Source organism: Mustela lutreola, chromosome 7 (assembly GCF_030435805.1).
Source record: "Mustela lutreola isolate mMusLut2 chromosome 7, mMusLut2.pri, whole genome shotgun sequence".
Taxonomy (NCBI): domain Eukaryota; kingdom Metazoa; phylum Chordata; class Mammalia; order Carnivora; family Mustelidae; genus Mustela; species Mustela lutreola.
The window spans coordinates 57,888,385-57,960,473 of record NC_081296.1 but is presented as its reverse complement, the minus strand read 5'-3'; the positions used below and the strand labels follow the sequence as shown (position 1 = coordinate 57,960,473).

General features: G+C 37.1%; 4 protein-coding genes and 1 pseudogene across 4 annotated transcripts; 2 read left to right on the top strand and 3 right to left on the bottom strand.

The window, feature by feature from the left end:
- Positions 1 to 10,462: 10,462 nt before the first annotated feature.
- On the top strand, positions 10,463 to 11,416 carry LOC131837120 (olfactory receptor 11G2-like). Its single transcript, XM_059183379.1, has one exon. It carries the CDS (start codon positions 10,463 to 10,465, stop codon positions 11,414 to 11,416), a length of 954 nt encoding a protein of 317 aa, XP_059039362.1.
- A 21,807-nt stretch (positions 11,417 to 33,223) lies between these two features.
- LOC131836044 (olfactory receptor 11H6-like) lies at positions 33,224 to 34,192 on the top strand. The gene has a single exon (XM_059181058.1). It carries the CDS (start codon positions 33,224 to 33,226, stop codon positions 34,190 to 34,192), a length of 969 nt encoding a protein of 322 aa, XP_059037041.1.
- Positions 34,193 to 36,483: 2,291 nt separating this feature from the next.
- Positions 36,484 to 36,616, bottom strand: LOC131837342 (U4 spliceosomal RNA; annotated as a pseudogene).
- Positions 36,617 to 43,544: 6,928 nt separating this feature from the next.
- On the bottom strand, positions 43,545 to 44,513 carry LOC131837119 (olfactory receptor 11G2-like). The gene has a single exon (XM_059183377.1). It carries the CDS (start codon positions 44,511 to 44,513, stop codon positions 43,545 to 43,547), a length of 969 nt encoding a protein of 322 aa, XP_059039360.1.
- Positions 44,514 to 55,627: 11,114 nt separating this feature from the next.
- LOC131836047 (olfactory receptor 11G2-like) lies at positions 55,628 to 56,566 on the bottom strand. Its single transcript, XM_059181063.1, has one exon. It carries the CDS (start codon positions 56,564 to 56,566, stop codon positions 55,628 to 55,630), a length of 939 nt encoding a protein of 312 aa, XP_059037046.1.
- Positions 56,567 to 72,089: the final 15,523 nt, after the last annotated feature.

Genomic DNA, 72,089 nt, shown 5'->3' with positions numbered 1-72,089 from the left:
GCAATTGTGTTGCTGCTTTCCTGGACAGCTGGCCAGCAGGAAAGGCAAAGCAAGACCTTTTCCCAGAAGAACAATGTGGATCTGCGCTCTGGGAATCCCTAAAATTTGGCATTTTGAAATTCAGTTGCACGCCTGAAATAAAATTGCTCAGACACAGGCAGGGTGAAGACAGGGCTCTGACAGAAACTGGGGAAACAAGAGGAGTGATTGGCTGCTCTTCTGTGAAAGCTCACTGAAGAATGAGGGCACGAACTTTTCAGCTCCCAGGCCAGGAAGCAGAGATTTATCCCACCCATCAGCGCCAAAAACCTTCAGGGAGCAAAACAGTGCCACCTAGTGGATACAGGAGACGCTTACACCAAACCCTGACCCCTTGCATCCTGGGGACACATTTCCACCAGGGCCAGCTAGAGAATCAGCACAACATGCCCCTCCCCCAGAAGACCAGCACAAAAAACTCACTCATACCAAGTTTATTGATCCTAGAGGGCTGCAAAGTTTCAGCTCTAGTGGAAAATAGTATCTAGCCTCCTTTGTACTTTTATTTGTATTATTATTTTTTCAATTCCTTTTATTTTTTATTATTTTTATAATTTACATATTTTTTACTTTATTTTCAATTTACTTCATTTTATTTTTTTATTTTTGGATCTAGGGTTTTTTTTTTAAGATTTTATTCATTCATTTGAGAGAGAACACAAGCAGTGGAGCTGCAAAGGGAGAAAGAGAAGGTGGCTCCTCACTGAGTAGGGAGCCCTATGCAGGGTTCTGACCCCAAGACAGTGGGATCACAACCTGAGTTGAAAGCAGACGTTTAACCAACTGAGCCATCCAGGCACCTGAATTTAGACTCTTAAAAAACAGACCAAAAACACACTCAGGATCCAGTTGTTTTTGCTTGTTTTGTTTTTTCCTTTGTTTTTGTTGTTTTGGACTTTTTTATCTTTCTTCTTTTATTTTCTGGACAAAATGATGAAGTAGAGAAATTCACCCCAAAAGAAAGAACAGGAAATAGAACTCATAGCCAGGCACTTAACCAATACAAGCATAAGTAAGATGTCTGAACTAGAATTTAAAACATTTATAAGAATAACATTTTGAGAAACTGACAAACTGTTTTCCTCATTGGCTTACAACAAAGCACATTTTCATCTTCTTATTATTATCTGCATATCTTCATTGGAAAACTGTATACTTATTTCACCCATCCCCCTACTAAAACCCTCTGTTTGTTTCCCAGAGTCCATAATCTCTCGTGGTTTGTCTTCCACCTCGATTTCTCCCCTTTTATTTTTCCCTTCTCCTAATGTCCTCCATGCTATTCCTTTGTTCCACAAATAAGTGAAACCATATGATAATTGACTTTCTCTATTTGATTTATTTCACTTAGCATAATCTCTTCCAATCCTGTCTATGTTGATGCAAAAGTTGGGTATTTATCCCTTCTGATAGCTGAGTAATACTCCATTGTATATATGAACCACATCTTCTTTATCCATTCATTGATTGAAGGGCATCTTGGCTCTTTCCACAGTTTGGTGACTGTGGCCATTGCCGCAATGAACATTGGGGTATACATGGCCCTTCTTTACACTACATCTGTATCTTTGGGGTAAATACCCAGTAAATGCAATTGCAGGGTCATAAGGTAGCTCTATTTTTAATTTTCTGAGGAACCTCCACACTGTTTTCCAAAGTGGCTACACCAATTTGCATTCCCACCAACAGTGTAAGAGGTTCGCCTTTCCCACAACTTCTCCAACATCAGTCGTTTCTTGCCTTGTTCATTTTTGCCATTCTAACTGGTATAAAGTGGTATCTCAATGTGGTTTTGATTTGATTTTCCCTAATGATGATGAAGACTTTTTCATGTGTCCATTAGCCATTTGTATGTCTTCTTTGGAGAAGTGTCTGGTCATGTTTTTGCCCATTTTTTGACTTTGTTTAAAAAACCTTGAGTATAGTTTTAACGATGTAAACTTAAAATTAAACCTATCAAAATATATACTTTACTAAGAGTTTTTTATTACTTAAAAAATAAGCATCTTAATGTAATATTAATGTTTGGATGATCCCATTGAACTGGGTGGTATAAGTTTGGAGTTTAACGTGTATTTTTAAAGAACAGTAAAAGTTTGGGGGCATTTTTTTTTTTTTACTCAGACGTTTTTCATGTGTGCTGCTATGAAATTTTTTTTTTTTTGCTATGAAATTTTTGTGGTGAAATAAAAAGATTTCAACCCCCCGCAAAAGAAAACTCTATACTTCAATTTTTTAACAACTTTTAAATTGAGCCTCTTATTGTTGATTTATAAAAGTTTTTTGAATGTTCTGAATATAAGTCTCTTATTAGATATATGATTTGCAAATATCTTGCCCTTATGGATTGTATTTTCACTTTCTTGATGGTACCCTTTGAAACATAAAAAATTTCCATTTTGAGTAAGTATTTTCTATCTTGTCTCTTATGCTTTTGGTATTATAAGAAAACATTATATAACCAAATAATGCCTAGAGAGATATATATACATTTATGAATTTTTCTGAGTTTTATAGTACTAATATTGCTTTCAGGTACAATCCATTTTGAGTTAATTTTTTTATAATGTGAGATTGTGTATATGAACTTCATTCCTTTCCATGTAAATATCCAGTGGTCACAGCACAATTTACTGAAAATAACTGAAATATTATATCATTAAATACTAGATTACTAGTTTCCTAGAATTACTAGATTACTAGATTATTAAGGATTACTGGAATCCCACTAGAATAGACAAGTTAGTAAGCATTGTGTTGAAGCCACAAAATAAGATCACAGTAGTCCCAAACTACCATTTTTGACGATCTGTTTTCCAGAACCATTCTGTATCAGTCGACAGATATAAAGTATTGTAATATAGTGAACTTAATGTAAAAAAAGAGATCACTAAAGTAATAAACAATGTCAAACCAAAACAAAAAGGAAAAAAAGCTCAAAATCGAATAACCCAGATACCACCGTTAGTTCTGGGACAACGAAGGGGGAAAGTTGGAATTATTAAAAACCTAAAAGCTTAGAGATCAGGCCCTATGAAGCTGAAAATCAGATTCTCAGGGAAGGACACCAGCAATCTGATGCTGTGCTGATGTCACTAAGGGAGAGCATTGATGCTATTTATGCCAGTATGTTAGAAAAACATCAGTTTTACTAATATGGTGGAACTCCACATCCACGTAGTGTTTTCTCCCACCCTCTGTAGTTTCTAGTAAACTATCCACTTCTTGTTTGTCCAATCCAATTAGTATGATGTCATTGATATAGTGGGCTAGTGTGATGTTCTGCAGAATGTCTACCACTCAAGGTCTTACTGGATTATCACAGCAGGTGGTTGGATTAACATAGACTTGTTGCCTATTCCAAGTGAGTGGGAATTATTTCTGATTCTTTTTTTCTGATAACATGGGAAAGAGCACAACTGCCAATCAATGAGTACTTGTTTATTGATACAATCAATGTACTTAGACTATGTTAAACTGCTCTTGAAAAATACATCTGGCAGGGTGCCTGGGTGGCTCAGTTGTTAAGTGTCTGATTTCAGCTCAGGTCATGATCCCAGGGTCATGGGATGGAGCCCCTCACTGGGTCCTTGCTCAACAGGAAGCTGGCTTCTCCCCCCACACACCCGCTTCTGTTCCTTCTCTCGCTGTGTCTCTCTCTCTCTGTCAAATAAATAAATAAAATCTTTAAAAAAAAAATACATCTTGCACAGAAAATGAATTTAGAATTGGTCCTGAACATGGCCTCTGAAGCAGCCTGTGATATGGCACCAGTTCTGCCCAGCCAGTTTGAGAGCAATTCTGTCTGCTCATAGAACTGGCAAGAGACATGCCCATCAGTATTGCCAGAGACCTGCTGGTTTATCTCAGTAAAACTGCAGAGGTTGAATTAGCCTAGTGATTTGGCTATAGCCCCTCTCAGCCATGGTCTGAGGTTAATTCTGTTTACCTAGGTACACATCCACAGCCTTGGCAGGGCCCCTAATAGGGACCCTGTGAGAGCAACCCTGTTCCTACATCTGGTAAGAGGCATGTCATCTGCAGACCCCACTACAGACTCTAAAGCAGACACTTGTCTCAGCACTAGTCCTTTAGACCATGGTTCTGCCTCCATCAGAAAGGATGAATACCCAACTTTTGTAGCAACATGGACAGGACTGGAAGAGATTATGCTGAGTGAAATAAGTCAAGCAGAGACAGTCAATTATCATATGGTTTCACCTATTTGTGGGGCATAACAAATAGCATGGAGGACAAGGAGAGATGGAGAAGAGAAGGGAATTGAGAGAAATTGGAAGGGGAGGTGAACCATGAGAGACTATGGACTCTGAAAAACAATCTGAGAGTTTTGAAGGGGTGGGGGGTAGGAGGTTGGGGGAACCAGGTGGGGGGTATTAGAGAGGGCACGGATTGCATGGGGCACTGGGTGTGGTGCAAAAACAATGAATACTGTTAAGCTGAAAAAAATAATTAAAAATAAAAGACCATGGTTCTAAATTTCCCCCATCCAAGGATCAGCGAGGACCCACACCAACTGCCCAAAACCCTGCAAAGAGTCCTGACATCAGACTTCACTACAGACCCAGCAGCAGCGACATGATCCAGCTCAAATCTACAACTACAATCCTATAAAACTGTAGAACTGCAGAACTAGTAAATTAATTCATTAGAGTTGCAAAATACGAAATCAGTATACAAAAAAACAGTTGTGTTTCTATACACTAACAATAAAATGTCCAGAAAAGAAATTAAGCAATTAACAATCCCACTTACAAAGCATCAAAAAAAATAAAATACATAGGAACAAATTTTACCATAAGATAAAAGATCTCTACACTGAGAACTTTGAGACACTAATGAGATAAACTGAAAAGGGCACAATAAAATGTAAAGATATCCCACATTCATGAACTATAAGAATTATTGTTAATATGTTCCCATATTAATCAAAACAATCTAGCTCCATGCAATCCCTATCAAAATTCCAATAACACTTTACACATAAATAGAAAAAAATAATCCTAAAATTTATATGGACCCACAAAAGACTCCAAATAACCAAAACAATCTTGAGAATGAAAAATAAAACTAGAAATGTCACAAATTCTGATTCCAAATTATATTACAAAATTATAGGAGACAAAACAGTATGGTACTGACATAAAAACAGACACACAGACCACTGGAATAGAATATAGAGCCCAGAAATAAAACCATACAGATACAATCAACTAAGAATACATAATGGGGAAAAGATAGTCTCTTCAATAAATAGTGTTAGGAAAACTAGATATTCACATGCAAAAGACTGAATGGATCCTTCTCCTACACCATACCCAAAAATCAGGTTGAAATAGATGACTGACTTAGACATAAGACTGAAACCATAATACCCACAGAAGATAACATGGGGAATCCTTAGTCTAGCAAAGATTTTTTGGGTTTGGGTTTAATGCAAAAAGCAGAGACAACTAAAGCAAAAATTAAGTGAACCTGTTTCGAACTAAAATTAACAAGTGAACCTCTATCAAACTAAACGCTTTTGTACAGGGGTGCCTGGGTGGCTCAGTCATGAGCATCTGCCTTCGGCTCAGGTCATGATTCCAGAGTCCCAGGATTGAGTCCTACATCGGGCTTCCTGCTCTGCCAGCCTGTTTCTCCCTCTTCCTCTGCTTGCTGCTCCCTGTGCTGTGCTCTTTATCTCTCTAAAAAATAAATCAGATCTTTTAAAAACATAAATAAAATAAAAGCTTTTGTACGGCAAAGAAACAATTAACAAGATAAAAGACAATCTACAGAATGGGAGAAAATATTTACAAACTGTATCTGGTAAGGGGTTAATATCCAAAATATATGAGGAACTCATACAACTAAAGCAAAGTATATGTATAAATTTTAAAATGCACTAAGGATTTTTGGGGGGCGCCTCAGTGGTTCAGTGGGTTAAAGCCTCTGCCTTTGGCTCAGGTCATGATCCCAGGTCCTGGGATGGAGCCCTGCCTCTGGCTCTCTGCTCAACAGGAAGCCTGCTTCCCTCTCTCTCTCTGCCTACTTGTGATCTCTGTCTGTCAAATAAATAAATAAAATCTTTAAAAATAAAATAAAATAAACAAAATGCACTAAGGATTTTTATAGATTTATTTCTAAAAGAGATAATGCAAATAACCAACAGGTACATAAAAAGGTACTCAACATCATTAATAAGCAAAATGCAAATCAAAACCACAAAGGATACTTTGTACCCATGAGAATGGCTAGCATCAAGGGACAAGAGCTAACAAGTGTTGGTGTGAATGTAAAAGAAAAGGGAGTCCTGGTTCATTGTTGGTGACAATGCAAACTAAAACAGCGACTATAAAAAAACAGTATGAAGAGCCCTCAAAAATAAAAAATAGAGGGACGCCTGGCTGGCTCAGTTGGTTGGACGACTGCCTTCGGCTCAGGTCATGATCCTGGAGTCCCGGGATCGAGTCCCGCATGGGGCTCCCAGCTCCATGGGGAGTCTGCTTCTCTCTCTGACCTTCTCCTCATTCATGCTCTCTCTCACTGTCTCTCTCTCAAGTAAATAAATAAAATCTTTAAAAAATAAATAAATAATAAATAATAGAACTATCATGCAATCTAGCAATTTTGCTTCTGGGTATAAACCTGAAGGAAACAAAATCACTGTGTTGAGATACCTGCACTCCCATGTTTAATGCAGCATTACTTACTATAGCTAAGATATGGAAACAACCTAAATGTCCATCTACAGATGAATGGATAAAGAAGATGTGGTCATATATACAATAGAATACTATTCAACTATCAGAAAGAACAAAATCCTGCCATTGGTGACAACACAGGTGGACCTCAAGAGTGTTAAGCTAAGTGAAGTAAGTCAAACAAGGCAAATACTGTATCACTTTTATGTAGAATCTCAAAAATCTGAACTCATAGAAACAAAACAGATTTGTGGTTGCCAGGGGCTGTGAGGTAGGGGAAATGGGAAGATACTTGTCTAAAAATACAAATTTCCTGTTATAAGATGAAAACATTTTGGGGATCTAATGTACACCATGGTAATTACTGTCAACAACACTGTACTACAAAATTAAAGTTGCTAAGAGTAGATCTGCAATATTTTCATCACAAGAGATAAAGAATAATTATATGAGGTGAGGCAGTTGTTAGCTAATGTTATGGTGGTAATCACTTCACAGTATGTAAGTATATCAAATTAGTACATAGCACACTTTAAACTTACATATTGTTGCTATATATGTCAATTATAGCTCAATAAATATGGGGGGGAATGTTTAAGGAGAAAAGACTACAAAGAAGTACAGATGCTACACAAAGAAGAAATGGGGATAGCAGGACACCAGAAAGAGGCAGATTCTCCCTAGTAAACACTACTCCAGCACACCAGCCACCTTACTCTTCTTCTGATATACCACTGCACATATTCCTAGCATTAGCTGTTCCTTCTGCCTGAAATCTCTTTTGGTATCCTCTCGGTTTGTTCTGTCACTTTTCCAAGCAACGGCTCAAATGTTGATATCTCTGTTGGGCTTTCCTTAAAACTCTCTTTAAAATTATATTCCTGCTCCATTTCTGATCCATTCAATTCACACACATCTCAAATGAAAAAAAAAATTATAGTGCACTTGTTGATTTGATCTTCTGTGGTTTCCGTATCCCACTGAATTGTTCTAGGTAAACAAGAACTTGTTCTATTTTGTTTGCCTGGATATGTTCCCAGTGCCTGGTAAGCACTTGATAAATATTTGTTAAATAACTCCATACCAGTCTTAGCACTTAAAATGTCATTTTTCTAATAGGTATGATAAAATTGTGACTGAAATGTCTCTAAAAAACAAATTTAAGAATATTGATGGGGAAAGAATTTTCTCTTTCTTCAAAATAGAAACAGGGAATCCAATGGTTTGTCTTCATATTGTATCTATTACAACAAGCTCTATTACTATTTAATTATTCCCCAGGAACCTTTTGTGCCTGGTGAGAAAAAGTTTAAGAGAAGGTAGAAACATACTTCTGCAATGTACTAATCCTCAGGGAACAGTACGGCTTGGAATTTCATTGTGAATAAATAAAATTCAAAACAACCTCATCTATTGAACAAATACTTTAAAAATGTCATGGGAGAGGGTTACAAATCTCAAAAGACTATGAAGCAAAGAGATAAATACAGATAATACCTTCACCTAGGCTTAATCTTAACCATAAATATGAGTTTTGCTGCTAGGGGAAAAAATATTTTAAAATTCACTCTGTATAATTTATGGCAGGTTACAAACTGGATTCTCCAATTCTTCAGAAGCCTCTCACATGTTTTACACTCTGTGGGGTAATATTTTATTCGCCCTCTCTGACCTTTCTTCTTGACACATATCCAAGGAGCATGTTAAAACTTTGCATGCCCTATTACAAATGCTGATTTTCAGCATAAATGGATTTACTGGCAAGTGCTTTCTTCTTGCTCTGAAAATGTAAATATCTGATTACAATAAAATTCATACAGAAAAGTTTGAAAATATTAATTTTTCTCTTCTTTCCCCATGTCTGGGGAAATACATTTATCTAGCTTCCTATCCCTTTAAAATATAAATATTATTTACAAAAGAGGCCTGGGGATTTTGTGTAAAAATGTGTAACTAATAAATTACTAGAGGTGGATGAATGATGAATTTTGTTGCTTGTTTAACAAAGAAAATGTAACAAATCTCTGATTCCACTGATATCTCTCTCTAATGCATATATTGCTCTCAGTTTTAGTAATTTAATATGCCTTGGTGTATGTGAAATGATTTCTTTTAATGACAAAACCATTCAGCATCTGTGTGCTGTTTCTTGCATTTGTAGGATTTGCTTTGGATTATGACTTAGTACAATTAGTATTCCTGAGAAATACTGTAATAGGAGACACAAACAGGGTGAGTATTGATACTGATTTCATATACCACTGTTAGTGCCCCATTGTCAGTCAAAATATTAATTAAAATGGCTTAGAGTAGGATACCAATGTCAGGACACAGTCCAGAATAAAAAGAACAAAAATAAATGAGTTTTAAAAATTCAATCAAATGCGTTATGAACCACTTATATGTCTGATAGGTCTTAACCACTAAGACCTATCAGACATATAAGTGAGCATTTTCTTAAAGAAAAAATAATGCAGCAGAATAATTTGTGGGCATCCTATAGATTATTTTAGAAACTTAATACTATCAATTGCTTCTTACATTAATATTAATATTTTCCCTCTTTGATTCTGTATATTTTTGTCCTCATTATACACATTTAAGTACAATTTGAATGTAGTTAACTTAAAGGCACTCTGTTTTTTCACTTCTAGTGAACGGCCAAGACTCAGTACCTCCATACCTTGCTGTCTCTATTTAATATCACATTTAATTCTTTCTCAGATACTATATAACAACCTCAGCTGGGAAAATCATATAATTATTAAGGATATAAAATCCTAAATAATCTTTTTTTAAAATATATTATCATACAATAACAACAGATCAAGGGAGAATCTTTCTCTTCCAGGACAAGAAAAAAAAAAAAAAAAAACTCCTGTATTTGGAGAAATTCCAGTACATGCATTCCACTGCCACCTGATATGATATGATTGCTATGGAAAATAAGTAGACTGAACTGTTAAGTTGCATGCAGACTTGATATAGTCTATGTAGTGTCATGAGCAAATGAGTATACATAAACATCAGTCCTTCCACCTTAGATGCCAAATGTGATAGCCAAAAGTAGGTTTCTAAGGAAAGAAGACATATAGAAGTTAAGCTGTTATTCAATAACAACAAACTACGGGTAATTTTAGGTGCCAAAATGTAAGGTTCTTCCTCATCTGTGGAGCTAAATCCAATAGGCTGGTGGAGAGGAAAACGTTTTTTACATAGCTAACATGTCTGGTCATATAATGGACTATCTAACGAACCAGAGAGCTGTTTCAGTCATCACTTTATAATATCATAAACAAGAACAAAAATAAATAGTCCCTGTGCCCTTTCATTATATCTCAGTGAGACAGAACTTTCTGAAATGCCTTAATATAAATAGTACTTCACTTGATATTCTTATCAATATTACTAATTATGACAAATTAATTTTACATTATACTTCAAAAGGAAATCTCAATTTAGCACTCCTAATATGTAATCCAGGATCCTAACCTAGCTTAATGATTGATCCATACCATGTTTTTATTTATATTATTATTTACATCTTACCAAAATGAAATCATACTCTTGGGAAACAGGTTATGATGATCACAGCTTTGTTGCTTTAATAGAAACCTCAGTTTGTTACTTTATCAAAAAAAAGAATTTGGTGTTTTCAAGAACCAGCGTACCCCATTAAGGTGCAATAACCAAGTCAATCCCCCATGTCTTACAGACCAATGAATGTGTCCAGCACAGAAACCACCAACTCTGTCAGCCACTTCATCTTCATGGGCTTTCCTTCAAGCCCAGAAATGCAGCTCCTCTACTTTGCACTCTTCTCAGTAGTCTACACCCTGACTCTGATGGGGAATGCAGCCATTGTCTGTGCTGTGCGGTGGGACCGGCGTCTTCATACCCCCATGTACATCTTCTTGGGGAATTTCTCTCTCCTGGAAATATGTTATGTCACCACGACTGTCCCTAATATGTTGGCCAATTTCCTGTCCACAAGCAAGTCTATCTCCTTTGTGAGCTGTTTCACACAGTTCTACTTCTTCTTCTCATTTGGGTGTGATGAGGGCTTCTTCCTTTGCATCATGGCCTTTGACAGGTACCTTGCCATCTGCTGTCCTCTATATTACCCACGCATCATGACTAAACAGCTGTATACTGGCCTTGTCATCTTTGGATGGTCATGTGGGTTCATCCTCTTCCTAACCCCAGTTGTTCTCATTTCACAGTTGCCTTACTGTGGCCCAAATACCATCAACCATTTTGTGTGTGATCCTGTCCCATTGATGTTGCTGTCCTGTTCTGAAGACACTACCACCCAGTTCATTTACTCTACTTTCAATGCTGTTTTCATGATTGGCACCTTTCTCTTTATTCTTTGCTCCTATGCTCTAGTGATTGTGGCTGTGCTACGAATGCCCTCAGCAGCAAGCAAACATAAGGCTTTCTCTACATGTGCCTCTCATCTGGCAGTTGTCACCCTGTTTTATGGCTCCATCATGGTGATGTATGTTAGTCCTGGATCAGGACACCCAGTGCAAGTGCAGAAAATTATAACCTTATTTTATTCTGTGATAACACCCTTCTGTAATCCTCTAATATATAGCCTCAGGAACAAGGAAATGAAGACTGCCCTAAGGAAAGTCTTTGGGATAGAAATACCTGTCCATAAAATATAAATCAGAAGTCAGAGTGAATCAAGTTCCACCACAACCTATCTTAACAAAATGTAAGCAAGATACTTTTCTAGAGAATTCAATAATTTTGGTTAGAGAACTGTTACAATAAAGCCCACCACCATCTTAAATATCCATAACTACATGATGGGACTAGTTTTATTTAATAAATAAGACTTTCTTAGTCTCTTCAATAGTTGCTTTTGGGAAAGTTGGATAGCCACATGCAGAAGAATGAAACCAGACCACTTTCTTACACCTTACACAAAAATAAACTCAAAATGGAAGAAGGACCTAAATGTGAGACAGGAATCTATTCAAACCCTAGAGGAGAACACACCCAGTAACCTCTTTGACTTTGGTCACAGCAACTTCTTGTTAGACACATCTCCAAAGTCAAGGGAAAGAGAAGCAAAAATGAATTTTTGGGACTTCGTCATGATAAAACCTTATGTACAGCAAAGGAAATAATCAACAAAACTAAAAGTCAACCTATGAAATGGGAGAAGATATTCACAAATGACATATCAGATAAAGGGCTGGAATCCAAGATCTGTAAAGAACTTCTCAAACTCAACACCCAAAACCAAATAACCCAGCCAAGAAATGGGCAGAAGACATGAACAGACAATTTCTCCAAAGACGACATTCAAATGGCCAACAGACAAATGAAAAAAATAAAATGCTCCACATCACTTGTCATCAGGGAAATCCAACTCAAAAACACAATGAGATACCACCTCACACCAGTCAGAATGGCTAAACTTAACAACTAAGGAAACAACAGATGTTGGTGAGGTTGCAGAGAAAGAGGAACCTTACTACACTGCTGTGGGAATGCAAAGTGGTACAGCCTCTCTGGAAAATAGTATGAGAGTACTCCAAAAAGAGGGCATTTGCGATGAGCACTGAGTGTTGTATGTAAGTAATGTCATTGAATTCTGATTCAGAAACCAATATTGCATATATGTTAACTAACAAAATTTAAATTAAAAAAGAACAAAAAATAAAAGTAAAAACAGTCTAATTGACACTAGATTTGCAGCAAAGGGAGTTAAATCCTAACTAATGTTTGGCCCTTTATATTTACCATCTATCTTAATCCTATTAGAGATAAACAATAGTCACAAAATTCCTAATTCTTTTTTTTTTTAATTTTTTATTTCTTTTCAGCTTAACAGTATTCATTGTTTTTGCACCACACCCAGTGCCCCATGCAATCTGTGCCCTCTCTAATACCAACCACCTGGTTCCCCCAACATCCTACCGCCACCCATTCAAACCCCTCAGATTGTTTTTCAGAGTCCATAGTCTCTCATGGTTCACCTCCCCTTCCAATTTCCCCCAACTCCCTTCTCCTCTCCATCTCCCCTTGTCCTCCATGCTATTTGTTATGCTCCACAAATAAGTGAAACCATATGATAATTGACTCTCTCTGCTTGACTTATTTCACTCAGCATAATCTCTTCCAGTCCCATCCATGTGATACAAAAGTTGAGTATTCATCCTTTCTGATGGAGGCATAATACTCCATAGTGTATATGGCCCACATCTTCCTTATCCATTTGTCTGTTGAAGGGCATCTTGGTTCTTTCCACAGTTTGGCGACCGTGGCCATTGTTGCTATAAACATTGGGGTACAGATGGCCCTTCTTTTCACTACATCTCTGTCTTTAGGGTAAATTCCCAGTAGTGCAATTGCAGGGTCATAGGAAAGCTCTATTTTTAATTTCTTGAGGAATCTCCACACTGTTCTCCAAAGAGGCTGCACCAACTTGCATTCCCGCCAACAGTGTAAGAGGGTTCCCTTTTCTCCACATCCTCTCCAACACATGTTGTCTCCTAATTCTTATTTTGAGTTTTCTCTTATCTACTTAACATGCAACTAAGGCTATTTGTTTCATTAAAATCCTTTGAGTAAAATGCATCATTCTTTGGAGTTAGAGTGATAAGATCACACCTGCAAGGTTGGACTTTCTCATATAGAAATCTTTCCTTTTAGTAAGTACCTACCAGTGAAGGAGAGTTTAAACAGTTAATCCCTAAACAAGCTTATGACCTATATTACGCCCTTCTATATTGCTCCAATTCTGAAATACAAAGTAGATTTATACTTCCTAAGAAATTCAGCTATATAAGAGGAGTTCAGTTTTCTTAAGACAGTTTTGTTGTTTTTTTTTTAACATGAAGTGGTAATTTTTTAAAAATCTTTATTTAAATTCAATCTAGGTAACATATGGTGTATTATTAATTTCAGGGGTAGAATTTAGTGATTCATCAGTTGTATGTAATACTTAGTGCTTGTTACATCCAGTACTCTCCTTAATGCCATCACCCAACTACCCTGATCCCTTCCATCTCCCCTCCAGAAACTCTCCATTTGTTTCCTACAGTTAACAGTCTATGGTTTAACTTCTTCTCTGCTTTTCTTTTATTTTATTTTCCATCCCCTCCCCTATGTTCTTCTGTTTTATTTCTTAAATTCCACCTGAGTCAAATCATAGGACATTTGTCTTTCTCTGACCTATTTCACTTAGCATTATACCCTCTAGCTACATCCATGTCATTACAAATAACAGGATTTCATTCTTTTTAATGGCTGAGTAATCTTCATTTTATATATATATATATATATATATATATATATATATTATATATAGTATTATATATATGTGTGTATATATATACACATATATATACATATATGTGTGTATATATATATATGTATATATAACACATATTTATGTATTCATCACTGATTGACTGATTGACTGTTTTTAGAACCATACTTTATTTCAGTATTTTTGTTCTGTGATGTATTTAAGTATTATCCAAAAGCATCTAAAAGTCATATCTTCTTAAATGTATAATCTCAATTTTTGATTTGAATATACATTTTATTTAACCATTTGCCATCTATTTTTTCAAGTCTAACTTTCTAAAATGTAATAAAAGACAAAAGGTAAATAAGACACAAGTTATGGTATTACATTTATAGGCTTCATAAAGTCATCCCATTCACAAAGTGAAGTGTAACTGTAACTGGACATCCTTCAGGAAAGAACTAAGGTTTTGAGGGTGTCTGGTCTTAGAGGTGCAGAATTTCTGGGGGTTTCATTAAAAAAAAAAACATTTTCTTTGTTCTATTTCACAGAAGCAAAGTGAATTGAGTGGCTGAGCAGATGTCTGGACAAATTACTGATAGAAGAAAAAATTAATTAAGAACTTATTTTAGGGGCACCTGGGTAGCTCAACTTACTGGTAACTTAACTTACTGTTAAGTGTGTGCCTTTGGTTAAGGTCATGATCCCAGTGTCCTGAGATTGAGTCCCGCATGGGGCTCCTTGCTCAGCAGAGAGCCTGCTTCTCCCTCTGCCCTGCTTGTGCTATCTCTCTCTCTCTCTGACAACTAAATAAATAAAAACCTTTAAAAAAATAACTTATTCTAAAATATCTTTAATGGAGGTATAAGATGCTAATATTGTTCTGATTATTTTAATTATGAGTCCCCTTTGGGTATTTATGGTTTATTCATTCTATGGTCATCAAGATTTCTTAGTAGGTTGGGAAAAGAAATGAATCTGTGTGGCAATTAATAAAATGTCCTGTTGATTCTTTCTAAAGGTGTGTGGTTTCTGCATTCGTAAGCAACTAAGGTAACAATTAACAGACTCTTTACATATCAGACATCCCATATCCCAGGGAAACTTTCACCTGATATTTCAGGTTGCTGCTACTTATGGAATGAAATCCAACTTTACTAGTAAATTTTGTTGAATTCAGGATTTAATAAGTTAAGAATATTTTGATAAAAGAATTTGAAATCTTTTTCTGATTTGTCTATTTAAGAGATGAACTATTTATAAGGATACAAATAAAAGTCTATCCTACTCAATAGATGACTTCTGGTCTTCAAAATCCCCCTTACTTCCCTCAACCACTGCCAAGAAGTTACATTTTTTTCAAACTATGTAATAAATTCTTATCTCCTCAAATACAGAGGATAGAATTTCAGCCCACTTCATTTATTTTGATAATATACATTGTGTGAGCATCTCTCAGCTGCCGGTCACAGAGATAAATCACTTATATGTATTATTTCCAAATTATCCAAAATATTTTTCAAGTGATAATTCATGTGAAGTTAATAGAAGAGGGTAGGGAAGGGTCTGCTCAATTAAAAAAAAAAAAAAGTTCTATGGAGACCTGGGTGGCTCAGTCAATTAAGCATCCAACTCCTGATTTCAGCTCAGGTCATGATCTCAGGGTATGAGATCAAACCCTCCCTTGGGCTCTGTACTGGGCATGGACCTTGCTTAAGATTCTCTCTCTCCAAGGGGTGTCTGTGCCTCAGTAAGGTAAGCATCTGCCTTTGGCTCAGGTCATGATCACAGGTCCTAGGATCAAGCCCTGCATCCAGGAATCTCTGCTCAGTGGGGAGCCTGCTTCTCCATCTGTTTCTCCCCACTCTCAAGCTTGGGTACACTTGTGCTCTCTCTAAAATAAATAAAATCTTAAAATACAAAAAGAGGGTTCTACACAAGAAGAATATGCATCCCAGAGTACTATATCTAGCTAGGCTGTCATTGAAAATAGGAGAGATTTAAAAAAAAAAAAAAAAAAAAAAAAAACTTCCAAGACAAACAGAAATGAAAAGAATTTGCAATCACCAAACCAGCCCTACAATAAATATAGAACGTGGTCTTCTAAGAAAAGAGAGAGCCTAGAAGTAACACAGACCAGAAAGGAACAGAGACAATAAACAATAACAGTCACCTTACAGTCAATATAATGGCACTAAATTCATACTTTCAGTAGATACATTGAATGTAAATGGGCTAAATGCCTCAATCAAAAGGTACAGGGTACCAGACTGGATTTAAAAAAAAAAAAAAAGGCTTATTGATATGCTGTCTGCAAGTCACTCATTTTAGACCCAAAGACACCTCCAGATTTAAAGTGAGGAGATGGTAAAAAAATAAAGTGAGGAGGTGGAAATATTTATGCCCCTACATGGGAGCAGCCAATTATATAAACCAATTAATAACAAAATCAAAGAAACACATTGACAATAACAAAATAATAGTAGGGGAATTGAACACCCCCTCACTGAAATGGACTGATGATCTAAGCAAAAAATCAACAAGGAAATAGGGCTTTAAGTGACACACTACACCAGCTGGACATCACAGATATATTCAGAACATTTCATCCCAAAACAAAAGAATGCACATTCTTCTCCAGTACACATGGAACATTCCCCAGAAAAGATCACATTCTGGGTCATAAATCAGGTCTCAACTGTACCAAAAGATTGGGATCATTCCCTGCATATTTTCAGACCACAATACTCTGAAGCTAGAACTCAGTCACAAGGTGGAAAGAACTCAAATACATGGAAGCTAAAGACCATCCTACTAAAGAATAAATGGGTCAACCAAGAAATTAAAAAAGAATTTTTAAAAATTCATGGAAACAAATGAAAATGAAAACACAACTGGTCAAAATCTTTGGGACACAGCAAATGCGGTCCTAAGATGAAAAGTATATAGCAATATAAGCCTTTCTCAAGAAACAAGAAATGTCTCAAATACACAATCTAATCCTACACTGAAAGGAGCTTCAGAAAGAACAGCAAATAAAGCCTAAGCCCAGCAGGAGAAGAGAAGTAATAGAGATCAGAGCAGAAATCAGTGAAAGAGAAACCAAAGGAATAGTAGAGCACATCACCAAAACTGGAAGCTAGTTGTTTGAAATAATTTATAAGATTGATAAACCCCTGGCCAGATTGAGAAAAAACTGAGAGCTTTTCCCCTAAGGTCAGGAACACGGCAGGGCTGTCCATGATCAGCATTGCTATTCAACATAGTACTAGAAGTCCTAGCATCAGCAATCAGACAACAAAAAGAAATAAAAGTCATCTGAATCAGTAAAAAACTTAAACTCTCACTCTTCACAGATGACAAGATACTCTATATGGAAAACCCAAAAGATTTCACCCCAAAACTGCTAAAACTCATAAAGGAATTCAGTAAAGTGCCAGGATATAAAATCAATGCACAGAAATCAGTTGCATTTCTATACACCAATAAGAAGGCAGAAGAAAGAGAAATTAAAGAGTCAATCCCATTTACAGTTGCACCCCAAACCATCAATATCTAGGAATAAATCTAACCAAAGAGGCAAAGAATCAGAAAACTAAACTAAACTATACTCATGAAAGACATCGAGGAAGACACAAAGAAATGGAAAAACGTTCCATGCTCATAGATTGGAAGAATAAATATGGTGAAAATGTCTATGCTACCTAAAGCAATCTACACATTCAATGCAATCCCTATCAAATACCATCAACTTTTTTTCACAAAACTGGAACAAATAATCCTAAAATTTATATGGAACCAGAAAAGACCCCCAATAGCCAGAGGAATGTTGAAAAAGAAAACCAAAGCTGGTGGCATCAAAATTTCAGACTTGAAGCTCTATTACAAAGCGGTAATCATCAAGACAGTATGGTACCGGCACGAAAACAGATACATAGAACAATGGAACAGAATAGAGAGCCCAGGGACACCTGGGTGGCTCAGTTGGTTAAGCAGCTGCCTTCGGCTCAGGTCATGATCCCAGCGTCCTGGGATCGAGTCCCGTATCGGGCTCCTTGCTCCGCAGGGAGCCTGCTTCTCCGTCTGACTCTGCCTTCCACTCTGTCTGTCTGTGCTCGCTCTCGCTCACTCTCTCTGACAAATAAATAAATAAATAAATAAATAAATAAATAAATAAAAAGAATAGAGAGCCCAAAAATTGACACTCAATTCTATGGTCAACTAATCTTCAAAAAAGCAGGAAAGAATGTCCAATGGAAAAAAGAGTTTCTTCAACAAACATTGTTGGGAAAATTGGACAGCAATATGCAGAAAAATCAAACTGGACCACTTCCTTATACCACACACAAAAATAGACTCAAAATGGATGAAAGACCTCAATGTGTGACAGGAATCCAGCAAAACCCTGAGGAAAACACAGGCAGCAACTTCTTCGACCTCAGCCACAGCACTTCTTTCTAGAAACATCACCAAAGACAAGAAGCAAGGGCAAAAATGAACTACTGGGACTTCATCAAGATCAAAAGCTTTTGCACAGCAAAGAAAACAGTCAAAAAAAACAAAAGACAACTCACAGAATGGGAGAAGATATTCACAAATTACATATCAGATAAAGGGCTAGTGTCCAAAATCTATAAAGAACCTATCAAACTCAACACCCAAAGAACCCAAAGAACAAATAATCCAATCAAGAAATGGGCAGACGACATGAACAGACATTTCTGCAAAGAAGACATCCAGATGGCCAACAGATACATGAAAAAAGTGCTCCACATCATTCACCATCAGGGAAATACAAATCAAAACCACAATGAGATATTACCTCATACAATCAGAATGACTACAATTAAAAAAAAAAAAAGAATGACTACAATTAACAAGTCAGGAAATGACAGGTGTTGGTGAGGTTGCAGAGAAAGGGGAACCCTCCAAAATATATAAAGAATTTATACAACCCAACACCCAAAGTCAGGAAATGACAGGTGTTGGTGAGGTTGCAGAGAAAGGGGAACCCTCCAAAATATATAAAGAATTTATACAACCCAACACCCAAAATCCAATTTAGAAATGGACATAACACCTGAGTAGACATTTTTCCAAAGAAGACATACAGATGGGCAATAGACACATGAAAAGACGCTCAATATCACTCATCATTAGGAAAATGCAAATCAAAACCAGAATCAGATTTCATCTCATACTGTCAGAGTGGCTAAAATAAAAAACAGAAGAAATAACAAGTGTTGGTAAGGATATGGAGCAATGAACCCTCATATGTTGTTGGTAAGAATGTAAATTAGCATAGGCACTGTAAAAAATAGTGTGTTATTTCCTCAGAAAATTAATAAGAGAAATACCATATGATCCAATAATTCTACTACTGGGTATTTACTCAAAGATAATGAAAATACTAATTCAAATACATGTACCCCTATGTTTACTGCATCATTATTTATAATGGCAAAGATAGGGAAGCAACTTAAGTATCTGTCGATAGACAAATGGATAAGGAAGATGTGGTACATATAAACAATGGAGTATTATGCAGCCATAAAAAAGAGTGAAAGCATACCATTTCTGACAATGTGGATAGGCCTAGAGAATATAATGCTAACCAATATAACTCAGAATGAAAAAGACAAATACTATATGATTTCATTTATACATGGAATTTTTTTTAAATGAATAAGCAAAAAAAAAAAAAAAAAACACAAAAAGCAGAATAAAACCTATAAATACAGGAAACAAAACTGATGGTTTTCAGAGTGGGGTAGGAAGATGGGAAAAATGGGTGAAGGGGAGTGGGAGATACAGGCTTCCAGTTTTGGAATGAATAAGTCATGGGAATAAAAAGCACAGCATAAGAAATATAGTCAATGATATTTTCATAGCATTGCACAGTGACAGATGGTAGCTACATTTCTGGTGAGGATAGCATAATATATAAGTTGTCGAATCACTATGTAGTACAGCTGAAACTAATGTAATGTGTGTCAGCTACACTCAAATTTAAAAAGAGAAAACAAACAAACAGAAAAACCCACAAATTCAATTAGAAAATAACCAAGTATGCATATTTGGCCACTTCTCTCTCTTTCACCTAAATTCCACAGGGGACATAGCAACCCTTGGAGCTTTTATATACAGCCTCTGGAAGGCTGTACAAAGATGGGAACCTAAATATTCTGGGCTGTACTGACTAAAGCAAAGCCTGGCTCTAGAGCCCTTGGGGCTTACCTGCCATTGCTTCAGCAACATCTCACTGGACAAAAAGAGGGCCCAAGAAGATGAGATTTACCCCAGGTGCACCACTTCTTGCCAATGCCTTTCAGTCCCAAAACTGGTTGCTTCCCAGAGTTTGAATCCAAATACCTCATCAGGACCTGGTTTCCCTTGGGTACTCCTACCTTAAGCAATGACTTCCAGGCCCAAAAGATATTTCCTCTTCAGTAGAAAATGTCCTGTTTGGCTTCATCTTAACTTTATCCTGGGATATCCAAACTGGCATTAAAGCTTGGAGATATTCAAACCCAGACCTTTACTGTATGAGCTCAACTACATACTGACAAGTTGAATAAGACAAATGAGTCAATGAGCTCACTGGCAATATCACAGAGCCTCCATTGCTATGGCACCTACTCCAAGAAGAAAACACAAAGGAATGGAATCAGAAAGTGGAAAAAAATGAGAGAAAAACATAATAATCATAATCATATTGAAGAGTGATAGAAAAACATACGGGTTCAATCTTACATTTGAGGAATTTATCTGAAACTAAAAATCTAGAAAATTTCAGTTTGGGGGACACCTGAGTAGTTCAGTTGGTTAAGCATCTGCCTTCGGCTCAGGTCATCATCCCAGGGTCCAGGGTCCAAGTCCCACATCAAGCTCTCTGCTCAATGAGGAGCCTGCATCTCCTTCTTCCCCCTTTTGCTCATACTCTCTCTCTCACTATCTCTCTCAAATAGATATACAAAATCTTTTTAAAAAGAAAAATTTTGATTTCTTTCAGAATGGCAGTCTCCACTGGGGGAGGTTACATGTCAGAGAAGACTAGTTTCTAAGGTACTTCTGAAATTAAAGAAGGAAAGAGCTGATTTGGAAGGTCACATACTAATGGGATACAACACAAATATTCATCAAAATATTTCTAAAAGATTATACCAAAAATTACATGCTGTATTATTCCATTCCATCCATGAAATAACAAGATTCTAGAAATGGAGAAGAGCTTAGTGATTGCCCAGGGGTTAAGGAGATGGAGCCAGAGGGAAGTAAGTGCAGCCATGCAAGGAAAACACCAAGGATCCTTGTAGTGATGGAAATGTTTTGTATCCTGCCTGTTATCGACATCAATATCTTCTCTGTGATCTAATACCGTAGTTTTGTAAGATGCTACTATTGGGGGAAATGGCATAAAGGGTACATGGATCTCTCTGTGTTATCTCTTAAAACTGCATGTGAGTTTACAATTATCTCCAAATTAAAAAAAAAAAAAAACAGATTAACACAGGGGGTAAAAAGAGGCAAACCATAAAACAGACTCTTAACTATAGAGAACACACTGACAGTTGCTGGAGGTGAGCAGGGGCATGGGTTAAATGGGTGATGGGAATTCAGGACACCACTAGTGACAAGCACTGGGTGTTGTCTGTAAGTGATGAATCAATAAATTCTATTGCTGAAGCTAATATTACACCATATGTTAACTAATTATAATTTAAATGAATACTTGAAAAAAGGGGGGATTTTCAGATCAGTATACAGGTATAATGAAGTGATCGTGGGTAGGGCTGGCCTCTTGTGTAGGTCAAATATTTCTCTCCTCTTGTTCTTCCTTCATCTCTTTGTTCCTTAATAAATACTTATTGCACACACACAAAACTAGCTACAAAATAAATGAAAAATAAAGATTGCACCAGAGTTTATTTTATTTTTTTTATTGAACAGTAGTTGACATTCTATTTTTTTTTAATTTCTAATATTTTATAAACATATATTTTTATCCCCAGGGGTACAGGTCTGTGAATCACCAGGTTTACACACTTCATAGCACTCAACAAAGCACATACCCTCCCCAATGTCCATAATCCCACCCCCTTCTCCCAAACGCCCTCCCCCCAGAAACCCTCAGTTTCTTTTGTGAGATTAAGAGTCACTTATAATTTGTCTCCCTCCCAATCCCATCTTGTTTCATTGATTCTTCTCCTACCCACTTAAGCCCCCATGTTGTATCACCACTTCCTCATATCAGGGATATCATATGATAGTTGTCTTTCTCTGCTTGACTTATTTCGCTAAGCATGATACGCTCTAGTTCATCCACATTGTCGCAAATGGCAAGATTTCATTTCTTTTGATGGCTGCATAGTATTCCATTGTGTATATACACCACATCTTCTTGATCCATTCATCTGTTGATGGACATCTAGGTTCTTTCCATAGTTTGGCTATTGTGGACATTGCTGCTATAAACATTCGGGTGCACGTGCCCCTTTGGATCACTACGTTTGTATCTTTAGGGTACATACCCAATAGTGCAATTGCTGGGTCATAGGGCAGTTCTATTTTCAACATTTTGAGGAACCTCCATGCTGTTTTCCAGAGTGGCTGCACCAGCTTGCATTCCCACCAACAGTAGAGGAGGGTTCCCCTTTCTCCACATCCTCGCCAGCATCTGTCATTTCCTGACTTGTTGATTTTAGCCATTCTGACTGGTGTGAGATGATATCTCATTGTGGTTTTGATTTGTATTTCCCTGATGCCGAGTGATATGGAGCTCTTTTTCATGTGTCTGTTGGCCATCTGGATGTCTTCCTTGCAGAAATGTCTGTTCATGTCCTCTGCCCATTTCTTGATTGGATTATTTGTTCTTTGGGTGTTGAGTTTGCTAAGTTCTTTATAGATTCTGGATACTAGTCCTTTATCTGATATGTCGTTTGCAAATATCTTCTCCCATTCTGTCAGTTGTCTTTTGATTTTGTTAACTGTTTCCTTTGCTGTGCAAAAGCTTTTGATCTTGATGAAATCCCAATAGTTCATTTTTGCCCTTGCTTCCCTCGCCTTTGGCGATGTTCCTAGGAAGATGTTGCTGCGGCTGAGGTCGAAGAGGTTGCTGCCTGTGTTCTCCTCAAGGATTTTGATGGAGTCCTTTCACACATTGAGGTCCTTCATCCATTTTGAGTCTATTTTTGTGTGTGGTGTAAGGAAATGGTCCAATATCATTTTTCTGCATGTGGCTGTCCAATTTTCCCAGCACCATTTATTGAAGAGGCTGTCTATTTTACATTGGACATTCTTTCCTGCTTTGTCAAAAATTAGTTGACTGTAGTGTTGAGGGTCTATTTCTGGGCTCTCTATTCTGTTCCATTGATCTATGTGTCCGTTTTTGTGCCAGTACCATGCTGTCTTGATGATGACAGCTTTGTAATAGAGCTTGAAGTCCGGAATTGTGATGCCACCAACGTTGGTTTTCTTTTTCAATATCCCTTTGGCTATTCGAGGTCTTTTCTGGTTCCATATAAATTTTAGAATTGTTTGTTCCATTTCTTTGAAAAAGATGGATGGTACTTTGATAGGAATTGCATTAAATGTGTAGCTTGCTTTAGGTAGCATAGACATTTTCACAATATTTATTCTTCCAATCCAGGAACATGGAACATTTTTCCATTTCTTTGTGTCTTCATCAATTTCTTTCAGGAGTACTTAATAGTTTTCTGAGTATAGATTCTGTGCCTCTTTCGTTAGGTTTATTCCTAGGTATCTTATGGTTTTGGGTGCAATTGTAAATGGGATTGACTCCTTAATTTCTCTTTCTTCTGTCTTGCTGTTGGTGTAGAGAAATGCAACTGATTTCTGTGCATTGATTTTAAATCCTGACACTTTACTGAATTCCTGTATAAGTTCTAGCAGTTTTGGAGTGGAGTCTCTTGGGTTTTCCACATATACTATCATATCATCTGCGAAGAGTGATAATTTGACTTCTTCTTTGCCGATTTGGATGCCTTTAATTTCCTTTTGTTGTCTGATTGCCGAGGCTAGGACCTCTAGTATTATGTTGAATAGCAGTGGTGATAATGGACATCCCTGCCGTGTTCCTGACCTTAGCAGAAAAGCTTTCAGTTTTTGTCCATTGAGAATGATATTTGCGGTGGGTTTTTCATAGATGGCTTTGGTGATATTGAGGTATGTGCCCTCTATCCCTACACTTTGAAGAGTTTTGATCAGGAAGGGATGCTGTACTTTGTCAAATGCTTTTTCAGCATCTACTGAGAGTATCATATGGTTCTTGTTCTTTCTTTTATTGATGTGTTGTATCACATTGACTGATTTGCGGATGTTAAACCAACCTTGCAGCCCTGGAATAAATCCCACTTGGTTGTGGTGAATAATCCTTTTAATGTACTGTTGAATCCTACTGGCTAGTATTTTGTTGAGTATTTTTGCATCTGTGTTCATCAAGGATATTGGTCTATAGCTCTCTTTTTAGATGGGATCCTTGTCTGGTTTTGGGATCAAGGTGATGCTGGCCTCATAAAAGGAGTTTGGAAGTTTTCCTTCCATTTCTATTTTTTGGAACAGTTTCAGGAGAATAGGAATTAGTTCTTCTTTAAATGTTTGGTAGAATTCCCCCAGGAAGCCGTCTGGCCTTGAGCTTTTGTTTGTTTGGAGTTTTTTTTAATGACTGTTTCAACCTCCTTACTGGTTATGGGTCTGTTCAGGCTTTCTATTTCTTCCTGGTTCAGTTGTGGTAGTTTATATGTTTCTAGGAATGCATCCATTTCTTCCAGATTGTCAAATTTATTGGCATAGAGTTGCTCATAGTATGTTCTTATAATAGTTTGTATTTCTTTGGTGTTAGTTGTGATCTCTCCTCTTTCATTCATGATTTTATTTATTTGGGTCCTTTCTCTTTTCTTTTTGATAAGTCTGGCCAGGGGTTTATCAATTTTATTAAATCTTTATTAAATTCTTCTAGAGAAGAATGTGTATTCTGTTGCTTTGGGATGAAATGTTCTGAATATATCTGTGATGTCCATCTGGTCCAGTGTGTTGTTTTAAAGCCTTTATTTCCTTGCTGATCTTTTGCTTGGATGATCTGTCCATTTCAGTAAGGGGAGTGTTAAAGTCCCCTACTATTATTGTATTATTGTTGATGTGTTTCTTTGATTTTGTTTTAATTGGTTTATATAGTTGGCTTCTCCCACGTTGGGGGCATAGATATTTAAAATTGTTAAATCTTCTTGTTGGACAGACCCTTTGAGTATGATATAGTGTCCTTCCTCATCTCTTATTATAGTCTTTGGCTTAAAATCTAATTGATCTGATATAAGGATTGCCACCACTGCTTTCTTCTGATGTCCATTAGCATGGTAAATTCTTCTCCACCCCCTCACTTTAAATCTGGAGGTGTTTTCGGGCTTAAAATGAGTTTCTTGGAGGCAACATATAGATGGGTTTTGTTTTTTTATCCATTCTGATACCCTGTGTCTTTTGACAGGGGCATTTAGCCCATTCACATTCAGGGTAACTATTGAGAGATATGAATTTAGTGCCATTGTATTGCCTGTAAGGTGACTGTTACTGTATATGGTCTCTGTTCCTTTCTGATCTACCACTTGTAGGCTCTCTCTTTGCTTAGAGGACCCCTTTCAATATTTCCTGTAGAGCTGGTTTGGTGTTTGCAAATTCTTTCAGTTTTTTTTGTCCTGGAAGCTTTTAATCTCTCCTTCTATTTTCAATGATAGCCTAGCTGGATATAGTATTCTTGGCTTCATGTTTTTCTCGTTTAGTGCTCTGAAAATATCATGCCAGCTCTTTCTGGCCTGCCAGGTCTCTGTGGATAAGTCAGCTGCCAATCTAATATTTTTACCATTGTATGTTACAGACTTCTTTTCCCGGGCTGCTTTCAGGATTTTCTCTTTGTCACTGAGACTTGTAAATTTTACTATTAGGTGACGGGGTGTGGGCCTATTCTTATTGATTTTGAGGGGCATTTTCTGAACCTCCTGAATTTTGATGCTCATTCCCTTTGCCATATTGGGGAAATTCTCCCCAATAATTCTCTCCAGTATACCTTCTGCTCCCCTCTCTCTTTCTTCTTCTTCTGGAATCCCAATTATTCTAATGTTGTTTCGTCTTATGGTGTCACTTATCTCTCGAATTCTCCCCTCGTGGTCCAGTAGCTGTTTGTCCCTCTTTTGCTCAGCTTCTTTATTCTCTGTTATTTGGTCTTCTATATCACTAATTCTTTCTTCTGCCTCATTTATCCTAGCAGTGAGAGCCTCCATTTTTGATTGCACCTCATTAATAGCTTTTTTTATTTCAACTTGGTTAGATTTTAGTTCTTTTATTTCTCCAGAAAGGGCTTTTATATCTCCTAAGAGGGTTTCTCTAATATCTTCCATGCCTTTTTCGAGCCCGGCTAGAACCTTGAGAATTGTCATTCTGAACTCTAGATATGACATATTACCAATGTCTGTATTGATTAGGTCCCTAGCCTTCGGTACTGCCTCTTGTTCTTTTTTTTTTGTGTTGAATTTTTCCATCTTGTCATTTTGTCCAGATAAGAGTATATGAAGGAGCAAGTAAAATACTAAAAGGGTGGTACAACCCCAGGAAAATATGCTTTAACCAAATTAGAAGAGATCCCAAATCGTGAGGGGCGAGAAAGGGGATAAAAAGAGGTTCAAAAAGGAAGAAAGAAGAAAAAAGAAAAAAGAAAAAAAAAAGAAAAGAAAAGAATTTTAAAAAAAGAAAACAAATAAGAAAAATATAAAAAAGAAAAAATATATATATATATTAGATAAACTAGTTAAAAAACGTTAAAAAGAAAAAGGTAAAAGTTAAAAAAAATTTTACCAGAAGGTGAGAAAAAAAACAAAAAATGAAAAAGAAAAAAATTAAATTAACTGCAAGACTAAAAAAAATCACAGGGAAAAAGCCATAGTTCCGTGCTTTGCTTTCTCCTCCTCTGGATTCTGCTGCTCTCCTTGGTATCGAAACCGCACTCCTTGGTAGGTGAACTTGGTCTCGGCTGGATTTCTTGTTGAACTTCTGGGGGAAGGGCCTGGTGTAGTGATTCTCAAGTGTCTTTGCCCCAGGCGGAATTGCACCGCCCTTACCAGGGGCCGGGGTGAGTAATCCGCTCGGGTTGCTTTCAGAGCTTTTGTTCCCTGAGCGCTTTCCGTAGAGTTCCAGAGGACAGGAATACAAATGGCTGCCTCCTGGTCTCCGGCCCGGAGGAGCTGAGAGCCCAGGGTGCCACTCCTCAGTGTGCCCTCAGAGAACAGCGCCCAGTTACTCCCATCTGCCTGACCTCCGGCCACGCTCCGAGCTCACTGAGCCTGCCACCGGTTCAAGGTAACACCGAGCTGCGAGCTTATTGTCGGCTCTGTCTCTGTAGCCGGCTTTCCCGTTCCAATACCCGCAAGCTCTGTGACACTCAAACACCCCCGATCCTTCTGTGACCCTGCGGGACCTAAGGCCACGCTGACCCCGAATGGGCTTCACCCTGGTTTAGCTTCTGGAGCGATGTCCCTCAGCGGAACAGACTTATAAAAGTCCTGATTTTGTGCGCTGTTGCTCCACTGCTTGCCAGGAGCCGGCCCCTCCCCTCGGGGTCTATCTTCCCATCGCTTTGGATTCACTTCTCCGATTGGTCCTACCTTTCAGAAAGTGGTTGTTTTTCTGTTTCCAGAATTTCTGTTCTTCTCTTCGATCTGTGGATGGATTTTCAGGTGTTTGCAATCTTTAGATAAGCTATCTAGCTGATCTCCGGCTAGCTGAAGTAGTCTCAGCCTGCTACTTCTCCGCCATCTTGACTCCTCCCCTGCACCAGAGTTTAGACATCCCTCATCAAAGTGACACTCAACAGAAGATTTTCAAAAGTCAGGTCACTGAAGGAGGAGGTTAGAAAGGAGTCTCCATGTGCAATATGAACGCATGAGTGGGTTGAAGACTTCCAGATACACAGTGGTACTTCCAAAATGTAAAAATTAGAGTATCCTTAAGTTAGCACTAGGAGATGAAAAAAGGAAGTAAGGCCAGCAATTAATGCTACTCAGAAATATTTGCCCCAGGTTACTTTCTGCAGGGACCATTGAATACTGAACAGAGTTGAGTAGGCTGTCTCCACTCTTGCTGCCTTTCTCAGCTTGGATTACAGACATTCTGGCCAGTTTATGCCACTTCATACTAGTGTGCTAAAATGACTAAAACTTGGAGAAGAGAGAAGTTGCCTAACAAGCTACACAGGGTCTAACCGAAGAAGGTGACATCTGAAACTGGCCTGACGCCCACCTTCCTATGATCATGCCTAGGAAGTCAAAGGTACCTCATTGTCAGTGTAGGACTACCATGTGTCTGCTAAAGCAGCAAAGAATAAAAGGATATAAAGTGTCCCCCTTGCACATGGTTCCTTGCTGAAATTTTGCCAAAGTAGCTCATCACCCTGAAAGCTCTTTGCAGGCAATGACTGTTTTAAATAAATCTTTGTTCACAATGGGCACTCATTTTTTTTATTTATTTATTTTCAGCATAACAGTATTCATTATTTTTGTACCACACCCAGTGCTCTATGCAATCTGTGCCCTCTATAATACCCACCACCTGGTACCCCAACCTCCCACCACTTCAAACCCCTCAGATTGTTTTTCAGAGTCCATCATCTCTCATGGTTCATCTCCCTTTCCAATTTTCCCCAACTCCCTTCTCATCTCTAACTCCCCATGTCCTCCATGCTATTTGTTATGCTCCACAAGTAAGTGAAACCATATGATAATTCACTCATTTTTCAATGAGATTCACTGTACCAAGATAAACAAGTTAAACTATATACAGCAGCTTCTGAATAACCTGTTCAAGTTAGTATTTGAAGTAAAATATTTTGAAGTAAAAATATTTTTAAAAGAAAAGAAGCAAAAAATAAAAATTAAAAAAGAAGCAAATAAGAAAAGACATTTATTTTAGAGAGAGAGCACGTGCATTCATGTGAACAAGTGGGGGGAAGGGCAGAGGGAGAGAATCTTCAAGCAGACACCCTGCTGAGCACAGAGCCTGATGATCCCACCATGTATGAGATCATGGAGCAGAAACCAAGAGTCGGACACTTAACTGACTGAGCCATTCAGGTGCCCCAATTATAATAATGTTAGTTTTCCAGGGCACCTAAAGTGCATAACAATGACTAAGAAAGAGTAATAGTTTAAAGCTATAGGCAGATAAATATAATTTTTTTACTACAGGCATCTTATTTGTGGAAAAGGAATAAACCAAGCTGAATTACAGCCAAATATAAACTCTTACTCTCTGTGAGTTTCTGTTTAATCATTTTAACTGGTAAGACTGTCTTCAAAAGAATTTTATGAGTACTTGTGTTAGATAGTGCATGTAAAATCTGTTGACACGGTAATCAGCACATAGCAGGTACTAAAAACTATCATCTAGGTATGATCTAAAGCTAGATAGAATGTTTATATCCATTATAAAAGGAGGAAGATAATTTTAAAACCTAAAGAGACGTAGAATCCTTGGTGTTGAAGCCATAAGAGGAAGCTCTGAATGTTAAGTGAAGCTCCAGATTTTCCTACTCTCAAAACCTGAAAGCCACTGGATGGTTCCAGTGGGCATCAGTTCCTATGGCCATGAGGTTGCAGGGGGAGTAGAGATCAATTTTAACAGCACCACACTCAGTGATAATGATGGGCAGGAAGTTTCTTCTAGTGGATGACTGAGGAGATACTCGGGATTGGGGGATTTGTTAAAGTGAACTTAAATGTCATTTGAAGAAGCACAAATAAGGGAAAGGGAATTCCAGGGGCGTTGGGACAACTGGTGAGGTCCACTATGAGGCTGGTTTTTAAAACCCAGAACCAGTCTGGAGGTGTCAGGTGAGCAGCAAACCAGAAGGGCCATTATTCGGTGACAGTCTCACTAACAGATTTAGGGAGGCCCTTCCACCTTGAGCTCATCACTGGAAGTAGCACACACTTGGGGATTGATTGATGCACTGTGATTGTCCCTGCTCCTCCTGAGGGGAGGCCTCCAGGGACAGTATGTGGCCAGAAAGAGATGCATAATAAAATGAAAGGAGAGTTTCCTGATAGTCTACTCCTTTTTGTGTAACAGCTGAAGACAATCTTTTGTGAGTCTCAAACTGTGATAGCGTAGCACCAGGAATCCAAAATCCTGCACACCGCAGCCCTCTAAGAGGGTACGAGTGTGAACCCCTCGACTCCTACAGAAAAAAAAAAAAAAACTGTAATATTACTACAGAAAAAAAGGGCTGTGAACTTTTTTTTTATTTTTATCTATAGATATATTTTATATTTTAGAGAAAGTATATAAAATAATACATAATTTTCTTACAAAGTCTTCATTCTTCCCTACAGGGCATCTCAAATGTCTATTCAGATTACATGTGTTTAAAAATCTCATCAGGAAAATCTGAGTTACCACTTCGGTTTCACACTATCATCCAGAGAAAAAGATGACAGGAGGCAGAGGGCTTCATATCACTTCAAAGGAGATAAAGTATTTGTAAGTAGTGGATATTTATTTTCATTAAGCATAATTAAGATTTAAGAGCACCTATATTTGCAATGAAAGGAAAAGCCAACAGGTAGTCCCAAATAGATGCTACAATGTCCCAAGGCAGGGAGAGAGGGACTTAGAACAATGAGGCAGGAATAGAGGGGTTCTCAAAGACGAAGTCTGCTCCTGAATTGAGAAAAAAAGGAAGGCACTCACAATAGTGAGTTTTATTACAGATAAGAATTGTAAAGAAAACCTTTCTTTTTCTGGACATTTTCTTTCCTCTTCCTTCAAACTTTGATTAACAACTACTCATTTAACAACCACCCTCAATACATCCAAGTCTTCTTCTCAAGGGCTCCCTATTCTTTCCTTCATTGTGAGGTGAGTTTACACTGATTCTAACCAAGAATGAAAGGAATATTTCTCATTCAAATAAAACCACCCCAAAAACACACCTTCCTCCCACTCTTGTTCTTATGATGTTTCTTTGCCCTGTTTACATGTAGTATTATCCACCATTGTCAGTTTCACTGATAAGTAAAATTACAGTCACACTAAAGGATGTGGGGCACATACTATATACTTCAGTTAAATTTCAAATACAGAAAATTTAGGTTGTCTAGTTCTGGGTTAAAGCACCATACCATCCCTTACAATCACTGAATTTCCAGCGCACCGCCTCTTTCAGTGAGCCCTCAATCTCAGAATTATGGTTTATGGTTTTTCCCATTTCAGTTCACCTGTCCGTTTGTATGCCATGTATGCTCTCTGAAGACACATTAATCTTAACATATTTGGTCTCCTTTTGGTATTTAGTAGAAAATTCTGTCCTGGAAGATACCTGCCTCATCATCTTAGCTGACATGCCTGATATAAACTATATAGAGAGACGATGAGAAATATATAAATAATCTATGGTGTATGGCCTATGGTATACGGCCTCAATTCTTAATGCACACTTCGTGAGGTTAATCTTCTATGTACACAAGTGTAAATTTGATATAAGCAAGTTGTATGTTGCATGCAAAACAAATTGTATCAAAAACAATAAGGAAACACAGCTATTATGTATGTAGAAGACAACCATGTAGAAAAAAAGTTTAGGTTTTAGAATCAACATACTCAGAGGGACAATGAAATTCGATGCAGCATTTAGAAATGTGGAAGTACTTGTTTGTTTTAAGGCTCCAGAACTGGAGAGAGCAGAATTTAATGAGATAATGAACATTAAGTGACTCTCACAATAAGTATTTAATGCAGGACAGTGGTTGTTGTTAACACTTACAATTTTACAAATCAAATGTGTTTTTAAAAGTGTCCAAAAGTGGGTTCATATCATAAATGCCAAGAATTAGGACATAGTGCAGGTCAAAGAGGAATGGATAGTGATTTCCAGCTTTGGATAGTAGCCTTATTAAAGTCCTTCTTTATTTTTTATAATAATGGAAATCTGGTTCAAAGGAGGGAAAGCTATAATACATGCACAATATTATTCTGCAGCCATCTGAGAAAAATAGAGTCCACAGTAACAAAGTTTATGGGAAAAGGTCTGAACTAATATCCAAACACCTAAGTTTTAGATGCGTTTCTTCCACAAAGTCCGCATGACCTTGGATTAGTCTAACTTCTCTGGTTTCAGTTTCTGTGATGTGAGGAAATTAACTTGATAATCTCTGAGATCCCTTCTGACACTAACAATCTACATGAGTGTATTTCTCTCACAGTTTTAGAATTAAATATATGCTTTTGTTCCTTTTTATTATCTTTTTAATAAGACAATTCATCACCATGTTGTAACAAGATGATGAGACATCAGAACTGAGAAACTGGTATTCTTCCATCTACCTCTGGCTCTTTTTCTATTTGAAAACCAGGATCTCCTAATAAAGGAGTAAAGCTAACTTGAGTCCTTTTGGTATCAAATTAGCTGTTGCTCATCTAGTAAAAGTTAAAAACAGATATAAAAAGCAAATAGGTATGTTAACTAACTGGAATTAAAATAAAAACTTTTTTAAAAAGGCAAATAGGTCCTTGCTAGCATGGAGTTTGGGGGGAGTGTCTTCAGCACCCTGTTTCAGTTAACAGAGTTATTCAGCACAGATCTGACAATATTATGTTACTGAGAACATAGTAAGATGCTCTTTTTCTACTGATCTGGTTCAATTTCAGGTTATATTTAAACTTTGATTTTTCTTAAAACTTTCCAAAATACTATACAAAATTTTCTTTTCAGCAAGAAGAAATCAGATATATAAATATGAGTGTGTATATTATGAAACTGCATACCAAAAAAGAATTAATTTAAATGCAAATGGAGAAAACTAGTTTGGACTCAATGTTACATGATGCCAGTAAAATTTATACTGTGAAAATGAAGACTGAGGTGGGGGTGGTGGCTATGGGAGTGTACCAGGTTCTCCAAGAACCCTGATTTCGCTGGGCTAAGCCAGATCCTGAGAAGGGAATTAATGAATTCAGAACCACATAGAGCCTGTCCGTTTGTATGCCATGTTTTCTCTCTGAAGACACATTAATCTTAACATATTTGTGAAAACAAAAGTGCATTAAAGGAGTTTATAGAAGTCAGAAGAAATAAAAAATAGCTTTTAAAGAGAAAGAAAATAACTAATATAATGATCATTATTGCTCATTCCCTTCATAGATTAGGAGAATGAGTATCTCAGAAGCCAACAATATCTCTGGGTCTGTGACCGAGTTCATTCTCCTGGGCTTTCCATGCCGCAGGGAGATCCAGATCCTCCTCTTTGTCATCTTCTCCCTCATCTATCTTCTGACTCTCATGGGGAACACATCCATCATCTGTGCCGTGTGGTCAAGCCGGAAACTCCACACACCAATGTACATTCTCCTGGCCAACTTCTCTTTCCTGGAGATCTGCTATGTCAGTTCTGATGTGCCCAAAATGTTGGCCAACATCATCTCCCAGACCAAGAGCATCCCCTATGCTGGCTGCCTGCTCCAGTTCTACTTCTTCTTCTCCATGTGTGCTGCTGAGGGCTACTTTCTGTCTGCAATGTCCTTTGATCGGTTCCTTGCTATCTGTCGACCTCTACATTACCCCACCATCATGACTTACCATCTATGTGCCCAATTAGTGGTTTCTTGCTGGGTAGGTGGATTTCTATCCATACTGATACCTGCTATTCTTATGTCCCGGGTGCCCTTCTGTGGCCCTAACATCATTGACCATTTTTTCTGTGATCTGGGACCACTACTGGCTCTTTCCTGTGCTCCAGTTCCTAAAACTACTCTAACTTGTGCTACTGTAAGCTCTCTTATTATATTCATCACCTTCCTCTACATCCTAGGGTCCTACACCTTAGTTTTGCGTGCTGTCCTTCGGGTCCCAGCTGGCTCAGGTAGGAACAAAGCTTTTTCTACATGTGCCTCACATTTCTTGGTGGTTTCCCTGTTCTATGGCTCAGTCATGGTGATGTATGTGAGTCCAGGCTCCAGGAGCCACCCTGGGACACAGAAATTTGTGACCTTGTTTTACTGCATGGCAACCCCATTCTTTAATCCTCTGATTTACAGCCTTCGGAACAAAGATATGAAAGATGCACTCAAGAAAGTCCTAAGAGCACCATCAAAAGAAATTTCTAAAAATACAGAGAAATGATATAAATTTTCTTATCATTCTCTCAAGAATACCAAATTTCTCTTACTGGGGGAAAAATATCTTCTGGGCATATCTGAGTATTTGATTCCTTACTCTTATGAAAATGAGATTTGTTACACATAAAGAAACCTCATCTTGTCTCAAAAGCAAATACCCACAGTCTTAAAGGTCTCTTGTGGAAATTTCTGTACAGTTTTCATTCATCAATGTGTCATTTCTCTATTTTGGTCATTTTTCAAAGTCTGAGAGCAAATGTAATCAAGTTGATTTGGATGAAGCTACGACTTGTATCTTGGCTTTTACCCTACTACTAATTTTTGATTCAAAGTTATCACTATTTTTTCCTTTCCAATTACTCTATAATGAAACATAGCATCTACTCATTGCACTAACAAAAATTCCATTGCTTCATTTATAACATCAAGGACCCAGTATCTGTCACTGAAACAGTAGTGTTTTTTGATCTGTGTTTTATTACCAAGCATTGGTAAAGTGTCCGGGGTGTGCAGCAAATGAAAATGGGAAATGATATAGTTGCTTCTTACAGGAAATTCTTAGTCCAATTTTGAAGAGAATACATAGAAAGGCATGCACACATTCACATATGCCAAATCATTAAGTATTCTTTACCCAGACCTGGGTAAAGGAGGAACATTTACTTTTACAGAAAATAGGCATCAGAAACCAGGGAACAGACTCTCAAAGTATAAGATACTTACAGGCAACCAGCACTTAACACAAAATTTTTGACTTGGCCTTATCATCTGCCTCTACTGGGAAATATTCATATTTTAGACCAGAGCACCAAATTTCCTTTTTGGGGGAAGAGGTGGTTTTTGAAGCTGTCTCCATATGTTGGGAAAAAAGCTAACAATTTGACTGACAATGTCCAACCCAGACCAGAACTGATTTAGTTTTCCACGTAAAAATAGATATCTTAAAGTCTTCCTCCAAGTTATTTTGACTTTGGGATATTTTCTGTAATAGAATATGCCAAATGACAAAGTTTCCTAGACCACTGCAGGAAAATTCACAACAACCTACAATACCAAAGAGTTAGTTTCTCCTTGTCCTTGGCAAATTATTGGGACTGTACCTACCAGAGGTAGTAGGTACTACTCTTATTTAATTATAATAGGGTTCTTACATGTGTACAATAGAAGTTGACTCTGGCTGATTAAGCATGGCAATGGAAAAAAATTGTTGATGGGATATCAGGAATTTCACAGAATCAACCAAAGCTGAAAAACTAGAGTTGAGGCTCAGCTTCAAAGACCAATGTACAAATTATTCTGCAGAACTGGTCAGATGAAAAATCACCATCACAAGAGCCATCCTGCTGCCATGGGTCAGCAGATGTCACACTTTCAACCACTGCCAATTCTGTGCTAGGAGCTTGTCTTTCCTGAAATAACTGTATATGTGCTTCATTGCTATCTTTAATGTCAATATTTCAACACTGCTGCCCCCAATCCCATTCTGCTCCTTGCATCCCTAGCCCCTAAATCAAAATCTGGCATAGCTGTATCTGCTTGGTGGAACCAAGAATACATCATGTGCTGTAGCTACAGGACACGCTGGAAGAGCTAATACAGAGCAATTAAAAAATCCAATTATGCAAAGATAAGCTCCAAGTCTGGTAATATTGTGATTCTCCCAGCCATAAAAAACTATTGAGATACTAGGCAGCCAAAACAAAAGAAAATGCCCACTCTAACAACCCATTTGTTTTGACTCCCCATGATATCCCTGGGCCCTCTTCCCTCTAGAAGTTACACAAGGTAGGACTTAACTAAATGATCCATACATAATAGCAGTGAAGTAGATGCAGGATGAGAAAAGGGAAGTAAACTTCTCTATGGGTAGCTGAGGGCTTATCTATCTCATGATGAGTGCTGGTAGAACATACTCTGGTTCTGGTAAGTTATTGCTGCATTATCTGTGACTCTGAGAAACAGAAGTACAACTAAAGGGAAAAAAATCATCCACTCTCTAGAAAAGACTCCAGATGCAGTGAAATTTAATGCTGCCCACTCACCTTTCTTAGAACTGGTGAAGAGTGGAAAAGGAAGATTCTTCACTTATTCTTTTACTTTGAGTCAGAATTTTTTTCCCCTGAGGGTACATGGACCATAATTAACCAAATAAATGAGATTTCTATACCTAGGTCTTCATAGTATCTGAAAAAGATATTCATATTTCAAAGTAAAATATTTAAAATATTTTTTTTATCTAAATGTTATATACACAGAATTTTCAATAACCAGGGCTTGCTTAGCTACATTGAGATGAATAATAGTCTCCTTTCTCTATATTCTTTTTAAATACACAAGTAATACATTTTACAATGAATAAATTTTCAATTAGCAATAATCGCGCCTTGGATAAACCTCATTGGCTACGATACTGCCACTGCGCAAAGCTTGACCAAATAGTACAAAATAATGAAAATCCTCATATCTCCGTACTTCCACACGTTTGTCTCTTTAGCAGTGTCTTCAGTTTGGTGGGTATACTTCTAGACCTTTCTTCAGTGTGTTTATATATAAAAACATAAATTCTGGACTTTCAATGGCTATGTAGATAGGATTATACTTGAAAATTGCTCTATGACTGACTGACCCTCACACTCACCACCCTCCATTCTCATCTAAAAAGCAACATCTGAGAAGGAAATTTCATCTAGCTTCTGAAGGAACTTCTGACTGTTGATCTGGAACACATTAGGACAATGAAGCTGAAGATACAATTCTTCAGGAAATACCCATCCTAGGACGTAGTTCATGATGTGTGAGAACACTACTTCCACGACATAGATGACTTAGGATGTTCTTCTGCTACCAAATCAGGATTAAAACAAGGAAAACCTGTGAACATCAGGGTGCATATGCCCCTTTGAATCTGTATTTTGGTATCCTTTGGATAAATACCTAGTACTGCAATGCTGGATTGTAGGGTAGTTCTATTTTTAACTATTTGAGGAAACTCCATACTGTTTTCCAGGGTGGCTGCAACAACTGGTCACATTTCAAGTGATCAGTAGCCACATATGAGTCATGGCTATTGTGTTGGATAGTGCAGGTAGAGTTAGAGAAGTCTGAGGACTAAATACAGAACTTAAAAATGTTGAGGTTAAAGAAATAACTGCAATGCCTTTATTTTTTCAGAATATAGTTTCTTTGCCTAGAGGGGATAAGTATTATTATTCAAACTTAGTTGTACCAAGGAATCACTAAATTCTACTCCTAAAACCAATATTACACTATATATTAACTGACTAGAATTGAAATAAAAATTTGAAGAAAGAAATGTAACCAGTTCTGAGAAGTGCAATAAGTGTAAATATACATATTGATTTTGAAGACTTAGTATAATGAAAAAAAATATAGGTATCTCATTAATAATGTTTATGTTGAGTACATGTTGAATTGATACTATTTTGGATCAACTGAGCAAAATAAAATATATTACTAAAAGTAATTTCACCTATTTCTTTTTACCATTATTAATGTGGCTACTAGAATATTTACATTAAATATGGCTCACATTTGTGGCTCACATTATATCTTATTAGATTACACTGATTTAGACTGATCTCAAATAATCTCATAGCTTTAAATACCATTAATATGTTGATAATTCTCAGGTTTTTATCTCCACTCCCAACCTCATCTCAGACCTCCAGAATTGTATATCCAATGGCCTACCTGAACCTCCTCTTGGATGCTTATTCATCAATTTTTAAGTGTATATTCTTATCTTTTATTTCAATGGACCAATATCGGTGCTTGTCTTGACACAAGATGAGAAATTCTGGCTAATGTGTACAGTTCAAATGCAGGTTAGTCTCATTCTGCTATGGGACAATAAAGTAAATTCCCCTGGTATATTTAATAACTACATATATACATTTTATATTTTAATTCCTTCTAGGTTTTCATATGGAAATAACTGCCTTCACTGAGAACTTTGGTATTACTAAGGAAATCTAACATTGTCTACGAGATCAATTTAAATATGGGACACATAATTTAAAAATTACAAGAGAGATTTCCATCTTTTAACAAAAAAGGCAGTGGAGAGTAATTAATGTTAACTCTTCTTTGAGATAAGTTATAAGAACTGTCATTTCTACCTTCTTCTTAATGGCAATAAAGATCATTTGTGTTCCAAGGACATATTTTTCAGGATTATAAAAGTACTACACTGGCTTTTTCTGCCCCCAGATAATGTCTTTCTTCTTATCACATCCATGTAAGAGAATTGTGAGGTCTGACATTATCTTCAATTCAGATTCAGATCAGTCTTGAGCCTGTCAAACTTTTCAATGGTATATCTCCAGGTATACTTTTGAACCAAAATCTTCTTGCCTTTCTTAATGCAACTATTTTAATTTAGTTCTCTAATTATGCTTATTAAAATTTCCTACCCTCAACTGTCTAGTTTCTTAGCTCACCTAAAATATGAAAGAGCCAAAACAGAACCGCTTTACTTTCTTTGGGGTTCATCTCAAAATTCAGATTAAAAGAAGCCTTCCCAGACTATACTATTTAAAAAGAGCACCCCCCCCACCCCATTCCCATTATTATCTGTTCCTTTCACCTGCTTATTTTTCTTCAGAACTGTATTCTATTCTAGGAGCACCTGGCTGGCTCAGTCAGTGGAGCATGTGACTCTTGGTCTTAGGGTCATGAGTTTGAGACCCACGTTGGGTGCAAAGATTACTGAAATAAATTAATTAAAAGAAAAAATTGTATTTTATATATTTCTTGCTTTATATCTTTATTTCTGGCTCCTCTTACTAGAATACGAGCTTTATGAGAGCTAGATATCATTACTATACTCTCAATGCCCAGAGAAATGCCTATCACAGAGGAGGAACTCAATAAACATTTGTTGAGTGGACTTGTTAATGAAATAAACAATTATTTGAGTTCCTACTACAGAAGAAGCCATTCTGGAACAGTGAAAAGGTAGTATAACTTCTATTCTCTGCCTTCAGAAAACTTACAGTATAACTGGTAGGAAACTAAAAAAATAACTAACACAAATGATGCCAGAACCGATATTTAAAAGGCAGTCCAATTATAAATAAATATCTGGCAAACCTCAAAAATGCTATGAATCTAGAAAATAATATTATGATGAGCTATACTGGGCAAGAAAATTTTCAAGGGCAGCATGACTGGTGCCTAAAAATAAGCAAGATATTAGTAAAACAATTTTAAGCTCAGACTATAAAAATAAAATTGTACTACATTAATTAGGGAAAGTGAGTCAACAGGAGTAATGGAACATATATTTAATAAGGTTCCAGTTTGAAGACAAGTTGAGAGAAACCTTGAATTACATACAAACTAAAGAATTTGGACATGATAAATCACATGCAATTTTGCTAGCATAATCTTGTCTAACTCCTGATCCTTTCTCTCTAGGGTGGCACCTCGCATGGGTGGCTGCTCAAATCACAGTCTTCAGACTTTTCAGAAGTCCTTTCACAGTGGTATTGTTCCTTTCTTTGGTGCCACTTGGTTTTTGTTTCTTGTTCTCAAGTGTCTTGTCTTCTCTAAGTCACCATGCATTAAGATCATTATAACAGGATAAAGATTGCCACTCTTTTTAAAGCCATCTCTTATTTCTATTTCTGTTTGCTGTGCATTCCACAGATCTGAAGGCTCTTTATTCCACTAGTTTTCTTGGGTTCTTTTTTCATTTTCTTGTTCTGTTTTCATGGCCAGCTTTTCTTTTTGGTGACCTATGCTAATGGCTGCTTTTAGGTGTTCTTAAACTACTAAGACAATGGTTTTTCAAACTTTTTTGACCACAACCCTCAGAAATAAATTCATCTGATGCTGTGCCCTGTACACACATTCATATACAACTGAAACAGAAATATTTCGGTTAATACCACCCTTATCACAAATAATGCATTTCTATCCTATCCTATTCATTTCATTTCTAGGAACATATTTCATGAAGGCTCAAAATGAATGACTGGTGTGGTGATTCATTGCTTCTAAATAGGCTGAGAGTATCTGTGGTCTCTGTGATTCAACTGACTCCTTTCTAATCAATAGACAAAAAATTATTATTTACATATTTCTTTTTTTCCAATACCCACCACCTGGTTCCCCAAACCTCCCACCCCCCACCCCTTCAAAACCCTCAGATTGTTTTTCAGAGTCCATTGACTCTCATGGTTCACCTCCCCTTCCAATTTCCCTCAACTCCCTTCTCCTCTCCATCTCCCCTTGTCATCCATGCTATTTGTTATGCTCCACAAATAAGTGGAACCATATGTTAATTGACTTTCTCTGCTTGACTTATTTCACTCAGCATAATCTCTTCCAGTCCTGTCCATGTTGCTACAAAAGTTGGGTATTCATATTTCTTGAAGGAAGATGGTTAAATTAGTTAGCAATGCCATTTGGAAGGCTGTGTTCACAGAAAACTAGGACTCAAAACAATTTTTCTCTTTAGTCTTTTCTCATCAAATGTTTTTTCCTCACAATTGAACTTATAAGGGCCCTTTTATGGTCAAATGTTTTTTGCTCAATATTATTATGACCATCACCAGAAAAGCTCATTGTTTTTCACATTTAGTTGTACCAATTGTTTACAAAAATATCACTAAATACAATCAACAAAAAATTGATTTCAAGTGCTTAGTCAACAAAGTTCTGTCTTACTTGCCTCCAGCCAGATTTATAAATGTAGTAGTTTCTGGAAAGTCTGAATGCGTTTCTTCCTTAGCTTTTTCATACTTGTCAAAGGTCAATGTTTTCAGTTGTTGATTTCCATTAAGTCTAAGGTAATTAGAGAAACTCTCCAGATCCCTCTTAGGACAGGGACTGCTATTGCCCAGACAAATTGCATTCACCTTTTCCTTAGCACAAGAAACCTGATTTGTTCAGAGGAGCAATGAACTCTACGAACCCTCACTTCTTCAGCTTCCTTGCTGCTAGTTTGGTCATGTGACATAGTTCTGGTCAATGAGACACAAAATGGAGGTTTCTGAGGAGGCTTTTGCTTTCCTGAAACTCAAAATAGCAGTTTGAATTTCCTCCAACCTGGCATGGGGAATGCCTAGATGTTTAACATCCATCTTGTAACCACAAGTAACAAAAATGAGAATGAGGATCTATAAGCACAGATCCAACACAGAGTAGTATATAAATATAAATATGTATGTGTATGTGTATACATATTTGTTTGAAACTTTGTTTTTTAGAGTAGTTGTTTTAGGTTCACAGTGATTTCTCATATGCCCCTTAAAATTCCACACATGCATTACTTCCCTCATTATCAACATCCCCCACCAGAGTGGTACATTTGTTATAATTAATGAATCTACTTTGACACATATGATCACCCAGAGTCCTTAGTTTACATTAGGGTTCACTCTTGGTGTTGTATATTCTATGAGTTTGAACAAATTTATAATGACATGTATCCACCAAACAAAACAAAACAACAAAAGATGTTAGGATTTATCCCCAAAATTTGTGTAAGCAGAGAGGAGATAAGTATGGGGACTGGTAGAAAGGAAGTTTACATTATGCATTTATAAGTCTTGTGCTAGGACCTGGACAAAAATGATCAGTGAAAATGACAAAGGATGACAGGGAAGATGCCACAGAATTTAATGACATTAGGATTGGGTATGAGAAGGTGAGGAATTATAAATGTTAAGATTTTAGGTTCAGGTTGTAGATCAGTAGAGCCATTGGTAAATAAGTACAAGGAGAGCTAATTTAAAAGGAGGTTATCAAATTTAGGATCAGACATTTGAATTTGAAGCAGATTTTCATGAAAATATTTCCAGCAGGAAGCTGCAGATATTTGACTAAGATTGAAGTAAAGCCGGTATTGGCATTATCCAAGGAGAAAGTTTTAGCCAAGGTTTCCGTATGAGGTACAATATTGTAAGTTAAATGCCAAATCCAGAAAATAAGAAATTAGAGAATAAAAATTACCTCTGGGTAATAGTTATCCAGAATTTTACAGAGAACGATAAAAGTAAGTGAACCTTAGACCTGGATAGTAGTGGTAGTGATCTCACAAAGTCTATAGTTCTTTGGCTTACATGGAATATTAACTAACTTCCATGTGTCTGCATGTGGAGGATTAGAACTACCTCCTAAAGTGAAAGCATTGGCAAAACATGAGAGTCATTCAAGTCAATACAACCTTACTAAGTGCCCAAGTTGTTGTCTAAAACTATACTTGGAATTATGGAATCTACCAAAGCAGTACTTTAAAATTATCCCTGATGCTGAAAGTTTTTTTTTTTTTTTAATCTGGCTAAACTCTGGAAAATGATATGGAGGTTCCTCAAAAAGTTGAAAATAGAGCTACCCTATGACCCAGCAATCGCACTACTGGGTATTTACCCTAAAGATACAAATGTAATGATCTGAAGGAGCACATACACCTGAATATTTATAGCAGCAATGTCCACAATAGCCGAACTATGGAAAGAAACTAGATGTCCAAAAACAGATAAATGGATAAAGAAGATATGGTATATGTATAAATAGAATATTATGCAGCCATCGAAGGAAATCAAATCTTATCATTTGCAATGATGTGGATGCAATTAGGGGGTATTATGCTGAGTGAAATAAGTCTATCAGGGAAAGACGATTATCATATGGTCTCTCTGATATGAGGAATTTCAGAGGCAGGGCAAGGGAGGTTGGGGGGTAGAGAAGGACAAAATGAAACAAGATGGGATCGGGAGGGAGACAAACCATGAGAGACTCTTAATCTCACAAAACAAATTGAGGATTGCTGGAAGGTGCAGGGGGATAGTGGGATAGGGTAGCTGGGTTATGGACATTAGGAAGGGTATGTGCTATGGTGAGTGCTATGAAATATGAAAGCCTGATGATTCACAGACCTGTACCCCTGGGGCAAATAATACATTGTATGTTAATAAGAAAAAAATCTGGTTAACTATGTGCGATTATCAGTTAATTACACATATTTTTGCAACACATTCAACATTTGCTATGTTCTTTAAAAAAAAAAAACTAGGTCTGATGAAAGCAGAATTTTAAAATGTTGAAATACATCAAGTATGTAATGAAAACCAAAAGAGAAACTAGAAACTGAGTCATAGAGAAATACATGATCTTATTAAGTTGTATTTCAAAATAAAGTTTATCTAAGGTACAGACATATCTGGAATGCAACAGCAACAACTTCCTAAGATTTAAATCATGAGTGTGATGAATTTGTAAAAATCATCTTCCCAATATATCAAAATAAAAAGAAGGGAAAAAGCATAATCTCATTTGCTTTGTTATGTTCCATTCTCCTAAAACATTGGTAATACAGTATAGGAAATTCAACTTTTGAATCCTTTAGAGATTTCCCACAATAACAGACTCGGAATTTTCTTCAGTGCCTCCTTCATATCTTTGTTCCGGAAGTTGTAAATCAGGGGATTAAAGAATGGAGTTGCCAAAGCATAGAACAAGGTCACAAATTTCTGCATCCCAGCATAGTCGCCAGAACCTGGACTAACATACATCACCATGACTGACCCATAAAACAGACACACCACAGCAAGGTGGGAGGCACAAGTAGAGAAAGCCTTATGCCTTCCTGAGCCTGGGGGTACCTGCAGCACCACACTCAGGACACAGAAGTAAGTGCCAAGGATATATAGGAAAGTGAGAAAGATGATGAGAGAGCTAATGATACCACAGATCAAAGTAATTCCAGATACTGAAGAACAGGACAATGCCAGCAAAGGGGCAAGATCACAAAGAAAATGGTCAATGGTGTTTGGACCACAGAACGGCACCTGAGATATTAGAGTCAAAGGAGTTAGTAACCAGAGAAAGCCCCCTGCCCAGCAAAAGACCACTAACCAAGCACACAGGCGGTGGGTCATTATGGTGGGATAATGCAAAGGTCTACAAATGGCAAGAAATCGATCAAAAGACATCACTGACAGAAATAAACCTTCAGCAGCACACATGGAGAAGAAGAAGTAGAACTGGAGCAGGCAGCCAGCATAGGAGATGCTCTTGGTCTGGGAGATGATGTTGGCCAACATTTTGGGCACATCAGAACTGACATAGCAGATCTCCAGGAAAGAGAAGTTGGCCAGGAGGATGTACATGGGTGTGTGGAGTTTCCGGCTTGACCACACGGCACAGATGATGGATGTGTTCCCCATGAGAGTCAGAAGATAGATGAGGGAGAAGATGACAAAGAGGAGGACCTGGATTTCTCTGCGACAGGGAAATCCTAAGAGGACGAACTCAGTCACAGACCCAGAGATATTAGTCCTCTCCAAGGTCCTCATTAGTCTGACCTGTAGAAGTGATAGAGACAGTAAAAACCACAGAAATATTTACAATATTTTGCTTCTTCCTGATAAAGTGATAAATGTTTCTTTTCCTCAATTCAGGCTTGTGATATTACTATCCTTCCTTCAGAATCATGAGTTGTTTTTTCCTCTTCATCTCTTTCCTCCCTTATTTACTCAGTAAACATTTATTTTGCACATATTATTGTCAGGCACTCTTCTAGGAGACAGAAAAAAGATGATAAAAATGTAGAGTACCTGTTCTTTGGAGCTTATGTCAAATATATTTTGTTCAAAGTAACTTCAAACAACACATTCGTGGCCCCAAAATTTCTACATAAAGGGAATTTAGGAGCTTAAATCTGATTGGAAGAGAGCTAAGGAGATTTACCTCGGAACCTCATTTGCATAGAAAGGAAACTGTTTTTATTTAGATTGTATGCTTATTTGTGGCAACTTCATGGAGAGCTGATTCAGAACATGGAGTGATGTTAGCATCCCTCCATGTATATCATGGTGCTTCCACTGACACAGTAACAAGAGCATATGACAAATCAAAACAAACTATATTCTTGTCATATAAGACATGATTACACTCAGTTGGAAAAATATAAGGAAAGGCTTTTGAAAAGAGATGGACCTTAGCAAAAGGGCAGCGATGAAGGCAGAACTTAATAGCACATAATAATAATGTGAAAAGATTTAGATACAAATGTTATGTTTAGAGCAAAGTTCAAAAAAGTGGAAATGAGAGTACTTGTAGAGGAATGGTGAAATAAAAATTTTTAAAGATGGGCCATGTGGCAGACTGCCAGTCTAGTTCAGGCTTAATTTACTAGTCAGTGGAAAACAACTGGAGCTAGTCTAGTAGAAGAGTAAAAGATCAAAGGTTTATGGACGCTACATTGCAAGACAATTTCTCAATTAAAGGGTAATGAATTTAGCAGGAAACTATTAGAAACCTATTTTGGCAGTCCAAGGAAAAAGAATGAAGAGTCTAACCTAGGGTAATGTAGAAGCAAAGAGATACCAGGAATGGAGTCAAGAGATATGCAGTGGTAGAAACATAAACTCATGGTCTTTAAAATCGGCAGAGGCAATTGAATGCTGCACAAGGAGCCAAGAAGACACAGAAAAGAGAGCCCACGCATTCCATTTGCCACAGTCATACTCTTCAACTCTCTTCTGTTTATCCTTGACTATTATATTTCTATTATTCTACATATTATTATTATTATATTAACTAAATTAGCTTCCACTTACAAAGTTTTCCCCTCCTATAAGCCACACACAATGGGTGTTGATTTGCTATGTTGTTACCTGTGTGAAAGAGAACAGTAAACAAGGGAGTCATCTAAATTATTGCCAAAGTGTTAAAGAAAAATGTTACCATTTTCCTATCACCTAAGTACACAGTTTTTTTTTTAATATGACCTGCAAAGACAAGATGATAATTTGACAAAAACATTTCCCTAATCCCATTTCTAATATGGTTTATATAATAGAAATGGTATTTGTAAAGGGAAATAGTCATGAAATTTTTTTGCTCCTTTTCCCTATCAATATATAAAACAAAATGGACACTGAGACATGGGAAATAAGTCATTGTTCCATGTGCCCAGTCCTACTTATCCCAATGCAGCCTGGGAGTCAGAGGTGCCAGCTCCTTGGTAGAATACTTTTGGGTTCCTTTCTTTACAAAGACCCCTTTCAGGTTGTACTCAGAGAATAGAACAAGAAACAAATCTCTCCCTACCCCATTACTTATTCCTTCCAGACTCTGAAGCCTGTCTCCAGAGACCTCAACCCCAGGAGGCAAAGGAGGCAATTAATGTGATCATACAGACCAGGGCATGTTTCATTTTCAGTCATTATCATATTGAACACGAAAACTACATGAATGTGCAAACACTAATATGTACAATCCACACACACATATATATACATGAACGCACATACACATACATATTCCAAACTATCACAGTATTATTCCTTCCAGAGTTCCCTCTCCTAAACGTAATAAATTACTTATTAGCTAAGAAACCTTTTGATATGAGAGGCACCATTACTGTCAAGCTTTGTTAGACCTAGAGTCTCCCATTCCTGTTGTTCAAATGGAAGCATCCACTATATCCAGAATGAGCCTATTCTTTTTTTTTTTTTAAAGATTTTATTCATTTATTTGACAGACAGAGATCACAAGCAGGCAGAGAGGCAGGCAGAGAGAGAGGAGGAAGCAGGCTCCCTGCTGAGCAGAGAGCCTGATGCGGAGCTCGATCCCAGGACTCTGAGATCATGACCTGAGCCGAAGGCAGCGGCTTAACCCACTGAGCCACCCAGGCGCCCCCAGAATGAGCCTATTCTTAAAATATCCACAGAAGTACCAATCCCCATTCTTTTCAAACTCCTTAATTCCACATGTAGATCAAATAGAATGGATGTTGGCCAACTAAGAAGTTAAGACACTAATTGTATAATGAAGACAAATTCATTTCCTCTTCTTCAAATCAAGGATACATTTTTTTCTAAGCTTTCCTTGTAGATAGGTGTGCTCATGTGACTACTCCCTAGTCAGCAGAATGTAATTAAAACTGATCTGCAACATTTTAACCTCTACCCAGGCATGGTAATTGATGATCTCTGATATAATTAAGCATGTTGATTTAGGAAGCTGACTTTTGAAAATAATGAAGCCAAGGATGGAAAACAAGCCTGAGTTCCAGAATCATCATTCAAAAAACAGTTGCCTATCAATCAGGAACTCCCATTTAGGCTTTAACTAAGCAGTAAATGCCTTTAATATTTGACCCACCAGGAAAAAAAAAAAAAATGTGACTAATTGAATCAAAGGTATGAAGAAAACAATCTGTGGGTGACTATATTAAAAATGTATGTATTTGTGGGCTTATTCCCTTTAGTTTTCTAACTCTAAAATGGCACAGAAAAACTTTAAAAACAATGTTTACAGAAGAAAAATTCTGAGAAATAAAAATAGGGGTCATAGAGTGAGTGCATTTTAAATTCAGGCCAATGCAGCCACATTTCCCTTCATAGACCTTTCAGAGCTTTCTTTATCACTGTTACTTTTCTGTCTATCCTTAGCAGGAAGGCCCAGCTTTTCATACTGTGCTGTTGGTCTAGTTCTGTAAACTAGAGATACAAGAACACTACTTTATGCCTCAATTATGATGATGTATGTTAGTGTCAATGGAAAGAACATGGAATATATTCCTTTTTTAAATTTATTTATTTATTTTCAGCATAACAGTATTCATTATTTTTTCACCACACCCAGTGCTCCATGCAATCCGTGCCCTCTATAATACCCACCACCTGGTACCCCAGCCTCCCATACCCCGCCACTTCAAACCTCTCAGATTGTTTTTCAGAGTCCAAGGTGACCCAATGTCTAATTCAAACCTAAAATCTACATTTCCAAGAACACAAAGCTAATGACCACAATAAATAAAAATCTACAGAATTGTCTTAACTATCCACAAGCCATTATAGAACCAACCTAGCTCTCTTGCTGTCTTAATAGCACATATGAGGGATACAGGATTGTTTAGAACTCAATAGATCTGTTACTAAACCAGGTTATTACCCTTAGAATTCCTACACATTTAACAAATCACACATCTGTTGAAGAATTTTCATAATCTAATCTTTTTTTAATTTGTTTTTTATTTTCAGCATAACAGTATTCATTATTTTTGCACCAGTACTCCATACAATCCATGCCCTCTATAATACCCACCACCTGGTACCCCGACCTCCTACTCCCTGCCCCTTCAAAACCCTCAGATTGTTTTTCAGAGTCCATAGTTTCTCATGGTTCACCTCCCCTTCCAATTTCCCCCAACTCCCTTCTCCTCTCTATCTCCGCATGTCCTCCATGCTATTTGTTATGCTCCACAAATAAGTGAAACCATATGATAATTGACTCTCCCTGCTTGATTTATGGGTTTCCTATTTGTAGCACATGGCTTTTTAACCTCTTTACACAGAGTAGTTTTCAGTGGCTCATAAGAGCTGTATGACCCTTAACACAGACTTTGTCATACATTCTATATGCAAGAGCAAAAAGCCTCCATGGAAATATGCTACAAATAGAGGGCTTGAGGAAATGTGAATGAGAAGGTATTATTACTATCACTGTCATTACTTCTAATTTGTTCTTAGATGCCAATATGTAGTTGAAGCCAAGGAATTATTCTACTGTTTGGAGTCTAAGGTGAATGAAAGGTTCAGAATTTCCATTTGGGCATGATCAATTATAAATGAAATATGATTTTAATTGAACAGTTACCCAACTGAAATATTAAGCTACTAAACTTAAATTGGCAATATTAGTGTAAAACAGAGGTCCAACCTTGACTCTTTAAGACTCTGAGATATCAGCTGTTTTCAAGAGGAATCATACAATTCTCAAAAGATTGAGTCAATGAGGTTTCAATTTGAATCTCCCTGATGGCTAGTGATGCTGAACATTTTTTCATGTGTCTGAAAGCCATTGTATGTCTTCATTGGAGAAGTGTCTGTTCATATCTTCTGCCCATTTTTTGACATGATTATCTGTTTTGTGTGTGTTGAGTTTGAGGAATTCTTTATAGATCCTGGATATCAACCTTTTGTCTGTACTGTCATTTGCAAATATCTTCTCCCATTCCGTGGGTTGCCTCTTTGTTTTCTTGACTGTTTCCTTTGCTGTGCAGAAACTTTTGATCTTGATAAAGTCCCAAAAGTTTATTTTCGCTTTTCTTTCCTTGGCCTTTAGAGACATATCTCGAAAGAAGTTGCTGTGGCTGATATTGAAGAGATTACTGCCTATGTTCTCCTCTAGAACTCTGATGGATTCCTGTCTCACGTTGAGCTCTTTTATCCATTTTGAGTTTATCTTTATGTATGGTGTAAGAGAATGGTCGAGTTTCATTCTTCTACATAAGCTGTCCAGTATTCACAAAACCATTTATTGAAGAGACTGTCTTTTTTCCACTGTATATTTTTTCCTGTTTTGTCCAAGATTATTTGCCCATAGAGTTGAGGGTCCATATATGGGCTCTATACTCTGTTCCATTGGTCTATGTGTCTGTTTTTATGCCAGTACCATGCTGTCTTGGTGATCACAGCTTTGTAGTAAAGCATGAAATCAGGTAACATGATGCTGCCAGTTTTATTTTTGTTTTTCAACATTTCCTTAGAGATTCAGGGTCTCTTCTGATTCCATACAATTTTTTGGATTATTTGCTCCAGCTTTTTGAAAAATACTTCTGGAATTTTGATTGGAATGGCGTTAAAAGTATAAATTGCTCTAGGCAGTATAGACATTTTAACAATGTTGATTCTTCTGAACCATAAGCATGGAATGGTCTTCCATCTTTTTGTGTCTTCTTCAATTTCTTTCATGAGTGTTCTGTAGTTCCTCGAGTACAGATCCTTTATCTCTTTGGTTAGGTTTATTCCCAGGTATCTTATGGTTCTTGATGCTGTAGTAAATGGAAACAATTCTCTAATTTCCCTTTCTGTATTGTCATTGTTAGTGTATAAGAGAGCCACTGATTTCTGTACATTGACTTTGTATCCTGCCACGTTGCTGAATTGCTGTATGAGTTCTAGTAGTTTGGGGGTGGAGTCTTTTGGGTTTCCCATATATAGAATCATGTCATCTGCAAAGAGAGAGAGTTTGACTTCTTCATTGCCAATTTGGATACCTTTTATTTCTCTTTGTTGTCTGATTGCTGTTGCTAGGACTTCTAATACTATGTTGAACAAGAGTGGTGGGAGTGGGCATCCTTGTCTTGTTCCTGATCTCAACGGGAAGGCTGCAAGCTTTTTCCCATTGAGGATGATATTTGCTGTGGGTCTTTCATAGATAGATTTGATGAAGTTCAGGAATGTTCCCTCTATCCCTATACTTTGATGCATTTTAATCAGAAATGGATGCTGGATTTTGTCAAATGCTTTTCCTGCATCAATTGAGAGGACCATGTGGTTCTTCTCTCTTCTCATATTAATTTGTTGTATCACATTGATTGATTTGCAAATGTTGAACCATCCTTGTAGCCCAGGGATGAATCCCACCTGGTCATGGTGGATAATCTTTTTAATATGCTGTTGTATCCTGTTTGCTAGGATCTTGTTGAGAATCTTAGCATCCATATTCATCAGTGATATTGGCCTGAAATTCTCCTTTTTGGTAGGGTCTTTGCCAGGTTTGGGGATCAGAGTAATGCTGGCTTTATAGAAAGAGTCTGGAAGTTTTCCTTCTGCTTCAATTTTTTGAAGATATGAACAGACACTTCTCCAATGAAGACATATAAATGGCTATCAGACACATGAAAAAATGTTCTTCATCACTAGCCCTCAGGGAGATTCAAATTAAAACCACATTGAGATATCACCTTACACCAGTTAAATGGCCAAAATTAGCAAGACAGGAAACAACATGTGTTGGAGAGGATGTGGAGAAAGGGAACCCCTCTTACACTGTTGGTGGGAATGCAAGTTGGTGCAGCCACTTTGGAGAACAGTGTGGAGAAATTAAAAATAGAGATTCCCTATGACCCTGCAATTGCACTTCTGGGGATTTACCCCAAAGATACAGATGTAGTTAAAAGAAGGGCCATCTGTACCCCAATGTTTATAGCAGCAATGGCCATGGTCGCCAAACTGTGGAAAGAACCAAGATGTCATTCAACGGACGAATGGATAAGGAAGATGTGGTCCATATACACTATGGAGTATTATGCCTCCATCAGAAAGGATGAATACCCAACTTTTGTAGCAACATGGATGGGACTAGAAGAGATTATGCTGAGTGAAATAAGTCAGGTAGAGAGAGTCAATTATCATATGGTTTCACTTATTTGTGGAGTAGCATAACTAATAGCATGGAGGACATGGGGAGTTAGAGAGGAGAAGGGTGTTGGGAGAAATTGGAAGGGGAGGAGAACCATGAGAGACTGTGGACTCTGAAAAACAATCTGAGAGTTTTGAAGGGGCGGGGGGGTGGGAGGTTGGCGTACCAGGTGGTGGGTATTAGAGAGGGCACAAATTGCATGGAGCACTGGGTGTGGTGCAAAATGATGAATACTGTTATGCTGAAAATAAATTAAAAATAAATTTAAATTAAAACAATGAATACTGTTATGCTGAAAATAAATTTTAAAAAATATCATGAAAAAAAAGATTGAGTCAATACCATTAATCTGAATTCATCTTCTTCTTAAAATTAATTGGATCATAACCCTTGGGGGGGGTGTGCTTTGGTGAGTGCTGTGGGGTATGTGGACCTGGCGATTCATGGACGTGTACCCCTGGGGATAAAAATATATGTTTATAAAAAATAAAAAATTAAAAAAAAACACACACACACATTACCTCCAAAATACACATTAATCACGGGGATAGCTTTCATTGTTAGAAAGCACAATACTTATTGAGTGTCAAGTTCTACAATGTTTTTAATAAAATCGTTTGTGCTAAAAAAATATTAATTGGATCACCTACATTTGATGAGAGAAGGAGCTATCCTACATCACTGAATGACACAGAATCTAAATAAAGAGGCCAAATTTTTCAAAAATTCAAATATGATCTTGTCATTTCCTTGTTTTCAATCCTTAAATATTCCCTTCTCCCCTACAGAATCAAGTTCACCTCGTTAGTGTCTCTAAGTTCCTGCCTCCCTAAGTACATCTCCTTTCAGAACATCCCCTCCCATTCACTCTACACTCAGTCATACATATTGTATATGCTACTCCTTCCATTTGTAATGTCACCATACACCCTCCTCCCTTCATTCTATCTAGAAAACTTCCAACCTGTCACTCAAGACTCAGGTGACTTATCAGCTTCTCTGTGAACCCCTCCTTAACCTTAACCCATACTTAGTCCAACAATCTTCTTTGCTCCTCTTGCCCCCTCTGTATTCCGCCCTTTTTTCTTTTTTCTTTTCTTTCTTTTTTTTTTTTTTTTTTTTTTTGATCGTTAATAGATCTGTGCCCATAGAAGTCAAGAATTCCTCAGGAACAAGGATCCTAGCATCTCTATATCATCAATACCAAGTATGCTGCTTGGAACATGACTAGAGTTTAAACTCTTACAGGAGGGTTTCTCTTTCCCTGCATGTTTCCCCACTTGCAAACATGTGTTGTTTCCTGACTTGTTCATTTTAGCCATTCTGACTGGTGTGAGGTGGTATCTCATTGTGGTTTTGATTTGTATTTACCCAATGGCAAGTGATGTGGAGCACTTTTTCATGTGTTTGTGGGCCATTTGGATGTCTTCTTTGCAGAAATGTCTGTTCATGTCTTCTGCCCGTTTCTTGATTGGATTATTTGTTCTTTGGGTGTTGAGTTTGATAAGTTCTTTATAGATTTTGGACACTAGCCCTTTATCTGATAGGTCATTAGCAAATATCTTCTCCCATTCTGTCAGTAGTCTTTTGGTTTTGTTGACTATTCCTTTGCTGTGCAGAAGCTTTTTATCTTAAAGTCCCAAGAGTTCATTTTTGCCTTTGTTTCTCTTGCCTTTGCAGACATGTCTAGCAAGAAGTTGCTGTGATCGAGGTCAAAGAAGTTGCTGCCGGAGTTCCCCTCTAGGACTGTGATGGATTCCTGTCTCACATTGAGGTCTTTCATCCATTTTGAGTCTATTTTTTGTGTGGTATAAGGAAATGGTCCAGTTTCATTCTTCTACATATGACTGTCCAGTTTTCCCGACACCATTTGTTGAAGAGCCTATCTCTCTTCTATTGGATACTCTTTCCTGCTTTGTGAAATATTAAAAAGAAGAAGAAGAAGAATTTTTTGCAGGCCCCAGAGTTCCATGTTTAAGACCACATATCCTCTGGCCTGTGCACCACCTTCAACAAGATTGGAGAGGAACACCAAAGCTCTGCTGTCTCCTAGTAAATTTACCTTCCTCTCCCTCTCCATCAACCTTTCTATACCAGCTGCTGTGGATATAAAGCATCAGTAAAAAATACGCTCCACTCCTTTTCCCAAAATGGCCCTGCTCTGTCTCCACTGATAACAAAAAAAGAGTCTTCCTTATCTCTTTTGTTGCTTCCAGATTTTTAATGCTCCCTCCTCTCTAAAAGCTGTTTTAAAGTTCAATCTCCACAAAAAATAATAAAATAAAATAAATTTTAAAAATTTGAATCTCCCTTTAGAAGAAGAGCTGTCCAACTCTCATTACCAAGGAGGACATAAGAAGCCATAGAGTTGCACTGTCTGTTATGGTAACCACTAGTTACCTGTGGCTACTGACACTCAAAATGTGACTGGTCCAAACTGAGATGTACTGTAAGTATAAAATTCAGCCCAGTTTTCAAAACTTAGAATAAAATCTTAATACAAAATATCTGGTTAATAACTTTATATTGATTATTGTTAAAAATAGAACAGGAGAGGCTCTGCTGTGATACCTAAAAAGTGGACAACACCAGGCAGCCTCAGAACAAGTTTTTTCATGTGCCAAGAGTTTGCATATCTCAGAGGGTCTTAATCTTACATCCCAGAACAAAAATTATTCCTCTCTTTAATTTTATCCATAATGATAGTGCAATTTCTAACAATCATGTGCACTAGGATGGAAGAAATTCCCTGAGGTGGCAGTCAGCTTTTGGAGGAAGGGGAGTGGCTTCCTCCTTGAGACCACTTTATGTGTCCTAAAAGAGCAAAGCAAAGGTACACCTGGGAAGGCAAAGCACTGCTGCAGTTGAGGAGTGAAGTATTCGTGACTTGAAGGGAAAGATCTTACCCCATCTGTAGTTTAAATTACTGAGTAAAAGCTATAACAACAATATCACAGAGGAAAAGAAAACACACACAGAGACAAGACTGCAGCAGCAAGGGTTCCTGGAAATGTTAACATGATAACAATCCAATAAAAAACAACCGACATTGGTAATGTGCTTTATATTTGAAAACTAGTTTTAATTATGGTAAGATACACATAAAACGACATTCAACAAATCTTAACAATTTTGTAAGTGTACAGTTACGTGGCATTAAGTACATTAACATTGTTGAGCCATCATTACCACCATCCATCTCCAGAACACCTTCATCCTCCAAAACAGACAATGTGTATCCATTGAGGGGTAATGCCCCCTGGCAGTCACCATTCTGCTTTCTGTCTCTGTGAATTATAGGATTCTAGGAACTTTACAAAACTGCAATGATACAGTATTTGTGGTTTGTGACAAGCTGGTTCATCCATGTTTCAGAATTTCCATTCCAGTAAGACTGGGTAATTACATTGTATGTATACATCATACTTTGTTGATTACATTGTATGTATACATCACATTTTGTTGATCTGTTCACCTGTTGATGTATATTTGAACCACTTTCATCTTTTGATTGTACTTTGCATTTTATAAATACTTTTATATATGACTGCTTATTGATCCACATCAAAAAAAACCCCAAATGCCCTTTTTAAAAACTAGGAATGAAAGTTTTGATTTGCTGAGATGGAATCAGAACACAATCTTGTCAATTTTTTTCTAACAAAGCATTGTTATCATTTTCATAATACAAGTAAACATAGGTGGATAGGGCAGAAATAATTCTTGTTTTGATTTGCAGCTACATAGATTTCTTTCAAGAATCAAAACATTTTTTTTCTTAAAAAGAGGCCCTTTTTTCCTTTAAATAAATATCATGGGATGATCATTTAAAAGTTTATAAAAACAAAACTGCTGAAGATCATAACTTGACAACAATAGCTAATGATAATAAATTTTGATATAATTGATAATAGTATATCAATTACATTATATAATATATATTGAGTGCCAGGCACTATTTTAAAGGCTTTCATATATTAACTCATTTATTTCTAAACACTCTATGATGCAGACCTGATTACTAATATCGTCTCCAGTTAAAACTGGGAAAGCAGACAAATAGCAATTTAAGTAACTTACCCATAGTTAATCAATATGGAATCGAGAGAAGCTTTGAATTTTAAGAATTCTCATGTGGACTTATTTTTTCTAAATCTAGTACATTTTCTTACTTTTAAGTATAATTTTTCTAGATTCTAGGAATCAAAAGGAATTTTATCTCACCACACAATCTCCCATTCAGAAATTATTTCTAAACTTTACACATAACTTTCCTGAGGGCAATCTTCATCTCCTTATTCCTGAGGCTGTAGATCAGAGGATTTAAAAGTGGAGTTGCAATTGAATAGAACATTGTCAAGAACTTCTGCATACCAGGCTGATTGGCTGCCCCTGGGCTTACATACATCACCATAATTGAGCCATAAAATAGGAACACAACTATCAGGTGGGAAGCACATGTGGAGAAGGCTTTTTTCCTACTTGAACTTTTGGGAACCTGAACCACAGCTCGAAGGACCAGTATGTAGGACACAAGGATGTAGAACAAAGTGATAAATGTTATTACAGCACTGAAAATGCTACAAGTCAGCATTGTCTTAGGGACAGGTACACATGATATGGCCAACATTGCCCCAAGATCACAGAGGTAGTGATCAATGACATTTGAACCACAAAACGGAACTTGAGAGATAAGGGTGGCTGGAGTCACCAACCAGAGGAACCCACCCACCCAGCAAGCAGACACAAGGGTTCCGCAGATTTTCCTGGTCATTATGGTAAGGTAATGCAGTGGATGGCAGATGGCAACATACCTATCAAATGCCATGAGGGCCAGGAAGAAAAGTTCTGTGGCACAAAGAGAGAGGAAGATGTAGAACTGTAAGATGCAGCCATTATAGGAGATGGTCTTGGTCTTGGATAGGAAGTTGAACAACATGTTGGGCACATTGGAATTGATGTAGCAGATCTCCAGGAAAGAGAAGTTGGACAATAAAGTATACATAGGAGTGTGGAGTTGCTGGTTCCACCATACAGCACAGATAATAGCACTGTTGCCCAACAAAGTCAAGATGTAGATGATGGAGAACAAAACAAAAAGAAGAATTTCCACCTCTTGACTACATAGGAAACCCAGGAGAATGAATTCATGAATGACAGCAGTGTCATTTTTGTTAGGCAAAATATGCATTTCTAACTTAACATGTACAGAGACATAATCAGAACTACATATTAAGAGTCTCCTATTTTATTCAGCCCTCCTTAATACCTAATTTCTCATCAGAATTAGGTGGTATTATAAGTAGATAATAAAATTAGTCAACATGAAGAATTGTTTTCAAAATAGCTCTGTTGGAAGACAAATAGAAAAAACACCACTAGTAACATTACTTTAAGTATTACTTTAACTATTTTCTCCAAAGCTTTTTCTTCTTATTTTAGCCTATGAGAAAAAAAGATAGAAATGAATCATTATACACCTTAAATGCTCACCTTTAACTCTAGTACAGCTAATAAGTTTCAGGAAGCAGTTTACACCCTTAAACAGCACTGAAATAGTTTATTGCCTAAAATATGACTTCACTCAGCATCACAAGGTCCACAAATTTCACTATTTAACTACATTATTATTGTAGAAGCTTAGCAGAGCATAATAAGAAAGGCACATCCATATACAAATAAATTAATTCACTAATTAATTTCCATTAAAGACTGACATCCCCAGATGATTCTAGTGTTACAAAGACAATGCCTGGTTTTTGAGAATTACTATTATACTCTATGGGTGCCAGAGAAGTTTGAACTCAGGGAAGGTTGTTTCAAAAGATGTGAATTGACAACAATGAAAGTAAAATATGGAGCCTATATTACTGAGTTAGAAACACAAGGATATAAAATAAAAGAGTTCATAAATAATTTTTTGTTATTTGTTATTTATGTTATTTTGTTATAGATTTTGAGGGGAGCTGTTGAACCATTATTAAGACAATTCTTTTTCTGTGGGGGAAAAAAATCCATTTTGGTTAAAACTGAAGAGTCCAGGCACAGCTCTCTCCTCTACTGCCTTGCATATGTTAATGATAACTCAGCAATTCTCAGTCTAAACTAAGGAATGTAATATGTGCTTTAAAAATACTTAAATATTTTAATTTGACTCAGATTATCCTCTGTGGAATTCCCTTCATTTATGTTAGCTCTATAGCATTTCAGTTCCTTTGCAAAATTTTCTAGTTTACTCTTTTTTAAAATAGCATGGTATAATTTATTTTTTACTTAGAACAGATTTTCTACCTGTTCGTTTTTATTTTCTATGTATATTATTTTCCCTCAATTTTCATTTTAAATATACACAGTTTAGTGAAAAACCAAAGGGCTTGACATCTTAGTGTTTCTTTAAGTACAAAGTCAAAGTGACTGTTTAAGAATGAGGTGTAGGATGGAATACTATGCAGTCATCCAAAGAAATGAGATCTTGCCATTTGCAACAACGTGGATGAAACTAGAGGGTATTATCCTGAGTGAAATAAGTCAATCAGAGAAAGACAATTATCATATGATCTCCCTGATATGAGGAATTTGAGAGGCAGTGTGGAGGGTTGTGGGGGGTAGGGAAGGAAAAAATGAAACAAGATGGGATCGGGAAGGAGACAAACCATAAGAGATTCTTAATCTCACAAAACAAACTGAGGTTTGCTTGGGGGGAGGGAGGTATGGAGAGTGTGGTGTGGTTATGGACATTGGGGAGGGTATGTGCTACGGTGAGTGCTGTGAAGTGTGTAAGCCTGATGATTCACAGACCTGTACCCCTGGGGCAAATAATACATTGTATGTTAACAAAATTAATTAATTAAAAAAAACTTTAAAAAAAAAGAATGAGGTGTAGGTTTTACCATAATTATACAAATATTTATTTTAGTTTTAAAGAAAAATTAAGAGTCAGAATTCAAAAAGATCCAAAATGAAATCCTAGCTCTTTTTAATATAAGATTTATAACCTGGGACAAGTGATTCTCTCTCTCTCTCTGAGTTTCAATTTCTTTATCTGCAAAATCAGGGTAATGCCTATCAGGAAGCATTAACAAAGCATTAAATATAATGTTTGTAAAGCACCTAGCACAGTGTCTAGCATAAAGTAAATTTTGGGAGCAGGGCTCATTTTATTGCCCTAACTACCATAACCAAAATATGAGCAGGTTCTTCCTAAAAAGGATTTGTTTGAACCTAAAAGAAGAATATTTAGCTTTTATATACATTCTGATCTTCGCACATTCAATCTTAGGAATGATATGAACTTAATACACTTCTATGCCCCTAACTAACCTTTAAAAACATGTCCTAAAATCACATATGCTTCTAGATGGTTCAGTCAGTTAAGCATCTGCCTTTGGCTCAGGTCATGATCCCCAGGGTCTTGGGATTAAGCCCTGCATGAGGAATCTGCTTCTCCCTCTCCCTCTGCCTTCCCCCTGCTTGTGCTCTTTCTCTCTCTCTCTAAATAAAATATTTTTAAAAAATAAAAAATAAAATCACATATGGAACTCAGAATAAATATCTCAATAAAAACATTATAGCTCCATTCCAGAGTGGTTCAAAGAAGCTCAACTGATTATTGCGGTAATTTTTAATTATTTCTTACCCCATGAATTGTTCCCCTTTGACATTATTCTATACAATTTTCCTTTTTCTCTGATTCCAACCTGTTAGCTTCTATTCTGTTTTCAGTCCCCTTCACACAGTAAGTATTTCAACTATAGATTTTGTTATAGATTTTAAGGGGAGCTGTTGAACCATTCTTAAGACAATTCTTTTTCTGTGGGGAAAAAAAATCCATTTTGGTTAAAACTTAAGAGTCCAGGCACAGCTCTCTCCTCTACTGCCTTGCATATGTTAAAGCTGGGAAGGCAGAAGTGAAGTAGTGTCCCTAGATCTGAACTGACAAAACTCTTTCTTACCCAGAGATAAACTTCAAGTAAGCCACTAGAATGACAGGTTTCATCAATATTCAATAGTTTCCCATGTCATAGAGTAGTAAATCAGACAGACAAGACATGAACCCAGGTTTGCATGATTCCAAAGTTCATAATCAATCTAACCCAAATAGATTGCAAGCTAAAGCAGCATAGAGAGAGCTTGATCAAATAATAATATTGAGTACATCTGTCCCCTCTTCTGCCTGCTATAGGATGTAGCAGGTCTCCCCTCTCTTGCCAACCCAGCATGAATGGTAGCTAGTAACAGGGAATACTCTTCACCCCATCCTCTCCCATCTCAACATCATTTTCAGCATCCACCTGAGTGAGCATGTTTTAAGCAAACCTAACAATAAGCAGGGCAGGCCACTGCATTCTTATATATAAATATATAAAAGACCTGATCACTGAGGTGACTATGATTAAAAGCAAGAACAGCAAGGTGATTTGGAGAGGGTCAGAAGCAATTTGGGAAGATTGTGGAGAGGAACCATGGAAATAAAGTTACCATATTGAAGCTAAGTTACTAAGAGGATAATTATATGATCACAGGAGATACTAGAATTATGAGACATGAGTCTGAGTTTTTCATGATACAAATGACTAAAACTGGTTTAGGAATTTTTAAGAGACAATAAGACTTCTAAGTTTGAGACATGTGAAAAATTTCACCAAGATTTATTTCCTTGTACATCTGGAATTTTTCAAAGTAATATTCATTCTCACAGGAATTTTAGCAAAGAGAAAACTCATGGGGCCTCTCCCCATCTGGCCACTTAAAGTAGATGATATACCATGTGGTTAAATTCTCAGTTAATATGACTTCCTAAAGACATCTATTCTATTCATTCATTTAGCACACATGTATATTAGTCATCTATTGTATGAAAGATAGAATAAAATGGGGATTCATTCACACTCACTCTAGTGAGATTTGTCTAACCGCCAGGGAAATCCAAGTGTCCTGTCTTCAGGAGAAGGTATCAGTTTCTAAGCATTCAACTACTTCTAGCTCTGACAGGATTATTATTTAGGGGAAAGATAGCTCCTTTGTCTCCCTCCTTCAGTTTGTTTGCTTTATCCTAAGGACCCACACAAAGGAACACTGGGAGACATCCTGATTGCCCTCTAGGGTACACAATTTTTTTTTTAATTTTTAGTGAGTCATGAAGAGACAAATAGGATGCACAACCCGTAGACTTCCTAGACATATATATCTGTTGTCTTCTCAGACTTCTTGCAGGATATTCAGACCTTAAAAAGTTTCACTTATCCATTGTGGAAGCTTCTTTAAAAACCATTGTTTCAGGGGCACCTGGGTGGGTCAGTGGGTTAAGGCCTCTGCCTTCAGCTCAGGTCATGATCCCAGGGTCCTGGGATTGAGCCCCGCATCAGGTTCTCTGCTCAGCAGGGAGCCTGCTTCCTTCTCTCTCTGCCTAAAAAACCGATTGTTTCAGATAAGAACAGATACAATTCGGTCAGCTCAATTTTCCTCTTTTCAATTAATCACAACAGGTAAGTTATAAAGTTATAAACAAAATATTCCATAACTGGTGACCTTCTTTTCTTCCTTTTCTTGAGCAACTGGTTGTTAATTTTCAAAGTGAAATAAATATAACGGCATCATGTCTATTTCCATTATTTTAGGCTTTAGAATAAATATTGATGTATAAGACATTGACAAAAGTAACTGAATATACAAATAAGTGAAAATATATTCTATGTTCATGGATTGGAAGGATTAATATTGTTAAAAAATCCATACTACCCAAAGTAATTTGCAAATTTAATAAGATCCCTATCAAAATTCCAATGGTATTTTTCACAGACATAGAGAAAATAATACTAAATCTTGTATGGAAACACAAAAGACTCCAAAGCAATCTTGAGAAAGAAGAACAAATCTGAAGGCATCAACCTTTATGGTTTCAAACTACATTATAAAACTATAGTAATAAAAATAGTATGGTATTGCCATAAAAACAGGTACATAGCCAATGGAGCAACTCAGGAGACCAGAAAGAAGCCCATGCATGTATGGTTCACTAATATTTGGCAAGGGAGCCAAGAATGCTTAATGGAGAAAAGACAAACTCTTCAATAAACAGTGCTGGGAAAATTGGATATTCATATTTAAAAAGAATGAAACCAGGGGGAGGAGTCAAGATGGCAGAGAAGTAGCAAGCTGAGACTACATCAGGTAGCAGGAGATCAGCTAGATAGCTTATCAATCCATTGCAAACACCTACAAATCCAACAGGAGATGGAAGAGAAGAAGAGCAGCAATTCTAGAAACAGAAAATCGATCACTTTCTGAAAGGTAGGACCGGCGGAGAAGTGAATCCAAAGTGACGGAAAGATAGACCACAGGGGGAGGGGCCAGCTCCCTGAAAGCGGCAAAGCAATGGAGCACAAAATCAGGACTTTTAAAAGTCTGCTCCACTTGGACATAACTCCAGAGGCTAAACCGGGGTGACCCCATGCGGGGTCAGCGTGGCCCTAGGCCCCACGGGGTCACGGAAAGATCGGGGGTGTCTGAGTGTCACAGAGTTCACAGGTATTAGAGCAGGCTACAGAGACAAAGCTGAGGAGTGAGCTCTCATCTCAGGGTTCCTTGAACCAGTCACAGGCTGGGTGAGCTCAGAGCTTGGAGGCCAAGGAGTTGGAAGCAATTGAGTGCTTTTCTACAAGAGTGGCAGAGGCCAGGGAGATAGAGAGATTGAGTGCTTTTCTCTGAAGGCACACTGAGGAGTGGGACCTGGAGCTCTTGGCTCCTCCAGGCTGGAGATTGGGAGGCTGCCATTATCATCCCCATTCTCTGGAACTCTACAGAAAGTGTTCAGGGAACAAAAGCTCCTAAAAGCAAACCCAAGCATATTACTTAGCCTGGCCACTGGTAAGGGCGGGACAAGTCCGCCTCGGGCAAAAACACTTGAGAATCACTACAACAGGCCCTTCCCCCAGAAGATCAACAAGAAATCCAGCCAAGACCAAGTTCACTTACCAAGGAGAACAGCTGAATTCCAGAAGAGAAAGCAAAGCATGTAATCCATGGCTTTCTCCTCACTATTCTTTAGACTTGCAGTTAATTTTTTTCCTTCTGCTAAATTTTTTTTAATTTTCACCCTTTCATCTTTTAACTTTTTTAACTAATTTATCTTAACAATACCTTTCAAACAAATAATAATAATAATAAAAATCTTTTATTTTGAATTTTTTTAATCATTTCGCTTCTCTTTTTTTTTAATTTATTTTTTATTTATTTTCAACATAACAGTATTCATTATTTTTGCACCACACCCAGTGCTCCATGCAATCCATGCTCTCTCTAAAACCCACCACCTGGTACCTTGACCTCCCACCCCCCACCCCTTCAACCCTCAGATTGTTTTTCAGAGTCATTAGTCTCTCAGGGTTCACCTCCCTTTCCAATTTCCCCCAACTCCCTTCTCCTAACTCCCCATGTCCTCCATGCTATTTGTTATGCTCCACAAATAAGTGAAGCCATATGATAATTGACTCTCTCTGCCTGACTTATTTCACTCAGCATAATCTCTTCCAGTCCCGTTCATGTTGATAACAAAAGTTGGGTATTCATCCTTTCTGATGGAGGCATAATACTCCATAGTGTATATGGACCACATCTTCCTTATCCATTCATCCGTTGAAGGGCATCTTGGTTCTTTCCACAGTTTGGCAACCATGGCCACTGCTGTTATAAACATTGGGGTACAGATGGCCCTTCTTTTCACTACATCTATATCTTTGGGGTAAATACCCAGTAGTGCAATTGCAGGGTCATAGGGAATCAAAAGCTTCTGCACAGCAAAGGAAATAGTCAAGAAAACAAAGAGGCAACTCACGGAATGGGAGAAGATATTTGCAAATGACAGTACAGACAAAAGGTTGATATCCAGGATCTATAAAGAACTCCTCAAACTCAACACACACAAAACAGATAATCATGTCAAAAAATGGGCAGAAGATATGAACAGACACTTCTCTAATGAAGACATACAAATGGCTATCAGAAAAAATGTTCATCATCACTAGCCCTCAGGGAGATTCAAATTAAAACCACCACATTGAGATATCACCTTACACCTCTTAGAATGGCCAAAATTAACAAGACAGGAAACAACATGTGTTGGAGGGGATGTGGAGAAAGGGGACCTCTCTTACACTGTTGGTGGGAATGCAAGTTGGTGCAGCCTCTTTGGAGAACAGTGTGGAGATTCCTCAAGAAATAATAATCTTTTTTAAGCCTTCATTATTATAGTCATATTTTATCCTACATTATATCCAACTTTATTTTTTGTATACACATGGGGTTTTTTCTTCTAAAAAAACTGGGGTACAACATCTCCTAATAGAAAAAAATATACCCTAAATCTAGCTCCGGGCTTGTTCTAGTCTCCAACCCAAGCAATTTCACTCCAATTTCTTTTTCTTTATTCTCCCAACCAACTTACTTTATCAACAACTTTTTTAGAAATTTAAAAAAAAATTTTTTCACATCTTTATAGGCATATCCCATCCCTTCACTGTGTCTACCCTTATATATGTTTTCCATTCTTTAAAATTTGGGAGGTAGTTGCATCTAAGGGACCAAAATACTCCCAAAATTAAGTGGGTGACCCTGTTCTAGTCACCAATCTAATATATATTTTTTTTCTTTTCTTTTTGAATATTTTTTCATTTGTTTTCTTTTTTTAACTGTTTTTTTCCTGAACTTCTTTTTATCCCCTTTTTACATCCCATGATTTGGGGACTCTTCTGATTTGGTTAAAACACATTTTCCTGGGGTCTTTCCCAACCCTTTAATATTTTATTTGCTCCTTCATATATTTTTATCTGGACAAAATAACAAGGCAGAAAAACTCACCACAAAAAAAAAAAAAAAAAAAAAGAACAAGAGGCAATACCAAAGGCTAGGGACCTAACCAATATGGACATTGGTAATATTTCAGAACTAGAGTTCAGAATTATGATTCTCAATGTTCTAGCCAGGCTCGAAAAAGGCATGGAAGATATCAGAGAAACCCTCCCCAGAGAGATTAAAGCCCTTTCTGGAGAAATAAAAGAACTAAAATCTAACCAAGTTGAAATCAAAAAAGTTATTAATAAGGTTCAATCAAAAATGGAGGTTCTTACTGCTAGGATAAATGAGTCAGAAAAAAGAATTAGTAATATAGAAGACCAAAAGACAGAGAATAAAGAAGCTGATCAAAAGAGAGACAAACAAACACTGAAACATGAGGAGAGAAGTCGAGAGATAAGTGACACCATAAGATGAAACAACATTAGAATAACTGGGATTCCAGAAGAAGAAGAGAGAGGGGGGCAGAAGGTATATTGGAGAGAATTATTGTAGAGAATTTCCCTAATATGGCAAAAGGAACAAGCATCAAAATCCAGGAGATGCAGAGAATTCCCCTCAAAATTAATAAGTGCACATCCACACACCGTAATCTGATAGTAAAATTTACAAATCTTAGCGACAAAGAGAAAATCCTAAAAGCAGCTTGGGAAAAGAAGTCTGTAACACAAAATGGGTAAATATATCAGATTGGCAGCAGACTTATCCACAGAGACCTGGCAGGCCAGAAAGAACTGGCATGATATATTCAGAGCACTAAATGAGAAAAACATGCAGTCAAGAATATTATATTCAGCTAGGCCATCATTGAAAAAGAAAAAAGAAGGAGAGATAAAAAGCTTCCAGGACAAACAAAAACTGAAAGAATTTGTAAACACCAAACCAGCTCTACAGTAAATATTGAAAAGGGTCCTCTAAGCAAAGAGAGACCCTAAAAGTAGTAGGCCAGAATGAAACAGAGACAATATGCAGTAACAGTCACCTTACAGGCACTACAATGGCACTAAACTCATATCTCTCAATAGTTACCCTGAATGTTAATGGGCTAATGCCCCAATCAAAAGACACAGGATATCAGAATGGATAAACAAAACCCATCAATATGCTGCCTACAAGAAACTCATTTTAGACCCAAAGACACCTACAGATATAAAGTGAGGGGGTGGAAAAGAATTTACCATGCTAATCGACATCAAAAGAAAGCTGGGATAGCAATCTTTATATCATATCAATTAGACTTTAAGCCAAAGTCTATAATAAGGGATGAGGAAGCACACTATATCATACTCAAAGGGTCTATCCAACAAGAAGCTCTAATAATTTTAAATATCTATGCCCCTAACATGGGAGAAGCAACTATATAAACCAATTAATAACGAACTCAAAGAAACACATCGACAATAATACAATAATAAAAGGGGACTTTAACACTCCCATCACTGAAATGGACAGATCATCCAAACAAAAGATCAACAAGGAAACAAAGTCCTTAAACAACACACTGGACCAGATGGTCATCACAGATATATTCAGAACATTCCATCCCAAAACAACAAAATACACATTCTTCTGTAGTGCACATGGAACATTCTCCAGAATAGACCACATCCTGGGTCATAAATCAGGTCTCAACCAGTATCAAAACATTGGAGTCATTCCCTACATATATTCAGACAACAATGCTCTGAATCTAGAACTCAGTCACAAGAGGAAATTTGGAAAGAACCCAAATACATGGAGACTAAACTGCATCCCTCTAAAGAATGAATGGGTCAACCAGGAAATTAAAAAAGAATTGAAAAAATTCATGAAAATAAATGATAATGAAAACCCATTGGTTCAAAATCTGTGGGAAACAGCAAAGGCAATCCTGAGAGGAATGTACATAGTGATACAATCCTTTCTCAAAAAAAGAACAAAGTTCTCAAATACACAACCTAACCCTACAGTTAAAGGAGCTGGAGAAAGAACAACAAAGAAAGCCTAAACCCAGCAGGAGAAGAGAAATAATAAAGATCAGAGCAGATCGATAAAATAGAAACTAAAAAAAAATAGCAAATCAACGAAAGTAGGAGCTGGTTCTTTGAAAGAAGTAATAAGATTGATAAATCGCTGACCAGACTTATTAAAAAGAAAAGAGAAAGAACCCAAATAAATAAAATCATGAATGAAAGAGGAGAGATCACAACCAACACCAAAGAAATACAAACAATTATAAGAACATATTTTCGACAATCTGGAAGAAATGGATACATTCCAGGAAGAAATAAATAACCTGAGCAGACCCATAACCAGTAAGGAGATTGAAGCAGTCATCAAAAATCTCCAAACGAGCAAAAGCCCAGGGCCAGATGGCTTCCCAGGGCAATTCTACCAAACATTTAAAGAATTAATTCCTATTCTCCTGAAACTCCTCCAAAAAATGGGAATGGAAGGAAAACTGCCAAACTCATTTTATGAGGCCAGCATCACCTTGATCCCAAAACCAGACAAGGATCTCATCAAAAAAGAGAATTACAGACCAATATCCTTGATGAACACAGATGCAAAAATTCTCACCAAAATACTGGCCAATAGGATCCAACAGTACATTAAAAGGATTATTCACCACAACCAAGTGGGATTTATTCCAGGGCTGCAAGGTTAGTTCAAGATCCGCAAATCAATCAATGTGATACAATACATCAATAAAAGAAAGAACAAGAAACATATAATAGTCTCAATAGATGCTGAAAAAGCATTTGACAAAGTACAGCATCCCTTCCTGATTAAAACTCTTCAAAGTATAGGGATAGAGGGCACATACCTCAATATTATCAAAGCCATCTATGAAAAACCCACCACAAATATCATTCTCAATGGAGAAAAACTGAAAGCTCTTCCGCTAAGGTCAGGAACATGGCAGGGATGTCCGTTATCACCACTGCTATTCAACATAGTATTAGAAGTCTTAGTCTCAGCAATCAGACAACAAAAAGAAGTTAAAGGCATCCAAATCGGCAAAGAAGAAGTCAAACTATCACTCTTTGCAGATGATATGATACTATATGTGGAAAACCCAAAAGACTCCACACCAAAACTGCTAGAACTTGTACAGGAATTCATTAAAGTGTCAGGATATAAAATCAATGCACAAAAATCAGGTGCATTTCTATGCAGCAACAGCAAGACAGAAGAAAGAGAAATTAAGAAGTCAATCCCATTTATAGTTGCACCCAAAACCATAAGATACCTAGGAATAAACCTAACCAAAGAGGCAAAGAATCTGTAGTCAGAAACCTATAAAGTACTCATGAAAGAAATTGAGAAGGACACAGAAAAATGGAAAAATTTTACATGCTCATGGATTGGAAGAACAAATATTGTGAAAATGTCTATACTACCTAAAGCAATCTACACATTCAATGCAATCCCTATCAAAATACCATCCTTTTATTTTTTTTTCAAAGAAATGGAACAAATAATCCTAAAATTTTTATGGAAACAGAAAAGACCTCGAATAGCCAAAGGAATACTGAAAAAGAAAGCCAAAGTTGGTGGCATCACAATTCCAGACTCCAAGCTCTATTACAAAGCTTTCATCATCAAGACAGTATGATATCCAGGATCTATAAAGAATTCCTCAAACTCAACACAAACAAAACAGATAATCATATCACAAAATAGGCAGAAGATATGAACAGACACTTCTCCAACGAAGACATACAAATAGCTATCAGACACATGAAAAAATGTTCATCATCACTAGCCATGAGGGAGATTCAAATTAAAACCACATTGAGATACCACCGTACACCATTTAGAATGGCCAAAATTAGCAAGACAGGAAACAACATGTGTTGGAGGGGATGTGAAGAAAGGGGAACCCTCTTCCACTGTTGGTGGGAATGCAAGTTGGTGCAGCCACTTTGGAGAACAGTGTGGAGATTCCTCAAGAAATTAAAAATAGAGCTTCCCTATGACCCTACAACTGCACTACTGGGTATTTACCCCAAAGACACAGATGTAGTGAAAAGAAGGGCCATCTGTACCCCAATGTTTATAGCAGCAATGACCACAGTCGCCAAGCTGTGGAAAGAACCAAGATGCCCTTCAGCAGACGAATGGATAAGGAAGATGTGGTCCATATACACTATGGAATATTATGCCTTCATCAGAAAGGATGAATACCCAACTTTTGTAGCAACATGAACGGGACTGGAAGAGATTATGCTGAGTGAAATAAGTCAGGCAGAGAGAGTCAATTATCATATGGCTTGACTTATTTGTGGAGCATAACAAATAGCATGGGGGACAAGGGGAGTTAGAGAGGAGAAGGGAGTTGAGGGAAATTGGAGGGGAGGTGAACCATGAGAGACTAATGACTCTGAAAAACAATCTGAGGGTTTTGAAGGGGCGGGGGGGGGGGGGGGGGGTAGGAGGTTGGGGGAACCAGGTAGTGGGTATTAGAGAGGGCACAGATTGCATGGAGCTCTGGGTGTAGTGCAAAAACAAGGAATACTGTTATACTGAAAATAAAAAATAAAATAAATAAATAAGTAAATAAATTTCTTAAAATAAGAATGATAAAAAAATAAAAATAAAATGAAAATTAAAAACGATAAAGTGGCAAATTTAAAAAAAAAAAAAGACAGCATGGTATTGGCACAAAAACAGACACTTAGATCAATGGAACAGAATCGAAAGCCCAGAAATAGACCCTCAACTCTATGGTCAACTAATCTTCAACAAAACAGGAAGGAATGTCCAATGGAAAAAAAGACGGTCTCTTCAACAAATGGTGTTGGGAAAATTGGACAGCCACATGCAGAAAAATGAAATTGGAACATTTCCTTACATCGCATATGAAAATAGACTCAAAATGGATGAAGAACCTCAATGTGAGGAAAGAATCCATCAAAATCCTTGAGGAGAACACAGGCAGCAACGTCTTGGACCTCATCTGTAGCAACTTCTTCCTAGGAACATCACCAAAGGCAAGGGAAGTAAGGGCAAAAATGAACTATTGGGATTTCATCAAGATCAAAAGCTTTTGCACAGTAAAGGAAACAGTCAACAAAACCAAAAGACAACTGACAGAATGGAAGAAGATATTTGCAAACGACATATCAGATAAAGGAGTAGTATCCAAAATCTATGAAGGACTCTGCAAACTCAACAACCAAAGAACAAATAATCCAATCAAGAAATGGGCAGAGGACATGAACAGACATTTCTGCAAAAAAAGACTTCCAAATGGCCAACAGACACATGAAAAAATGCTCCACATCACTCATCAGGGAAATACAAATCAAAACCACAATGAGATACCACCTCACACCAGTCAGAATGGCTAAAATTAACAAGGCAGGAAATGACAGATGCTGACAAGGGTGCGGAGAAAGGGGAACCCTCCTACACTCTTGGTGGGAATGTAAGCTGGTGCAACCACTTTCAAAAACAGCATGGAGGTTCCTCAAAAATTGAAAATAGAGCTATCCTAAAACCCAGCAATTATGCTACTAGGTATTTACCCTAAAGATAAAAATGTAGTGATCAGACAGGACAGGTTCACCCAAATGTTTATAGCAGCAATGTCCACAATAGCCAAACTATGGAAAGAACCTAGATGTCCATCAACAGATGAATGGATAAAGAAGATGTGGTATATACATACAATGGAATACTATGCAGCCATCAAAGGAAATGAAATCTTGCCATTTGTGACAAAGCGGATGGAACTAGAGGGTATTATGCTGAGCAAAATAAGTCAATCAGAGAAAGACAACTATCATATGATCTCCCTGATTTGAGGAAGTGGAGATGCAACATCGGGGGGTTGGTGGGTAGGAAAAGAATAAATAAAAGAAGATGGGATGGGGAGGGAGACAAGCCCTAAGAGATTCTTAACCTCACAAAATAAACTTAGGGTTTCTGGGGGAAAGGGGGTCAGGAGATGATGGTGTGGTTATGGACATTGGGGAGGGTATGTGCTATGGTGAGTGCTGTGAAATGTGTAAACCTGGCGATTCACAGACCTGTACCCCTGGGGATAAAAATACATTATATGTTTATAAAAAATTAATTTTTAAAAAAAAGAATGAAACCAGACCCCTATCATACACCATTTATAAAAATGAACTTGAGATAGATTTAAGACTTAAATATAAGACCCAAAACCATAAACTCCTTAAAAAAAATAGGAAAGAAGCTCTTTGACATGGACCTCGGCAGTGACTTTTGGAATAAACACATAAAGCACAAGCAACAAAACAAAAAATAAACAAGTGAAACTATATCAAACTAAAAAGCTTCTTCACAGTAAAAGGAAATAACATAATGATAAAACAACCTATAAAATAAGAAAATGTTTGCAAAACATATTTCTGATAAAGGGTTAATATCAGATATATAGAGAGAATTCATGCAATTCAACAGCAAAAAACCAGAATAGACATTTTCTCAAAGAAGACATACAGATGGTCAACATACACATGAAAAATGCTGACATCACTCATCATTAGCAAAATAAATATCAGAACAACAATGGGATATACAATGGGGCACCTATCAGTGTCTGATGCCGGCAGCAAAAAGACAAGAGATAACAAATGCAAGCAAAGCCTGGGGAGTGGGGAAGCAAAAAAAAAAAAAAAAAAAAATCCTTCGTGTACTATGTTGAAACTGTAATATGGTATAGCCAGTGTGGAAAACAGTGTGGAGGGCTCAAAAAATTAAAAGTAGAACTATCATATGACCCAGCAATTCCACTTCTGGGAATTTAGCTGAAAGAACAAAAACACTGTATCAAAGAGATATCTGAACACCCCTGTTCATAGCGGCTTTATTTACAATAGCCAAAACATGGCAACAACCGAAGTGTCCATCATTGGATAAATGGATAAAGTAGTTGTGGCATATATGTACAATTGTATATTATTCAGCTATTTAAAAGAAGGGAATCCTGCCATTTGCAGCAGCATAGATGGACCTGGAGGGCATTATGCTAAGTGAAATAAGTCAGAATAAGACAAATAGTGCATGACCTCACTTTTAGGTAGAATCTTTAAAAATAATAATAAACTTTAAAAAGTGGTCAGATTTGTGATTACCATTGGCATGGGATAGGGGAAGTGGAAACTGTGTAAAGATGGTCATAAGGTATAAACTATCAGTTATAGGATAAATACTATGGATATAAAGTACAACATGATAACTATTGTTAGCACTGTTCTACAATACATATAAAAGTAGAGTAAATCCTAAGAGTTCACATAACAAGGAAATTTCTTTCTTTTTTTTTTTTTTTGTACCTATATGAGATGTTAACTAAACTTATTGTGGTAATCATTTCACAATATATCTAAATCAAATCATTATGCTGTATATCATAAACTTATACAGTATTGTATGTCAATTATATCTCAATAAAACTGGAGAAAAATACATTATTAGTAACCAACATAATGCAACTATAAAAATGAGACATGAGGGCGCCTGGGTGGCTCAGTGGTTTAAGCCGCTGCCTTCGGCTCAGGTCATGATCTCAGGGTCCTGGGATCGAGTCCCGCATCGGGCTCTCTGCTCAGCAGGGAGCCTGCTTCCCTCTCTCTATGCCTGCCTCTCCATCTACTTGTGATTTCTCTCTGTCAAATAAATAAATAAAATCTTTAAAAAAAAAATGAGACATGAATGTTTTTTTTCTATAAATATAAAAAGAAATATTTTTAAATATCATCCATATGCCTATAAGGATACCATAAGATGACATCCTCATCAACACATCTTTTGAGAATATATTTTGGAAAGCAATTTGGCAATATGTATTGCGAGCATTAAATTGTATATATCTTTAAAATGTATATGACAATACTTTGACATTATCA

Bases quoted from the DNA above. Each gene is read 5' to 3' on its own strand.
- LOC131836047 (XM_059181063.1), bottom strand. From the start codon at position 56,566: ATGCATATTTTGCCTAACAAAAATGACACTGCTGTCATTCATGAATTC.
- LOC131837119 (XM_059183377.1), bottom strand. From the start codon at position 44,513: ATGAGGACCTTGGAGAGGACTAATATCTCTGGGTCTGTGACTGAGTTC.
- LOC131837120 (XM_059183379.1), top strand. From the start codon at position 10,463: ATGAATGTGTCCAGCACAGAAACCACCAACTCTGTCAGCCACTTCATC.
- LOC131836044 (XM_059181058.1), top strand. From the start codon at position 33,224: ATGAGTATCTCAGAAGCCAACAATATCTCTGGGTCTGTGACCGAGTTC.